A 60,948-nucleotide genomic window follows, 5' to 3' on the forward strand; every position below is an offset into this window, starting at 1 on the left:
GGCCAGCCACCCCGTCCGGAAGGGAGGTGGGGGTGTCAACCCCCCGCCTGGCCAGCCGCCCCGTCTGGGAGGTGAGGGGCACCTCTGCCCGGCCGCCCCTACTGGGAAGTGAGGAGCCCCTCAGCCCGGCCAGCCGCCCCGTCCAGGAGGGAGGCGGGGGGGTCAGCCCACCGCCCAGCCTGCCACCCTGTCCGGGAGGGAGGTGGGGGGTCAGCCCCCCGCCTGGCCAGCCGCCCCGTCCGGGAGTGAGGTGGGGGGGTCAGCCCACTGCCCAGCCTGCCGCCCTGTCCGGGAGGGAGGTGGGGGTTCGGCCCCCCGCCTGACCAGCCGCCCCATCCGGGAGGTGAGGGGCGCCTCTGCCCGGCCGCCCCTACTGGGAAGTGAGGAGCCCCTCTGCCCGGCCAGCCGCCCCGACCAGGAGGGAGGTGGGGGGGGGGTCAGCCCCCTGCCCGGCCAGCCACCCCGTCCGGGAGGTGAGGGGCACCTCTGCCCGGCCGCCCCTACTGGGAAGTGAGGAGCCCCTCTGCCCGGCCACCACCCCGGCTTGGAGGTGTACCCAACAGCTCATTGAGAACGGGTCATGATGACAATGGCGGTTTTGTGGAATGGAAAGGGGGGAAAGGTGGGGAAAAGATTGAGAAATCGGATGGTTGCCGTGTCTGTGTAGAAAGAGGTAGACATGGGAGACTTTTCATTTTGTTCTGTACTAAGAAAAAATTCTTCTGCCTTGGGATCCTGTTGATCTGTGACCCTACCCCCAACCCTGTGCTCTCTGAAACATGTGCTGTATCCACTCAGGGTTGAATGGATTAAGGGCGGTGCAAGATGTGCTTTGTTAAACAGATGCTTGAAGGCAGCATGCTCGTTAAGAGCCATCACCACTCCCTAATCTCAAGTACCCAGGGACACAAACACTGCGGAAGGCCGCAGGGTCCTCTGCCTAGGGAAACCAGAGAACTTTGTTCACTTGCTTATCTGCTGACCTTCCCTCCACTATTGTCCTGTAACCCTACCAAATCCCCCTCTGCGAGAAACACCCAAGAATGATCAATAAAAAAAAAAAAAAAATAAATAAAAAATAAAAAATAAAAACAAATATAAAAAAAAAAAAAAAAAAAAAAAAAAAAAAATAAAAATGCAAAGTTTCTTCCTAATTAACTTTTTTCTAACACTTAGGTTTGAGATAATTAGAAGAAAAGTTTACATATAGATTAGCGTCACTATTAGCCAAATAGTGCCTTTATAAAAATCACAGAGAGGCCTTTTTCTCTGGTGGTGGGGTGTGGCATAGAGTCCTAAGCAGGACTCACAGCTTGTCAAGGCAAGAGGAGCACAGACTGGATTTCGGTCCCTACTCACCCGTCAGGTGGTTGCTTTTTGGTAATAAACATCCTGCCCAATCATACGAAGTGGCCTGATATAGATGATATTTATTAACTACATGACGTTGGGCAAACATCTCAGTCCTTAGAACTTTAGATGCCTCATATAACAAGTGAGAGGGGCTGACCTCTGAGGTCCTTTGTATCTACAAATACTATGCTCCACGGCATCAGTAATATTTTTTTTTCTTTTTTTTAACTAAATGAGAGTCTTCACAGAAAGTAGAGGAAGTACCAAATGCTGGCCACCGGAAGGAACCAGTCTGAAAAGTAGAAGTGACAGAAACCCATGGGCAAAAGTGGTCAGGTTATTCTAGAGTTCATGATAGGGAGAGTTGGACATCATTAGATATATATCCGAGACTTTGGTAAGACACATCTAAAAATTTTTCCTAAATAATAAGATTCCCTGGACAGAGACTCCCAAAGGGAAGATGACAAGTGTTTGGGAGAAGTGCTGCAAAATGAAATCTCTATCTTCCAAACAGGATGATGTGGAACAGAAAAAAAGGGGGAGAGTTATTTAAAGAGAGACACACTTGGCCAGGCGTATTGGTTCAGGGCACTTTGGGAGGCCGAGACAGGCGGATCACTTGAGGCCAGGAGTTCAAGACCAGTCTGGCCAATATGGTGAAACCCCATCTCTACAAAAACTAAAAAAAAAAAAAAAAAAAAAAATAGCTGGATGCTAATGCTCTGAGATGACAGATTTTTGGAACTGTGGATGTAAAGCCCATAGACCTTAACATTAGTGTGTCCAGTCCCATGACATTTCATTAGCTTATGGCTTCTGCTCCAGAGACTCCCACCATTTCCTCATTGATAAGGGAGAGGAAGGGGGAAGTAAGAGATTATTTAAAAATAGTTGTGAAACTACCAAGGTCTGTGGTTGAGAGTTGGTTTTCTAACCAACCTTTGTCTAGTCTAGTCTAACCTTTGACTACAGACATCATATAAGGGACATGGTTGCCTCAGATCCAGAAGATATCAGGAAGGGCTGATTTGTTCCACACTATTTGACCAAACTGATTGCAACAGGATGTGGACATGTTTTGCTATGAGTGTGTCCCAAAACATTGGAAAGAAACCCCACATCCTGTCACCCTCCCTGAGGGCAAGGACAGTTAGAGTGGAGAAATCTGATGTTTAACCTGTGCTGGGGATGATGACTGATACAACAAAGGATATAGGACCTCACCTAATGAATTTCAAAGATTGCTAATGTAAGATACACCAAGAACAAATGTTGGTGTCCTGGTAGTAGAGCAGGGGACCCCTTGTGAGACCTGTCTTTGATCTTGGGAACACAAATCTTACAACATATTTATGACTGTGAAGGCAAAAGAAATCTTCAATAATGAGGTCTGGAAATTCTGAATATTCTATGCAAAGTATTAGAATTTCACAAGAGAGGACTTTGCTCAGAAGAGAAAAATGAACAGGCACCAAGTGGTAATTCACAGAAGTGTCATTCCCATGCTCTTAACTCTCAAGTGTGTTTTGAGATCAGGAAACATGGAGTCCTTATTCTCACTGTGTCCCCTGTTTGAAGACTGATTAATTAAGATGTCATACATGACATGGTGAGCCATCTTGAGATATTTGAATATCCTGCCACCATGGGAACCCAGACCTACCTCTGGACTAATTATTGGGAGGGGATTGTGGGAATGAATAATGACTGGGAAATAGAAATCTTTAAGATGCTCTTGAGCAGAACAAATTTCTCCTCCAATAAAGATGTCCATGTGTTTGTATTTGGCATGGATAATACCATATATTCTGTAACCCCAATTCTTTAGTATTAGCTCTTTGTGAAAACCTTCTTAGAAACAAGGTGATTTCACTAGATTGTGTTTGGGGGCTATAATTTTATGATCCTATGAAAGATTGTCCCCTACTTTGCCACTTCTGCCAATAAGACCTCTATGTCCTGTCTGCTCTCTTGTTCCCTCAAATAAAGCTTGGATTTCTGTACCATTAACTATCTGCCCAGCATACAAACCTTTAAGTAAGAAAGAAAGCTTCCTCTTAACCTTCATCCAAAAAACAACAACAACAACAACAACAACAAAAAAACACAAAAGAAAATCTGAACTAGGAATAGAGAGCTTTGGGGCTTCTTAAGTACAATGACTAATAAAATATAAACATACTTGCTGTCTCCAGGGGATTTATAATTAAAATCATAACGTATATAGACATTGTTTATTAGGGTAAAGACTATACTAATTGGCAGGAATAGAATACTCTTTTCTTTTTTTCAAAATTATAAGTACTGAAAAATTTGACCAATCTCTATGTTCTACTTACTACTTCTAATGAAGACCTGACAATTCTACATTAATTTAATAGTAACTTTAAGCATTGGATATGTTGATTTGTAATTATCAGGAGAGATTGAGATCAAGCATTTATGTTGGTATATACATTACTAGAAATGACACAAAAATAGGGCTTTAATAAAATGAAGAATCTAATTTTTAATTATTTGCACCTAACACAAACTGAGATCAGTATGTGCAACCTATGTCTCTGCCAAATTTATCCTCCTTCCAGCCCTATCTTGGAGAGGGGTAATCATCTAAAATTAAACTATTTGCAGACAATTTTTCTTGGAAATGTAATGTTAACAGAGGCAATTATTTTTCTTTAGGCTATAGAAAAACAAATTTTTATTTATTTATTTTTTATTTTAAAAAATAATGGAGTGGCAGGGTCTTGCTGTGTTGCCCAGGGTGGGCTTGAATTCCTGGGCTCAAGTGATCCTCCCACTTTGGTCTCCCAAAGTGCTGAGATTACAGGCATTACTGGCCTAGAAAAACAAATTCTGAATAAGTATGATAAGACAAATTCCTTGCCAGCAACTCAATTTTAGAAAATATAGTTTTTAATCTCAGGTAGCTTGGGATGGCAGAAACAAACTGTCTTACTGTTTATTCTTGAAATATACACTAAGAAACCTATATTCATAAGAAGAACTCTTTTAAAAGGGATAACATGTCATAAAAACTTTATTATTGACTTACATTTAACATATGAGCGGTAGTATTCTTCTAGAATTTTATATTCGTTTTTATTTTCTTGAGTTTTTTTGTTTTTGTTTTTGTTTTGTTTTAGTTTTTGGTTTTTGGTTTGTTTGTTTTTGGTTTTTTTTGAGACAGGGTCTCACTCACTCTGTCACCCAGGCTGGAGTGCAGTGGCATGATCTCGGCTCACTGTACCCTCGACCTCCTGGGCACAAGCAATACTCAGCCTCTTGAGTAGCTGGGACTACAGGCACATGCCCCCATTCCTGGCTAATTTTCGTATTTTTAGTAAAGATAGGATTTTGCCATGTTGCCCAGGCTGGTCTCAAATTTCTGAGCTCAAACAGTCCTCCTGCCTTGGCCTCCCAAAATGCTGGGATTCCAGGCATAAGCCACCACGCCCAGCCTATTTTTTATTTTCTTGAGTATTAAAGGCATTCCATGACTATTGAAGTCAACTAGTTTAAGTCTAATGAAGACCTGATTAAAGTTAAATATTCACCAAAATAAAAACAATTATTATTACCAAAATAACACCAATCTTTAAAAATCATTCCAAAAAATTAAAGTATCCACATAGCATCCCTGCAGGGACTATATTCAGCATGAGAGATGAAGTAGGGAATGTCAGGCCTCTGAGCCTAAGCTAAGCCATCATATCCCTAGTGACCTGCACGTATACATCCAGATGGCCGGTTCCTGCCTTAACTGGTGATATTCCACCACAAAAGAAGTGAAAATGGCCTGTTCCTGCCTTAACTGATGACATTACCTTGTGAAATTCCTTCTCCTGGCTCATCCTGGCTCAAAAGCTCCCCCTCTGAACACCTTGTGACCCCCCACCCCTGCCCACGAGAGAAAAACCCCCCTTTTTCCTTTACCTACCCAAATCTTATAAAACGGCCCCACCCCTGTCTCCCTTCCCTGACTCTCTTTTCGGACTCAGCCCGCCTGCACCCAGGTGAAATAAACAGCCTTGTTGCTCACACAAAGCCTGTTTGGTGGTCTCTTCACATGGACGTGCGTGAAAGGGAATTTGTCACAGAACATTCAGCAGACAAACTTAAAGAGGGAATTTTAAACTAGCTTTCAGAACCTAGGCTCAGAGGCAGTACTCAAGTGAGGTCCTGCTGCAGATGACAACTGCAAAAGAAAATGAACATTGATTTTCTCCAAGTTAGACTCATTTATTTAGCTGTTACTCATAAAGTAGAAGCCAGATAAGCAGTAGTGTTGACTCATACATAATTTGCAAAAGAGTTGATAAACTCGGACAACAGCAGTGGGACTGCTTTATAGTTTCAAAAGCCTCTTAACATCTTCTCTGTTTTGAGTGCATCATCTTCTCTAAGATGAATTATCTTCAGACCAAATTATATAAGTCAATCTGCAATGGAACAAGCTGGAGGAGATTTAGATTCACTATCTAGAGAAAAGTGTTCGTTTGTTTAAAAGAAATACTTTAAACTGAGGGAATTCATCACCACTAGACCAGTCCTACAAGAAATGTTTGAGAGTCCTTCATCTAGAAGTGAAAGTGTCAGGCCTCTGAGCCCAAGCTAAGCCATCATATGCCCTGTGACCTGCACATATACATCCAGATGGCCGGAAGCAACTGAAGATCCACAAAAGTGAAAATGGCCTGTTACTGCCTTAACTGATGACATTCCACCATTGCGATTTGTTCCTGCCCCACCTTAACTGAACTATTAACCTTGTGAAATTCCTCCTCCTGGCTCAGAACCTCCCCCACTGAGCACCTTGTGACCCCCGCCCCTGCCCATAAGAGAAAAACCCCCTTTGACTGTAATTTTCCACTACCCACCCAAATCCTATAAAACAGCCCCACCCCATCTCCCTTCGCTGACTCTCTTTTCGGACTCAGCCCGCCTGTACCCAGGTGAAATAAACAGCCTTGTTGTTCACACAAAGCCTGTTTGGTGGTCTCTTCACATGGACACACATGACAGAAAGGATGATGTCTACCATCAAGAAAACACATAAGACTGTAAAACTCACTGGCATAGCAGATACACAAATGAGAAAGAGAAAGGAATCAAATGTTACCACTACAGAAAACCACCAAACCGCAATGATAAATAATGAAAGAGACAAAAGATCAATGAAACAAAAAGTTGGTTCTTTGCAAAGAAAAACAAAATTGATAAACTGCTAGCTAGAATAACCAAGAAAAGAAGAGATAAGATCCAAATAAACATAATCAGAAATGAAAAAGGAGACATGACAACAGACACCAGAAATGCAAAAGGTCATCAGTGAGAATTATGAACAACTATATGCTCAAAAACTAGGAAACCTAGAGGGAATTGATTAAACACCAGGAAACATACTACCTTCTAAGATTAAAACAGGAAGAAACAGAAAACCTCAACAGACCAATAATGAGATTACATCAGTAATAAAAAGTCTCCCCACAAAGAAAGGCCCAGAACTGGATCACTTTACTGCTGAATTCTATCAAGCTTATAAAGAACTAACACTAATTCTTCTCAAATCATTCCAAAAAATTAAAGAGGAGGGAAATCTTTCTAACTCATTCTGTAAGGCCAGCATTACCTGATGCTAAAACCAGACAAGGACACAACAAAAAAAGAAAACTATGAGAGAAAAATATCTCTCAGGAACATAGATGTAAAAATCCTCATCAAAATACTAGCAAACTAAATCTAACAACACATCAAAAATGTAATACACCATGATCAAGTGGGATTTATCCCAGGAATGCAAAAAATTGTTCCACATATGTAAATCAATAAATGTGATACATTAACCAAAGGAAGGACAAAAACCATATGATCATCTCAATAAACACAGAAAAAGCATTTGATAAAATTTAACATCCTTCATGATAAAAACTCTCAACAAGTTAGGCATAAAAGAAACATACCTCAAAATAACAAAAGCCATATATGACAAACCCACAGCTAACATCATACCACCTGGGGAAAAGCTGAAAGCCTTTCCTCTAAGAACTGGAATAAGACAATGATGCTCACCTTTACTATTCTTATTCAACATAGTGCTGGAAGTCCTAGCCTGATCGATTAGGAAAGAGGAAGAAATAAAGGCATAATCCAAGTTGGAAAAGAAGTGAAAGTGTCTCTCTTTACAGATGACATGATCTTATACTTAGAAAAACCTAAAGACTACCAAAAAACTCTTACAAATGATAAGTAAACCCAGTAAAGTTGAAGGATACAAAAACCAATATACAAAAATCGGTAGTTTCTATATAACAAGGATGAACTAATTAAAAAGAAATCAAGAAAGCAATCCCGCATTTCCACCCACTTCCCCACCCAGTGCCACTCTGGCTACCCTGCACTCGCTCTGAGCTCCAGGCTTCTGCTAAGTTAGCAACACCATGGTCTCCCTTTAGCCGCTCTCATGATTATCTACCCTGGCATCATCAGCCACAATAGTTCAACATGTATAAGATTTGGGAGATTGCAGACAGGCTTGCCTGGAGTTGGAGGGAAAGATGGTAAGTAGGACGCAGGGTAACACTGGTGACTTGTTCATTGGTGGAAATGCCTCTGCTGAAGGCCCTTACGGCAAAGGTGCCTAAAGCATAGTCATCACTGGTGTTGATATTGTCAGGAACCTCACTTACAGAAAACCAGCTTCACAAAAGAAGCCTACAAGAAGTACATCAAAGATTACATGAAATCAATCAAAGGCAAATTTGGAGAATAGAGACCAGAAAGAGTAAAACATTCTGTGACAGAGGCTACAGAACCAATCAAGCACACACTTGCTAATTTCAAAAACTCCAGTTCTTTATTGGTGAAAACATGAATCCAGAAGGCATGGTTGCCCTGCTGAACTACCATGAGAATGGTATGACTCCATATATGATTTTCTTTAAGGATGATTTAGAAATGGAAAAAATGGTAACAAAGTTGGCAGTTACTTTGGATCTATCACCTGTCATCATAACTGGCTGCTGCTTGTCATCCATACAACACCAGTACTTAAGACGGATGGGACTGATATAATCTCGAGCTCTTCATTTATTTTGACTATGATTTATTTGGAGTGAAGGCAGTTTTTAAGAAAACTATGTCAGGTTGTCTAAAAATAAAATGTATTTAAACTAAAAAAAAAAAAGAAAGCAATTCCATTTATAATAGCTAAAGAAAGAAATAAATAACGTACCTAGGAATAAATTTAACTAAGGAGGTGAAAGACTTCTATAAGGAAAACTGTAAAATACTGAGGAAATTGAAGAGGACACAAAAACCGAACAACATACCATGCTCATGGATCAGAAGAATTAATATTGTTAAAATGACCATATTACCAAAGCAATCTACAGATTCAATGCAATTCCTATTGAAATACCACTGACATTCTTTTCAGAAATGGAAAAAAAAATCCCTAAAATTGGTATAGAACCACAAAAGACTCTGAATAGCCAAAGCAATACTGAACAAAAACCAAGCTGGAGGCATCACACTACCTGACTTCAAAACACACTACAAAGCTATGGCAGCCAAAACAACATGCTATTGGTATACACATAGACATATAGAGCAATGGATCAGAATAGAGAATGCAGAAATACATCCATGTATTTACAGCAAACTGATTTTGACAAAGGCACCAAGGACATACACTGGGAAAGGGATACCCTCTTCGATAAATGATACTGAGAAAACTGGATAGTCACATGCATAAGAATGAAACGACTCCTCTCTCTCACTACTTATAAAAATCAACTCAAAATGCAGTAAAGACTTAAGCATAAGATCTGAAACACAAAACTACTAGAATAAAACATAAGAAGAATGCTTTGGGACATTGGCTTAGGCAAAGATTTTATGGCTAAGACTTTAAAAACACAGGAAACAAAAACAAAAAATAGACAAATGAGACTATGTTAAACTAAAAAGCTTCTGCACTGCAAATGAAACAATCAACAGAGTGAAAAGACAGAGTGAAGAGACAACCTGTAGAATGGGAGAAAATATTTGTGAACTATTCATACGACAAGGGACTAATATCCAGAATATATAAGGAACTCAAACAACTCAACAGAAAAACAAAATAAAACAAAAATACCCTCAAATAATCCCGTTAAAAAGTGGGCATAGGATCTGAATGGACATTTCTCAAAAGGAGACATCCAAGCTGGGCACAGTGGCTCATACCTATAATCCCAGCACTTTGGGAGACCAAGGCAGGAGGATTGCTTGGGCCCAGGAGTTCAAGACCAGCCTGGGCAACATAGTAAGACCCTGTCTCTACCAAAAAAAAAAAAAAAAAAAAAAAAAAGGCATGGTGGCATGGCCTGTGGTCCTAGCTATTTGGGAGGATGAGGTGGGAAGATCACTTGAGGTGGTGCATGCCTATGGTCCCAGCTACTTAGGAGGCCAGCCCTGGGAGATCAAGTTTGCAGTGAGCAGTGATCATGCCGCTGCACTCCAGCCTGGGTGACAGAGTGAGACCGTGTCTCAAAAAAAAGAAGACACACAAATGGCCAATAGGTATTTGAAAAAAATGTTGAACATCACTAATCATCAGGGAAATGCAAATCAAAGCCATGAGATAACATCTCACCCCAATTAGAATGGCTATTATAAAAAAGCAAAAAAAAAAAAAAAGTGCTGGTGAGGATGTGGAGAAAAGGAAACTCATACACTGTTGGTGAGAAGAAAATCTGTTACAACCATTATGTAAAACAGTATGGCGGTTTCTCAAAAAACTAAAACTAGAACTACTATTCAATACAGCAATCTGACTACTGGGTATGTATCCAAAGGAAAGGAAATCAGTATATACAAGGGATATCTGTACTCTTGTTTTTTTGCATCATTATTCACAATAGCCAAGATATGGAATCAACCTCACTATCCATCAATGGATAAATGGATAAGGAAAATGTGGTGTATATATATGTATACAATGAAATACTATTTGGCCATTAAAAAAAAAAAAGAAATCCCATCATCCACAGCAAAATGAATAGAACTGAAGGTCATTATGTTAAATAAAATAAGCCAAACACAGAAAGATAAATATCACGTTCTCATTCACATGTGGGAATAAAAAAGGGGATCTCACGAAGGTAGACAATAGAATGACAGTTACTGAAGGCTGGGGAGGGTAGTGGGTAGGGAGATGAAGAGGAGTTGGTTAATGGGTACAAACATACAGCTAGACAGAAGGAATAAGTTCTAGTATTTGACAGCAGAGTAAAGTTACTACAGTTAACAATAATTTATCATATATTTCAAAATATCTAGAAGAGAATATTTGAAATATTCCCAACACAAAGAAATGATAAATGTTTGAAGTGATGGATATCCTGATACCTGATTTGATCATTATACGTTGTATGCATGTATCAAAATATCACACATTTTTATAATTATTATGTATCATGACAAAATTCTTGAAATCCTAAAAAAAAGTCCTTTAAAAAGCCAGTGAGGGTAAAGGATAAGACCAAGGTCCAACTCAAGCAACAGAAGATAGTTAGAGAATTATTGTGCATCATTCTGGAGAAGAAGCCAAGTTGTTCCTAAGAAGGAAAAGAGGTGGAAAAGGAGGGAAGAGAAAAATTTGGATAAGAAGAAGGGAAGCAAGCAAGAGGATAGAATGCAGGGCCAGTCCAGTGGCTATGGTCTGAATGTATGCCCCAAAATCATATGTTGAAACTTAGTCACCAATATATAATATCAAGGGGTGTGTTCTTCAGGAAGTGATTAAGTCATGAGGGCTCTTTTCTTGTGAATGGGATTTATACCTTATAAAAAAGTCTTCACACAGTATTTGCCCCTTTTGCCCTTCTGCCTTCCACCATGTGAAGACACAGTATTCAAGGCTCCATCTTGGAAGCTGAGACTGAACCCTCATTAGACACAGAACCTGCTGGTGCTTTGATCTTGGACTTCCCAGTTTCCAGAGCCGTCAGTATTGAATGCATGTTGTTATAAATTACTCAGTCTCAGGTGTTTTGTTAGCAGCAGGAACAGACTATGACACCAGCCCCTGATATTTATGAGTTTTGGCCTGTTCATACTGGCTCAGGAGAGCCAATTGGGTCAATTCCACATTCAATGACATCATGTGGATAGTGAAAAATCACCAATGGGTATTCATATCGTGTAAATTGGCAAATGCTATAAATCAGGGCTCACCAATGCCATCTTTCCTCTGGGAGCCTGTTTCCCTCAACACCTCTAGGTCTGGGGCAAGAAGCCAACATAACATTGGTTGAATATTTATTTATTTATTTAGAGACAGAGTCTTGCTTTGTCACCCAGGCTGGAGTGCAGCGGCGCGATCTTGGCTCACTACAACCTCTGCCTCCTGGGTTCAAGTGATTCTCCTGCCTCAGCCTCCCGAGTAGCTGAGATTACAGGTGCCCACCACCATGCCCAGCTAATTTTTTTTTTTTGTATCTTTAGTAGAGACAGGGTTTCACTATGTTGGCCAGGCTGGTCTCCTGACCTTAAGTGACTTGTCTGCCTCAGCCTCCCAAAGTGCTGGGATTACAGGTGTGAGCTACCGTGCCCGGCCAGGTCTAAATATTTGTAACAAACTGTTAAATAAAATATGTTCTACCCTCACATCTTGACAAATACACTTTTATAATAACCTGGAAGGGCAGGTTCCTATTTAGAATTCTCAGACTTCTTGGGGTCTCCAGATTATGGAGACAGCTGGTTCCCTGGCTGCCCATCCCTGGTCTGAGGGCAGTTCCTCTTTTATTTCTACCTATGCCCCATCCTACACTACAAAGGGCTTTGTGGACACATGTGTGGACACCTGATGCTGCATAGCTAAGCTCTAACCACACCCACTTCATAAAATGTGTGTCCCCTGGGCATCCTTAGCCATTAGGGTTGTGTACTCCAGCTGTGCAGTCTGCCCTTAGGAGGACTTAATCAGGAAAGAGGATGTACTAGCCCTGTAAATAGGCTCCAAGTGGTTTGGGCAGATAATTCTGCAGTCTAAGGCACCCAGACGTAGATGAATAGTATTCCACTGTATAGATCACTTTGGGTAATATGGACGTTTTAACAACTTTAATCCTTCCAGTCCATGAGCATGAGCTATCTTTCCATTTATTTGTGTCTTCTTCTATTTTCCTAATGATTTTTTAAATAGTTTTCAGTGTACTGATTTTTGTGTGTTGATTTTGGATCCTACAACTTTACTATATTTGTTTATCTTAACAGTTTTTTGGTGGAGTCTCTGGGGTTTTCTATATATAAGGACACGTTATCTGCAAACAGGTGTAATTTAACTTCTCCCTTTCCTATTTGGAGGATGTCTTTTATTTCTTTCTCTTGCCTAATTGCTGTAGCTAGGATTTCCAATACTATGTTGAATAGAGGTGGCAAGAATGGACATCTTTGCATTGTTCTGATCTTAGAAGAAAGGCTTTCTATTTTCACTGTAGTGTATAATATTAGCTGTGAACAAAATCTGCATTTTTAAACACCTGTTAGATTCTTACTGGGAGATGTTGAAGGCCTCTAAAAGTAAGAGGTAGGGTAGGGCTTTGTGTTGCTGTTCCCCCCAAACTCACTAAATGTTTGCATGTTACCTTGGTATCCAGCCCTAGATGGAATTCTGCTACCGCTGTCATCATTAGCAAGCAGGCGTGCTCTTCTTACAAGCTCAGCTCAGTCCCTTAGGCACTGTATCGGATGAGATAAGGAAAAGCTGCTGTAATAATAATACAGTGGTTTAAAGCAACAGTCCAAAGTGAATGTTCCAAGGTGGCAGGTGGTCTGCTTCACGAGCCACTCAGGGGCTCAGGTTCCTTCCAACATGATTCTGCACTACTCTCTGGGCCTTTTGTTGTCTGCATAGCAAAGTTCTAGCCAACCAAATGGCAAGAAGGGAACAAGAACTCAGAATAGGCATATTCACGTTCTTAAGGTGTAGGCCCAGAAATCTAGGTATACATTCTTCTACTCACATGCCATCAGGTGAAACTTAGCCACATGAATACAGCTATCTGTTAGGTGAGCTGGATGGGTGGTGTAGCCAAGCACCTAGGAAGAAGAGGAGAATGGACTATTTGGTAGAAAACTGGTTGTCTCCACCACTGGCACACTGCCAAGTATCTTGCAGGAAAGAATTAATCAAGGCAGATGCAATAATATTCTAGAAGCAAGTTAAGCTCACTTACTATTCAGAATAGGTAGCAGAATCTTCAGGTCCAAATCAGAGCCTGAGCCACAAAGACCACTCTGAAAGATATAGATAGGCTGCTGGGCTCATAAATTTTACGCACTTCTATACATATAAGGACACAGATTCTTCTACAGTATTGCTAATTAATCCACATATTTTATTTTTATTTATTTATTTATTTAGGCTGGAGTGCAGTGGCATGGTCTCAGCTCGTTGCAACCTGTGCCTCCTGGGTTCATGCCATTCTCCTGTCTCAGCCTCCCGAGTAGCTGGGACTACAGGCGCCTGCCACCACGCCCGGCTAATTTTTTGTATTTTTAGTAGAGATGGGGTTTCATCGTGTTAGCCAGGATGGTCTCGATCTCCTGACCTCGTGATCCGCCTGCCTCAGCCTCCCAAAGTGCTGGGATTACAAGCGTGAGCCACCGCACCCAGCCTCACACATTTTATTTTTTAAATTTAAGTTTATTTTATTTTTTTAGAGATGGGGTCTTGCTATGTTGCCCAGGCAGGATTCAAACTTCTGGGCTTGGCTGGCCATGGTGGTTCATTCCTATAATCCCAGTGTTTTGGGAGGCCAAGGCACGAGGATCTCTTGAGGCCAGGAGTTTGAGACCAGCCTGTACAACATAGCAAGACACCTTCTCTACAAAACAAAAACAAAAACAGACAAAAACCTCCTGTGCTCAAGGAATCCTCCCACCTCAGACACCTGAGTAGGATCACACACACATGCCACTGTGCCTGGCTAATCCACATATTTTAAACACCGCACATTTTGCCAACTGAAAACTATTTCTATCATTTTAAAAGTATATTAACAACTAGTACGTTGAGATAGCAATAGTCAAACCACTTGTAACAGGTCCTCTGGAATGTGGAGACCTGAGAAAAACATTTCAGACCTATCCTGGAGAGCATATTCCTGATTAGGGCACTTCAAATGCTAAATTCCTATTTCTAGATTAAAAGTAACAAACACGCATATATCACATTGTCCAGGCCCTTGATGCATATTGAAAACATTCACACCACACACACACACTCACATACACATGCACACACACAAACACATGTGTGTGCACATACACACACATGCACACAGGAAATACAGAAAACTATGCACCAAAATAGAGATGATTATTATCAGGTAGGGTCTATTTTGTGCAGGTATCAACATATAAATATTCCCAGAGGAATTTCATAATTCAGGATTTCGTGAAGATGACAAAAGAATGACTGCATCTATTCTGAACTTTACCCAATTTTGGAGTCCTGATGTCAGTCACTACTTCTTACTTTCTAAGGCACTGATGGTAACAATTAACTTCTGTGGCCAAAGGACTATTTCCAGGATGGCCTGGATCCTCTTTTTGCCATCCCACACTGCTCTCACACCACACTGTTTGAGATGTCTACTTCCTGCATCTGGGCCCTTACTATAAGTGAAAGTAGTTCTTTTTGCTTTGGTCCTGGCTCAAAATATAGCCCTCAACTACTGAGTCTTTAGCAATTCCTTTGCATCTGATTGCAGATGCAATTGAAAATTGCAATATAACTGCAATTGCCTTGCCTGTGAAAAGGCAATATAACTGACGGTTGAAAGCGAAGATTCTTTCAGTTCCCTCATCTGAATAATGAGTTGGCAGATGTAAAGTGCTTAGGACAGCACCTGGCATGTAGTAAGTAGCACTCTGTGGGTGCCGGCTGTTATCATTTCTCTATTATCTGTTTCTCCTGACAGACCTATAGATAGTGGAACTTTGAATCTTCTTCAATTTATTTTATTGTTTTAATTAATTAATTAATTTTTTTTAAAGACAGAGTCTTACTCTGTTGTCCTGGTTGGAGTATAGTTAAGCAATCATAGCTCACTGTAACCTCAAACACCTGAGCTCAAGCAATCTTCCTGCTTCAGCCTCCCGAGTAGCTAGGACTACAGGCATGCATCACCTTACCCAGCGAATTTTTAAATTTTTGTAGAAATTAGGTCTTGCTATGTTGTCCAGGTTGGTCTTGAAACCCTGACTGCAACGGATCATCCTGCCTTGGCCTCCCAAAGCTCTGGCATTACAGGTGTGAGCCACTGTGCCTGGCCTCCACTTTATTTTAAGAAGGAAACCACAGGTAAATATTCTTACACTTTTATCACTCTTGACACTACCCTTCCACTAGGTAACTGCAGGAACAGGGTCAGATGGCTGCTGGGGTTGTTTTGAAACTTGACATGATTAAGCCTGTGATGCCCGGATAAAAAAAAATTACTTTTCTCTTGCCTTTTATCTGTTGTCTGTCTTTTAGACATTTAACTCTCAGTCTTCCTACATAAAGGAATAAATGGGGTAAAAAAAAAAAAAGAGTTTTTCCCATTCCAAGATGGCCAAATAGGAACAGCTCTGGCCTGCAGCTCACAGTGTGATTGATGCAGAAGACGGGTGATTTCTGCAATTCCAACTGAGCCTCTGCTGGTGATACCCAGGGGAACAGGGTCTGGAGTGGACCTCCAGCAAACTCCAACAGACCTGCAGCTGAGGGACCTGACTGTTAGAAGGAAAACTAACAAACAGAAAGGAATGGCATCAACATCAACAAAAAGGACATCCACACCAAAACCCCATCTGTAGGTCACCAACACCAAAGACCAAAGATAGATAAAACCACAAAGATGCGGGGAAACCAGAGCAGAAAAGCTGAAAATTCTAAAAACCAGAGCACCTCTTCTCCTCCAAAGGATTGCAGCTCCTCGCCAACAACGGAACAAAGCAGGACAGTGAATGACTTTGACGAGTTGACAGAAGTAGGCTTCAGAAGGTCAGTAATAACAAACTTCTCCGAGCTAAGGGAGGATGTTTGAACTCATTGCAAGGAAGCTAAAAACCTTGAAAAAAGATTAGACAAATGGCTAACTAGAATAAACAGTGTAGAGAAGAACTTAAATGACCTGATGGAGCTGAAAACCATGGCATGAGAACTATGTGACGCATGAACAAGCTTCAGTAGTCTATTCAATCAAGTGGAAGAAAGAGTATCAGTGATTGAAGTTCAAATTAATGAAATAAAGTGAGAGGAGAAGTTTAGAGAAAAAAGAGTAAAAAGAAATGAACAAAGCCTCCAAGAAATATGGGAGTATGTGAAAAGACCAAATCTACGTTGATTGGTGTACCTGAAAGTGACAGGGAGAATGGAACCAAGTTGGAAAACACTCTTCAGGATATTATCCAGGAGAACTTCCCCAACCTAGCAAGGCAGGCCAACATTCAAATTCAGGAAATACAGAGAACACCACAAACATACTCCTTGAGAAGAGCAACCCCAAGACACAAAATTGTCAGATTCACCAAAGTTGAAATGAAGGAAAAACTGTTAAGGGCAGTCAGAGAGAAAGGTCGGGTTACCCACAAAGGGAAGCCCATCAGACTAACAGCGGATCTCTCGGCAGAAACTCTACAAGCCAGAAGAGAGTGGGGGCCAATATTCAACATTCTTAAAGAAAAGAATTTTCAACCCAGGATTTCATATCCAGCCAAACTACGCTTCACAAGTGAAGGAGAAATAAAATCCTTTACAGAGAAGCAAATGCTGAGAGATTTTGTAACCACCAGGCCTGCCTTACAAGAGCTCCTGAAGGAAGCACTAAACATGGAAAAGAACAACCGGTACCAGCCACTGCAAAAACATGCCAAATTGTAAAGACCATTGATGCTAGGAAGAAATTCCATCAACTAATGCACAAAATAACCAGCTAACATCATAATGACAGGATCAAATTCACACATAACATTATTAACCTTAAATGTAAATGGGCTAAATGCCCCAGTTAAAAGACACAGACTGGCAAATTGGATAGTCAAGACCCATCAGTGTGCTATATTCAGGAGACCCATCTGACGTGCAGAGACACACATAGGCTCAAAATAAAGGGATGGAGGAAGATCTACCAAGCAAATGGAAAGCAAAAAAAAGCAGGGTTTGCAATCCTAGTCTCTGATAAAACAGATTTTAAACCAACAAAGATCAAATGAGACAAAGAAGGCCATTACATAATGGTAAAGGGATCAATTCAACAAGAAAAGCTAACTATCCAAAATATATATGCACCCAATACAGGAGCACCCAGATTCATAAAGTGAGTCCTTAGAGACCTACAAAGAGACTTAGACTCCCACACAATAATAATGGGAGACTTTAACACCCCACTGTCAATATTAGACAGATCAGAGAGACAGAAGGTTAACAACGATATCCGGGACTTGAACTCAGCTCTGCACCAAGCGGACCTAATAGACATCCACAGAACTCTCCACCCCAAATCAACAGAATATACATTCTTCTCAGCACCACATTGCACTTATTCAAAAATTGACCACATAGTTGGAAGTAAAGCACTCCTCAGCAAATATAAAAGAACAGAAATCACAACAAACTGTCAGACCACAGTGCAATCAAATTAGAACTCTGGATTAGGAAACTCACTCGAAACCACACAACTACATGGAAACAGAAAAACTTGCTCCTGAATGACTACTGGGTAAATAACGAAATGAAGGCAGAAATAAAGATGTTCTTTGAAACCAACGAGAACAAAGGCACAATGTACCAGAATCTCTGGGATACATTTAAAGCAGTGTGTAGAGGGAAATTTATAGCACTAAATGCCCACAAGAGAGAGCAGGAAAGATCTAAAATCAACACCCTAACATCACAATTAAAAGAACTAGAGAAGCAAGAGCAAACAAATTCAAAAGCTAGCAGAAGGCAAGAAATAACTAAGATCAGAGCAGAACTGAAGGAAATAGAGACACAAAAACCCTTCAAAAAATCAATGAATCCAGAAGGTGGTTTTTAGAAAAGATCAACAAAATTGATAGACCCCTAGCAAGACTAATAAAGAAGAAAAGAGAGAAGAATCAAATAGATGCAATAAAAATGATAAAGGGGATATCACCACCAATCCCACAGAAATACAAACTACCATTGGAGAATACTATAAACACCTCTACGCAAATAAACTAGAAAATCTGGAAGAAATGGATAAATTCCTGGACACATACACCCTCCCAAGACTAAACTAGGAAGAAGTTCAGTCTCTGAATAGACAAATAACACGCTCTGAAAGTGAGGCAATAATTAATAGCCTATCAACCAAAAAAAGTCCAGGACCAGATGGATTCACAGCCAAATTCTACCAGAGGTACAAAGAGGAGGTGGTACCATTCCTTCTGAAACTATTCCAATCAATAGAAAAAGAGGGAATCCTCCCTAACTCATTTTATGAGGCCAGCATCATCCTGATACCAAAGTCTGGCAGAGACACAACAAAAAAAGAGAATTTTAGACCCATATGCCTGATGAACATCGATGTGAAAATCCTCAATAAAATACTAGCAAACCGAATCCAGCAGCACATCATAAAGCATATCCACCACGATCAAGTTGGCTTCATCCCTGGGATGCAGGGCTGGTTCAACATATGCAAATCAATAAATGTAATCCATCACATAAACAAAACAAACAACAAAAACCACACGATTTTCTCAACAGATGCAGAAAAGCCTTCCACAAAATTCAACATCCCTTCATGCTAAAAACTCTCAATAAACTAGGTATTGATGGGACATATCTCAAAATAATAAGAGCTACTTATGACAAACCCACAGCCAATATCATACTGAATGGGCAAAAACTGGAAGCATTCCCTTTGAAAACTGGCACAAGACAAGGATGCCCTCTCTCACCACTCCTATTCAACATAGTGTTGGAAGTTCTGTCCAGGGCAATCAGGCAAGAGAAAGAAATAAAGGGTATTCAACTAGGAAAAGAGGAAGTCAAATTGTCTCTGTTTGCAGACGACATGACTGTATAATTAGAAAACCTCATCCTCTCAGCCCAAAATCTCCTTAAGCTGATAAGCAACTTCAGCAAAGTCTCAGGATACAAAATCAGTGTGCAAAAATCACAAGCATTCCTATACACCAATAACAGACAAATGGCAAAATCATGAGTGAACTCCCATTCACAATTGCTACAAAGAGAATAAAATTCCCAGGAATCCAACTTACAAGGGATGTGAAGGACCTCTTCAAGGAGAACTACAAGCCACAGCTCAGCGAAATAAAGGAGGACACAAACAAACGGAAAAACATTCCATGCTCATGGATAGGAAGAATCAATATCGTGAAAATGGCCATACTGCTCAAGGTAATTTATGGATTCAAGGCTATCTTCATCAAGCTACCAATGACTTTCTTCACAGAATTGGAAAAAACTACTTTAAAGTTGATATGGAACCAAAAAAGAGCCTGCATTGCCAAGACAATCCTAAGCAAAAAGAACAAAGCTGGAGGCATCACACTACCTGACTTCAAACTATACTACAAGGCTATGGTAGCCAAAACAGCATGGTACTAGTAGCAAAACAGAGATATAGACCAATGGAACAGAACAGAGACCTCAGAAATAACACCACACATCTACAACCATCTGAACTTTGACAAACCTGACAAAAACAAGAAATGGGGAAAGGGTTCCCTATTTAATAAATGGTGCTGGGAAAACTGACTAGCCATACGTAGAAAGCTGAAACTGGATCCCTTCATTACACTTTATACAAAAATTTATTCAAGATGGATTAAAAACTTAAATGTTAGACCTAAAACCATAAAAACCCTAGAAGAAAACCTAGGCAATACCATTCAGGACATAGTCATGGGCAAGGACTTCATGACTAAAACACCAAAAGCAATGGCAACAAAAGCCAAAATAGACAAATGGGATCTAATTAAACTAAAGACCTTCTGCACAGCAAAAGAAACTACCATAAGAGTGAACAGGCAACCTACAGAATGGGAGAAAATTTTTGCAATTTACCCATCTGACAGAGGGCTAATATCCAGAATCTACAAAGAACTTACACAAACTTACAAAAAAAAAAATCCCATCAAAAAGTGGGCAAAGGATATGAACAGACACTTCTCAAAAGAAGACATTTATGCAGCCAAGAGACACATGAAAAAATGCTCACCATCACTGGTCATCAGAGAAATGCAAATCAAAACCACAATGAGATACCATCTCACACCAGTTAGAATGGCAATCATTAAAAAGTCAGGAAGCAACAGATGCTGTAGAGGATGTGGAGAAATATGAACACTTTTACACTGTTGGTGGGAGTGTAAACTAGTTCAACCATTGTGGAAGACAGTGTGGCAACTCCTCAAGGATCTAGAACTAGAAATACCATTTGACCCAGTGATCCCATTACTGAGTATATACCCAAAGGATTATAAATCATGCTACTATAAAGACACATGCACATGTATGTTTATTGCGGCACTATTCACAATAGCAAAGACTTGGAACCAACCCAAATGTCCAACAATGATAGACTGGATTAAGAAAATGTGGCACATATACACCATGGAATACTAAGCAGCCATAAAAAAGGATGAGTTCATGTCCTTTGCAGGGACATGGATAAAGCTGGAAACCATCATTCTGAGCAAACTATCACAAGGACAGAAAACCAAACACCACACGTTCTCACTCATAGGTGGGAATTGAACAATGAGAACACATGGACACAGGAAGGGGAACATCACACACCGGGGCCTGTTGTGGGGCGGGGGGCTGGGGGAGGGATAGCATTAGGAGAAATACCTAATGTAAATGATGAGTTAATGGGTGCAGCAAACCAACATGGCACATGTGTACCTATGTAACAAACCTGCACATTGTACACATGTACCCTAGAACTTAAAGTATAATTTAAAAAAAAAAAGAGCAATAATTTTTTGAAAGAAAAAAGTGCTCAGTGGGCAGCTTTTGAAAGAAAGTCTAAAAGAGAGTTCCCCACCCCCTGTGCATTAAGTTTATCTACATACTTACCTGTTCTCTTTAAAAACTGTAGTTTTTGCTGGTGTTTAAATATTCTAAGAACTACATCTCCCAGCGTGTGTGGCAGAGTGGTGGCCTCTGTGCACCATCTACACCTGTCAGAGGCGACAATGCAGTGGGCTGTGAGCACGGTGGCCAATCGGGGTTTTCTCCTGCAGGCATTCCCTCCTGCCTTGTGTCATCCGCTTAGTTGTGCACAGACCGAGATACGTGGTGGTGACCCGGTGAAGCTGATGCAGAGTCTAGTAGCTGGAGACACTGCAGAGCTGAGGCCAAACCAGAGGACACTGTTGCTGTTTACCAGTGAGGCTGGAGGCACCTTAGATGACTTGATTGTGACCAGCACTTCTGAGGGGCACCTATATGTGATGTCCAACACTGGCTGCTGGGAAAAAGACTTGGCCTTCATGCAGGACAAGGTCAGAGAACTTCAGAGGCAGGGCAGAGATGTGGGCCTGGAGGTAGTGGATACTGCCCTGCTAGCTCTGAAAGGGCCCCCTGTGGCCCAGGTGCTACAGGCCAGCACGGCAGCTGACCTGAGGAAACTGCCTTCATGACTAGTGCTGTGATGGAGGGGTTTGACGTGTCTGGCCGCCACCTTACCCACTGTGGCTGCACAGGAGAGAATGGCGTGGACATCTTGGTGCCAGCAGCGGGGGCAGTTCACCCGGCATCAGCTCTTCTGGAAAACCCAGAGGCAAAGCTGGCAGTGCTGGCAGGTTGCGCCTGGAGGCAGGCCTCCAGCTGTACAGGAGTGACACTGATGAACACACTACCCCTGTGGAGGGCAGCCTCAGTTGGACATTGGGGAAGTGCCACTGAGCTGCTCTCGACTTCCCTGGAGCCAAGGTCATTGTTCCCCAGCTGAAGGGAAAGTGCAGTGGAGGCGTGTGGGGTTGATGTGTGAGGGGGCCCTGATGCAGGCACACAGTCCCACCTGAGCATGGAGGGTCCATGATTGGTACTGTGACCAGTGGCTGTCCCTTGCCCTACCTGAAGAAGACTGCGGCAATGGGTTACATGCCCTGCCAGTAGTCAGCCAGGGACAATGCTGCTGGTAGAGGTGCGGCAGAAGCAGCAGATGGGTGCAGTCAGCAAGATGCCCTTTGCGCCCATGAACTGCTCTACTCTTGTGTGAGGATGGCTCAGGGCAGGACCATCCCCTCCAGAAGTCTTGCCCTAGAGGGCATTCTACAAGGGCTTAGGCAGGAAGCTGAGGCAGAACTCACTGGGGGTGGGCAGCTAAGGGGGAGGTTGGTTTTAGTTGTCTGGTTAAGGGGGCCATACCACCTACTCTCTCCACCCAACCCATGGCCACTCCAGCTCCAGGACCCTGTTTCTGAGCGACAGACCAGGCATTCAATGTCTTCTTTCGGTCCATGATCCCACTGACCCACTCTAGCCTGATGGAGGGAAATGAGCGGCTCTGGTTCTGCTATCTCTCCCACTCTGCCAGGTGCTGGCTGTGGCACAAAGGCTCGCCTTTGTGGGGAGGATAAAACCTGCCCAACCTGCCTCACCTTGGTTATTTGCATTGCAAGGAGTCATCACCATGGGCAGTATGGGCTCAGGCCACTCCTTCCAGTTTGCTTTCCATAAATGCAAATTGTCCCTACCGTGAGTCAGGAATGACTCCTGACTCGCAGTGGGGCTGCTGTAAACTTGGGGATGGTTGAGGGAACACAGACACAGTCTTCCACGCTCCCCAGGTGGTCCAGCCTGCTGCCCAGAAGCAAACCATGGCAGGCTCACCACCGGTTCTATGCCGCAGGGCTGTTGTAGGACAGGCTGGGCTTTCTCCTGGACTCACCTTACCCTGGGCTGACCTTTGCCCCTGGTATCCAATAATGGCCTCCACTAAATCCTGAAAAAAAAAAATTAAACACACTTCCTTCTTAAAAATAAATATTCTAAAAATTCTGAGGAAATTATTATTATTATTATTTTGAGACAGGGTCTCACTGTCACCCAGGCTGGAGTGCAGCAGCACGATCATGGCTCACTGCAGCCTCCACTTCCCAGGCTCAAATGATCCTCCCACCTCAGCCCTGAAAGTAGCTGGGACTACAGGCATGCACCACCACACCTGGCTAATTTTTGTATTTTTTATAGAGATGGGGGCTCATCATGTTGTCCAGGTTGGTCTTGAATTCCTGGGCTCAAGTGATCCTCCTGCCTCTGCTTCCCAAAGTGCTGGGACCATAGGCATGAGCCACCACACCCAGCCATAAAGTTATTTTTAACTCAGGTTTATTTACAAAGAAAACGTATGACAGACCTTATGTAGTTCTGGGCCGCGAGGCTGCCTCAATGAACTCTCCATCTATTGAGCTTATGGTAAATGTTCCACCATCTTATTGGAATCCACACTAACAGCCAAAGAATATGTAGACTCGAAAGTATGTATGCTTTTTTTTTTTTTTTTTTTTGAGACAGAGTTTCACTCTTGTTGCCCAGGCTGGAGTGCAATGGCACGATCTCGGCTCACCGCAACCTCCGCCTCCCGGGTTCAAGCGATTCTCGTGCCTCCACCTCTCAAGTAGCTGAGATTATAGGCATGCACCACCACGCCCGGCTAATTTTGTATTTTTAGTAGAGACAGGGTTTCTCCATGTTGGTCAGGCTGGTCTCGAACTCCCGACCTCAGGTGATCCGCCTGCCTCGGCCTCCCAAAGTGCTGGGATTACAGGCATGAGCCACCGCACCCAGCAAAAGTATGTATGCTTTACAAAATATTACACTTACATTAACACACCTGATTCTATCCTGAAGTAGAGCCAAAAGTCTCTGTAATCTGTTTAATAGATTCAAAATAGTAGAGAGAAAATCTGAGCAAATCATCGTACTGTTTTGTTGTCCTCCCTCCCAAACAATGCAGCAGCTGAGTGGTGGCTGGATTGCCAGATTCTGGGGGTGCTGGTTTGCCCAGTATTTTCATAGTTGAGTGCAGATACTCCCATGCCCTGGCAAACCAGGAGGTTTGCTCACCCTAGCTGGGGGATAAGCAGGCCTTACGTGCCCACCTAGGAAGGTCTGAGTTTATCAGTACAGTAGCATCATGAACAAACAGCCACCAGCTACAGCTTCCTAGAAGCCTCTTTTCTCAGAGAAGAAAAGACAAGATAATCATCCCCCTTAAAATGGCAGATTTGCCACTGGATCCAGTTGCCTTGTGTTTTCCTTATCACTCACACTGTGGTGGGTGTCAGCTGGAGTTCCAGTACCTCCAGACCAGGGTTGAGGGTTTTTTCACCTTGTACCCCAAGGAGGTAAAATAGAGTAACAGTCAAGAGTGGAGGCTGCGATTCCTGACCACCTACGGTCAAATCGCTGCTCTGCGCCTTCCTTAGGAGTGGTGGCTTTATAATTGTCAACTTGGCTAGACTGAACTACATGTCCCACAGTTCTTCTGCCTGCATGGCTCTGGTTAGGGTGGGCCACCAGAGACATTCTTCAATCAAGACCCTCTGCATCTGTAAATTTATTAAGTCTGAAAACTGGGTAAAAGGCTGTGACTTTGTACTATGATGATGCAAGCTACATTTTTGACTACCCATCCATTTTGTTCCTAGGAACACTATGATCAATTACCACCACAGATCTTTGTGAGCTAAGGCAACTGGTTAGCAATATGTTCCTGCTGCCCTGTATTGTAAATATGTCCACGCTTCTTGTCTTTGGTGGTTAAATGCAGTCACTTTGACTCTGCCTCTCTGGGATTCCATCATCCCCATTGAAATCAGGACGCCTCTCTCAATGGTCACATTCCTTACAGCCACACGTAGCCTGCAAAGGAGACACCCACAGAGCTTTTCCAGTCTGCTGGTGCCTTAGTGCAGGGAGTTGTCTCCTGACTCTTTTCCTGGAACATGCTGGGGGCTGGGCATGCAGTTTGCACATGGTAAATCCAGTCCCATTTGCCTATCTCCCTAAGCTTTTGGAGTCTCTCTTCCATATTGTGACAGGAAAGCTGTCTAGTTAAAGTGCGCTCATAGGAATGAATTTAGCCTGCTCTAGTGTTCTATCCCACTATTCTCATTCGAACATCTTTAGGATGCACTTCCACACATGTTCCCCAGGTCTCTGAAGATACACATTAGAAAAGTGTGGCAATTCTTTTGGCGTATAAACTATTTCTTGCTGGGTCATGGTGGATCCCTGTCCTACTGGAACTTGCTGAGATTTGGCAATAATCATGAGTCTAGTGGCAACAAGGGGTGGTTGTGGTAGATTTAGAGAATGAGTAACTCCTTTTAAGGCATCTGTCCCCAGATGAGCTTAACACAGATATTTAAGCAGAGGAAGGCTAGTCTTCTACCAAGAGCAAGCTACTTCCACAGGAGAGGGAAGCTCAAAACTATACATTCAACTATTGTTGTAAGTCAGCAACCCACACTCTTAAATTTTATGTTTAATTTTTTAGCAATATCAGCCCTCTGGCTGTGAGCAATAAAAGATTCTTTGAGGGCTATCCTCAAAGCTCTGTCGTCCTCTAACAATGACTTGAGCTCAGAGTTAAAGGATTTGGGTTTGTCATTTTTCTGTTACTACTCAAGTATGCTCAGAAAAATCTGTCCCACAGCACATTCCTTACAGTCATCATGTACTGCCATAACAGTTAGTTGCAACGGCCATTTGGGCTCCTAAGACACTTGCTTCAGTTACAACTTCATTACAATTAGCCACAAGTGCTAGCTTGATGTGTGATGTCCCTGCATGCCACAGGTCACTAGCTTCCCATTTCCCATTGCTAAGGAGTTCAGCACTGTGCTGAACTCCAAGGACAGGGTCAGCCCTCAAATCCCACCTCCGCAGGTCTATCTCCTAGGACTACTCCCAGCACCATTTTGTGGCAGTTGGATTCTGTACTAGTCCAGAATCGGAGTATAATTTGAACAGGGAAAGTTTAATAAATAGAATTATTAACTAGAGGAGGGGAATAACTAAAAGGGGTAAGCAGAATGCTAAAGAATACTCTAGAGCTGAGAAAAATACTTGAGGAAGAAGCAAACTTGGAAGGGATTCCTCTCGTCAAGCTGGAATTCAAGCTTTGCTGGAGAAGGTGTGGCTGCAGTCCACTGGAGGGTGGACAAGTTTGCTGGGTTGATCCAGGCCAGAGCCAGTCTAAGTCACTGGACAGGCAGGTAATATTCTTCTAGGGAGCAGGGGGACGGAGGCTGGCCAGAAAACCACAGTTAGGACTACCAAGTGGGAAACATGTCTCTGGGATGCATGTGAGAAGGCTGGCAAACCACTCCGAGGTGTAGGAGAGGGCTGAGGCTAGCGGATGGACCTGAGCAGGGATTGAGGGCATCAAGAACCCCTTTACTGACTGCTTGTCATGAAGCCTGGTGTTAGGAGGGCTGCATGCAGCCAGGTGGTCACAGAGCTGGAGCTGGTGGCTTGCCAAGGGACTGTGCCCTCTCTGTGCACACTGGTATGTTAGTTTGCTAGGTCTCCCACAACAAAGTACCACAGACTGGGGGGCTTCAACAACAGAAATGTATTTCCTCACAATCTGCAGCTAGAAGTCCAAGATCAAGGTGTTGGCAGGGCTGGTTTCTTCTAGGGGCATCTTTCCTTGGCTTGTCTTCCCCCAGTGCCTTCACATGTTTCCTTTTGTGGGAGTCTGTGTCCTCATCTCCTCTTCTTGTAAGGACACCAGGCATATCAAATTAGGGCCCACACTAGTAATCTCATTTAAACTTAATAACCTCTTTAAAGACCCTATCTCCAGATACAGTCACATTCTGAGGTATTGCAGGTTAGGATGTCAACATGAATTTGGGGGGACACAATTTAGCCTGTAATAGTTGGGGAGGAGCATTATTGGATGTCCTTGCCATATGTTGCTTACAGCCAGGAGCAGAAGCAAGAAGCAAATGGAAACACGCCCGACCAGGAAGAAGCCCTTTCCTCCTGCAGGGTCCCTCCAGCGCCCTCTACTGAAAAAGTCTGACATCCCACTCACTGCAAAGGAGAAAAGTCTACAGGATTCAACTCCACTATTGCAGAGTAGATAATGAAGGACGGATTTAGAGCTGAGAGGCAATAAATTAATAACAAGCACACTGGTTCTTCAGCTTTCCAAGCATTTCTGTGAGTTTTCTAATGTCCTCCAGAGAAAATGTGTGCCTAAACTGACCGGTTTACAACTGAGAACACTGGCAAATTTGCAGTTTCCCACTTTTTTTTTTTTTTTTTTTGACAGTAGTTATGCATTATGGTACCTTCAAGTTCTCATTTTGGGAGGGATAAACAAATTTTCCCTGGAATTTTACTATTATGATGAGTATAAATTAAAATTATCTCCATTTAATGTGGCATGGTAATGGGCTATGGAAGCAAGAGCAGAAATCTAGCTTTCCTGTTGTTCCTTGTATCTGCCTGGTTCATCCCTGTTTCAAGGCTGATACACTTGCTTTTCCTTCTTCCTGGAACTCTCTTCCGTCAGGTATTCACATAGCTCCATCACATCAATTAAACCTCTGTTCAACTGTCACTCAGAAATCCTTCCTTAGTACTCTATCAAAAATAGCCTCCTTTCCCCATAACTCTCTTTCACCAGGCTTTAGTTTTCTTTATAACAACTTACCACTACATTATATTATTTAAAGTAGCCTATGCACTTATTTACCTACAGAGTTACTCACTTATTAAAATGCAAGTTCTAGGAGGGTAGGGATATGTCTTGTTCACTGAGGTATCCTCAGAACCTAGAATAGTGTATGGCATATAATAGGTACTTGATAAATATTGATTAAGTGAAGGGCTGTAGGTTTCAGAAAAGAGTTGGTTTTTCCAGAACACAACTCCATATGCAGGCATATCTACAGCAATGAAAATTTAGCCCCTCACTTAATTAGGATGGCAACAATATAATTCTGATTATTCTCACCCTAACTTGGTAAAAATGACTTTTGTTCACTTTTTAAAAATTGTGGTATAGTTAGCATACAGTAAAATTCACCTTTTGTGTGTGGGTACAATCCTAAGAGTTTTGGCAAATGCCTATAACTATGTAAAACCATTGCAATCAAGATATAGAACAGTTCCATCATCCTCCAAAATCTCCTCCTTCCCTTTTGTAGTCAGATACTCCTCTGACCTCCAGTCCCTGGCAGCCACTGGTCTGTTTTCTGTACTTATAGTTTTGCTTTTTTCAGATTATCACACAAATGGAATCATGTAGTATATAGTTTTTTGGGTTTGCCTTCCTTCACCTAGCATAATGCATTTGAGATTCATGCATTTTGCTACATATATCAGTTGTCTGTTCCTCTTTATTGCTGTATAGTATTTCATTATATATGTACCATAGTTTGTTTATTCTTTCACCAGCTGAAGGACATTAAAGCTTTTTTTTTTTTTCCAATTTGGGATTATAATGAATCAAGCTATTATTAACATTCATGGACAGGTTTTTATGTGAACGTAAGTTTTCTTTCCTCATGGGTAAATACCTAGGAGTGATTTTGCTGGGTCTTACACTCGGTGCATAGTCAATGATAAGAAATTGCCAAACCAGGCCAGGTGCGGTGGCTCATGGCTGTAATCTCAGCACTTTGGGAGGCCGAGGTGGGCAAATCACTTGAGGAGTTTGGGGTGGGTGGTCCCAGCTACTTGGGAGGCTGAGGCAGAAGAATCGCTTGAACCTGGGAGGTGGAGGTTGCAGTGAGCTGAGATCACGCCACTGCATTCAAGTCTGGGTGACAGAGCAAGACTCTGGCTTAAAAAAAAAAAAAAGAAATTGCCAAACTGTTTTCCAAAGTGACAAAACCATTTTGCATTTCTACCAGCAATGTATAAGAGTTCCAGTTACTCTACATCTTCACTATCACTTGCTATAGTATGGGATGGCTATGGACTATGGAAACAAGACTAGAAATCTGGCCTTCTTGTTACCCGAATCTGCTTCATTCATCCCCATGTCAAGGCTTATGCACTTGCTGTTCCATCTTCTTGGAAAACGTTCATGTGTGTTAGTGTAACTTCCATTCACATTTTATTTTAAAGCAGAGCCTATCTATGCACACATAAAGACCAGCTAAAAACAGAATGAAGAAAATCAGAAACATGAATACATGAATGAGAAAAAATTATAAAATTGTATCCCTTTCCTTACATTCTTCCATGTTTCAGAGATCTTAACAATTTTCAATTAGTAATTAATTAATCTGTGCTAAAAACTTTTTGATTTGTAACATGTTTTTAAGTGGATTTGTTTAAAATACTCAGTGTGTATTTTGGCCAGGCACGGTGGTTCATGCCTGTAATCCCAGCACTTTGGGAGGCCGAGGAAGGCAGGTTTCCTGAGGTCAGAAGTTCGAGACCAGCCTGGCCAACATGGTGAAACCCTGCCGCTACTAAAAATAAAGAATCAGCCAGGCATGATTGCATGCGCCTGTAATCCCAGATACTTGGGAGGCTGAGACACGAGAATCGCTTGAACCCTGGAGGCAGAGGTTGCAGTGAGCTGAGATCATGCCACTGCACTCCAGCCTGGGTGACAGTGAGACTCTGTCTCAAAAATAAAATAAAATAAAATAAAATATTTAGTGTGTATTTTTAGCAGTATTTAAAAAATATTGATCAGAGCCATAAACTTCCTGCAGATTCTAAAGTGTTAAAGTGTCTTTAACACTTTCCTCTCTTCAAGGAAATGATGTAAACTGAAAGCAATTTATGTTTATGAGGCATTCCTGCAATGGGACATGACCTCTGATCCCAATCATTCTTTCCCAGATGCTGTGTTGACATTTCTACTGCTTAAGTATAAAGCAAGTAAAAGCCATGATTATTTCAGTTTGTTACTATGCCAATGCTGCCTAAGAAAAAAATTACTAACTTGAATTTTCAAGAATGTTGAAGAGTTTTAAACGAGATAAACAAATATAAATCTAGTTAACATTTGCATGCATTAATTTCCATTTCTTTACATGAATTTATACTTTGTTAATGGGTAGGATATCCCTAGATACATATATATATATATTTTAAATATTTTTTTTTTTGAGACAGAGTCTTGCTCTGTCCCCTAGGCTGAAGTGCAGTGGCGTGATCTTGGCTCACTGCAACCCCTGTCTCCTGGGTTCAAGCGATTCTCCTGCCTCAGCCTCCCAAGTAGCTGGGATTATAGGCACCTGCCATAACGCCAGGCTGTTTTGTATTTTTAGTAGAGACGGGGTTTCACCATGTTGGCCAGGCTGGTCTTGACCTCCTGACCTCAGGTGATCCACCAGCCTCGGCCTCCCAAAGTGCTGGGATTACAGGCCCGAGCCACTGTGCCTGGCCTTATTTTTTATTTTTTTGACACAGGTCTGAGCCACTGTAGCCAGTGGGATATCCCTTTTAAAATTCATCTATAATTTTTACAAATTCTCCACTTATTGTCCCCACCTTTCCCCCACCCTTCTAAACTGACACCATTTAAAAAACTCAGGCTTAGAAACTGAATGTTAAAATTGTTCTCCTGAAATAGAATCTGAAAAATCAGCTTCCTCTTTTTTTTTTGAGATGGAGTCTCGCTCTGTCGCCCAGGCTGGAGTGCAGTGGCGCCATCTCCGCTCACTGCAAACTCTGCCTCCCAGGTTCATGCCATTCTCCTGCCTCAGCCTCCCGAGTAGCTGGGACTACAGGAGACTGCCACCACGCCCGGCTAATTTTTGTATTTTTACTAGAGACGGGGTTTCATCATGTTAGCCAGGATGGTCTCGATCTCCTGACCTCGTGATCCGCCCACCTCGGCCTCCCAAAGTGCTGAGATTACAGGCGTGAGCCACCAGGCCCGGCCTCAGCTTCCTCTTAAGTGAACAGTTCCTCATAGATGGTTTCTGGAAAGATAAATCCTTTGGAGAAGAAAAAGAGTGCTAAAAATGCCTGAAGGCAATGAATCACATACTGTGCTGTTAAAAGCTTTATATACGTGATTCATTCTACAAATATTTTTTAAGAATTTACTATGTGCTAAGCAGTATTCCAGACACTGGAAATAAAGTATGATGATTCAAACAGAAAATATCTGTGCCCTCATGAAGTTAGGTTCTTGTTAGTGAGGACACACAACAAAGAAAATAAGTAAAACAAATTACAGTCATGTGCTACACAGCAATGTTATAGTCAATGATGGACCACATATAGGACAATGGTTCCATAAGATTATATTGTATTTTCACTGTACCTTTTCTGTGTTTCTTTCTTTCTTTTTTTTTAGACAAGTTCTCACTCTGTTGCCCAAACTGGAGTGCAGTGGCGCGATCACTGCAGCCTCTACGTCTTGTGTTCAAGTAATCCTCCCACTTCAGCCTCCCAAGTAGCTGGGACTACAGCTATGTGCCACCACACCTGGCTAATTTTTGTATTTTTTGTAGAGATGGGGTTTAGTCATGTTGCCTGGGCTGGTCTTGAACTTCTGGGTTCAAGTGATCCTCCTGCCTTGGCCTCCCAAAGTGGTGGGATTACAGGTGTGAGCCACCACACCTAGCCCTTTTCTGTGTTTAAATATGTTTAGATTCACAAATACTTACCATTGTGTTACAATTACCTACAGCATGAAGTACAGTATGCTACGCAGGTTTGTAGCCTAGGGGCAATGGACTATATACCATAGGACTATAGCCTAGGTGTGTAGTAGGCTAGACAATCTAGGTTTGTGTACATGAACTCTATAATGTCTGCACAGGGATGAAATTGGCTAATGATGCATTTCTCAGAAAGTATCTCCATCTGTAAGTGACACATGACTGTATATCATATGTTTTAATATGGAGAAAAATAAAGCAGTGAGAGAGAAAAAGAAGTTTGTGTAATTGTGTGTGTTAAGTCTTAGAAAATGAAGACAATGGTTTCACTGAATCGGTGACTTTTGGGCAAATACTGAAGGAGGTGAGGAAGTATCCATGGCAACATCTAGGAAAGCATTCCAGGAACCCCAACGAGGCCAGAAGGCTGCAGCGGCAGAAGGCCTGCAGCGGCACTGGCGAGGGAGGGAATGGAAGAAGAGCCAGAAGGCAGCAGGAGCCCGCTCACTGAGGGTCCTTCAGCCATGCTAAGGACTTTGGCTTTACACTGGGAGAAATGGGGAGGTATGGGGAGGTTCTGAGTTAGAGGAATGACATACGCTGGCTTTGGTTGTAGCAGGATCGGCCTGGCTGCTATGGTGAGGACACATGAAAGGGGGCAAGGGAGAAGGAGGGAGACCAGTTAGGAGGCTAATGCGTTAATCCAGTGGGGAGAAGATAGGGACTTGGGCCAGGGTGGCAGCTGTGGAGGTGGTAGGAAAAGATTAGATTCTGCATGTATTTTGAAGGTAGAACCAAGAGGCTTTTCTAATGTCTTGAATATGGAATGTGGGAAAAAGGAGTCATGGTTGATTCCAAGGTTTTGGTCAGAGCAAAAGGAAAAGTAGATGCCATTAATGAGATGGCAAGAAGGGTGGGAGGAGGAGGTTTGAGGCTGAGATCAGGAGTTCAGTTTTGAACATATTGAATTGGAGGTGCCTATTTGGCATTCATGTTGAAATATCAAGTAGGCAGTTCAATATTCAATTCTGCCAAGTGCAAGTTCAAAAGCGAAGTTTAGGCTGGAGGTACACATTTGGGAATAATCAGTATACAGATGACATTTACAGTCAGGAGTTTAGATGAGATCATTTTCTCATGCAATTCTTAAAACACCAGCATGAGGTAGATATTATTTTAATCCCCATTTTAGATATAAAGAGATAGGCTGGAGAGGTTTAAATAGTTCACTCTAAGTCATTCAGTTAGTAACTGTAGGGACTCCAATGTTCATTCTTATCTCTAAGAGATAGTTTTCAAATTGGGCTCTGTGACAATCCTAAAAGAAAGGAAGGTTCAGTTTAAGGGGACTGTCTCTGATTTCCATCTGTACATATTTGTTGGGGTTTTATGTATGATTTTATTTGAAAAAAAAAAAAAGTATTTATGCTGAGTGAGGTGACTCACGTCTCTAATCCCAGCAACTTGGGAGGCTGAGACAGGAGGACTGCTTGAGCCTAGGAGTTCAAGACCAGCCTGGGCAACAAAGCAAGACCCTGTCTCTACAAAAAGAAAGAAAGAAAGAGAGAGAGGCCAGGTGCAGTGGCTCATGCCTGTAATCCCAGCACTTTGGGAGGCCAAGGTGGGCAGATCACTTGAGGTCAGGAGTTGGAGACCAGACTGGCCAACATGGTGAAACCCCGTCTCTACTAAAACTACAAAAATTAGCCAGGCATGGTGGCACGTGCCTGTAATCCCAGCTACTGATTCTGAGCTTTTTGAAGATAGAAACTCTAATTAATCTCTGTGTTTGCAGCAACTAGCCTGTGCCTGCACATAGATGTTCAACAAATGTTTGATGACTGTCTGAATAATACATATTAATTGGAACAACTATAAAAATGTTAAATGTTACCTTCTCCATGGAAGAGATAGTTCAGTATAAAGCATGAAATCCAAAATCCCATCACAATTAATAACACGATAATCTTGTAAAATGAGAGCACAAGTCTAAGTATGTCAGATATCAGATCTTGGGGATATAATCAATGAACGAGGCAGCGTACATCAACAACAACAATAACCAAATGGGCAAAGACATGAAGGCAACTCACACAGAAGAAATAAAAATGCTCTATAAACACTTTGAAAAAGATCAACTACTTTAGTAATCACAGAGTTGTGAGTGAAACCACATATTGTTCTTGCCTATGTGTCAAAGTTTTAAAAATAGTATCTCTTCATATTGGCCAAGGTCTGAGAAAGAGGCTCTCATGCACTGCTATTAGCAATGTGTAGCTTTCTGTAGGGTAATTTGAGAAAATGAATCCAAAACCTTTAAAATGTGCATACCACCATACTCCACCCTCCATACCTACCCTCCAATCCCTGGAAATGTACATGCACATACAAAGACATTCTGCTTCTAGGATTTTTCCTACAGAAATATTCACAGATATGCCCAATGATACAAATCTATTCATGGCCGTGCTGCTTGTGAGAAGGAAAAAATGCAAATATTGAAATCCATGATAGGATTAATTAAATTGCAGTACATACATATGATAAAAACCTATGCAGCCAAAAAACATCAATATATTGAAAGAAGCATTAATGACATGGGAAAATATTAAGTGAAAAAAGTAGATTTTACAAAAGAAGTATAGTATAACCTCTGCCTCCCAGGTTCAAGCAATTCTCATGCCTCCCTCACCCTCCTGAGTAGCTGGGATTGATTATAGGTGTGTGCTACCAAGCCCAGCTAATTTTTTTTGTATTTTTAGTAGAGATGGGGTTTCACCATGTTGGCCAGGCTGGTCTCGAACTCCTGACCTCAAGTGATCCACCTGCCTTGGCCTCCCAAAGTGCTGGGATTACAGGCATGAGCCACCATTCCTGGCCTGATTAATTTCTAAAGTTAAAAATTAGTTACTGTATGCCAGCACCTATATTAAATGTGTTGCATAGTCTCTAAATTATACATTAACCCTAAGAAATAGGTGTTACCATTGATACAGGGCAAATGAGCCCCAAAGTGGAGCTTAGTCCACGAGGGTTCTTGGCTTTGCCCTGGAAAGAAGGGCAAAGGGCAAGCCAGAGATAGAATAAAACAGCTTTATCGAAAAGGCAGTGTTACGCTCCAGTGTTGTTAGAGTTGTGACTGCTCCTGCAGAGCAAGGCCACCTGGTGGGCAGGGAGCAGCATTACTTATATTCTTATATAGTTTTGATGATAAGTACATGAAAATGTTTTTGTAACGTTACCTCACATAGTCAACTTTTTATGTTGTTGAACAGCATTAATAATTTCTTTTTCTTTTTTTTTTTTTTTTGAGACAGAGTCTTGGTCTGTCACCCAGGCTGGAGTTCAGTGGCGCGATCTCAGCTCACTGCAAGCTCTACCTCCCAGGTTCACGCCATTCTCCTGCCTCAGACTCCCAAGTAGCTGGGACTACAGGCACCCGCCACCACGCCTGGCTAATTTTTTGTATTTTTAGTAGAGACAGGGTTTCGCAGTGTTAGCCAGGATGGTCTCGATCTCCTGACCTCGTGATCTACCCGCCTCGGCCTCCCAAAGTGCTAGGATTACAGGTGTGAGCCACCGTGACTGGCCAGCATTAATAATTTCTAATGGTTGCACCTAACACCAGGTCTGACAAGTAACTCTAATGTTAGTTCACCCGATGTACAAAAATTACAAATGTTTACTGAGTGCTTACAGTGTGGTATATTGGGGACATTTCAATGAATAAGACAAACAAGGTCCCACTTATCATGAAGTCTCCATTCTCGCAAGGGAAGACAGAGAATTTTTAAATCCATGAGAAAGGTATTAGGATTATACCTATTTGAGTATTTGAGCCACCGAGAGGTCAGGGAACTTTCCCAAGATCACCCAACTGGTAGGCAGGTGTTACAGCAGATTCCAACCCTGGCAAGCTGTCGTCATGATAGCGTTCTTAGTTCCTGCTCCAGGGGCACCCAGAGGGTGGAGGGTGTACTTTGAGTTGGAGGAAACATTAGGGTGAGGCCAGATGATAAAAATCAGGTAGAGGCATTAAACAATTTAGCAAAGAAATCCGGGAAGAGGGAGAGGCAGCCCTTGTGATATGGTATATCGGGGATATTTCAATGAATAAGACAAACAAGGTCCCACTTACCATGAAATCTCCATTCGCAGGGGAAGACAGAAAATTTTGAAATGCATGAGAAAGGTATTATGATTATCCCTGAGTGAGCCACAGAGAGGTCAGGGAACTTGCCCAAGATCACCCAACTGATAGGTGTTAAAGCAGATTCCAACCCTGGCAAGCTGTGGCTGTGACTGGCATTCACAGCTCCTGCTCCACTGGCACCCACCAAGTGCTCTGTGAATTCAGAGGACAGGTCAGTTAGAGCTGGAATAGTTGTATTCATTTACTTTTTAAACCCTGTAGCTCCCATCCTATCTCCACCCCCATCATGAAATTGTGGTAGATAATTGTCCACAGTTTAAAAAGTTCTTTCACAAGATTTCTATTGAAAAACTCACAGTGACTTTGAAGCAGAAGCGTAGGGCAAGGGCCCTCCTCACTGAATAAATTCCCAAGGCAATGCTGGTCATTTCAACTATCACAAACTCCTGGCAATGTAATAATCTACTTCATCATTTTTTCTTTTCTAAAAATCTGTTCCTTACCCATTTATATTATTTTTTCAGCGTTTTCTACTGGGAGAAGGGAGGAAAAATGAAAAAGAACTAAAATAATTCAATTATGTTTAAGCAGCTTTTTGAGAATAAGCTTTTTGAGCATGTATGAATTAATGTTATGTTCTCTTGTCCCATGTATCACAAAAAAGCTGCAGGATTTTTAGTGATTTTAAAATATGTTCCATTTTTAATTTTCATAAACTAAGGAGAATGTTGTAAAGTTGAAGTACATTGTACTCACCCTTCTTTAATTGGAACCAGTGCAATGGGTTAAGATGTTTTAAGCATTTTAAAATATAGGGTCGTATCTATAAGAAATCAGAAATCAACATAGATTTAAACTGTCTATTCTGTTAAAATCAAAGCCAATCATATTTCCTCAAAAGTAGGGTACTATGTTCCTAATTCTTCTCCCCTTCAACTCACTGCTGCTATAGCAAAGTTACAGCTGCAACAACTGACCCAAGTCATTTTCAGTGGCTCAGTATTTGCTGAGTAAACAGTTAAATAATTTTTCCTATGCTTATCTGTGCCTGGCATACGTAACTGCTGTTAGCTGCATCATCATCTTCATCATCATCATGCAATTTTATATTTACTGCTGCCCACACCCACATATACAAATGACTGTCTGCCCTATAGCCTACTGTCTATGAGAGCAATTTAAATCAAGTAAGATATAGTTCAGGTTGCTAATATTAAGAGCTGAAGAGAAAAAAAAGCAAGGGGACAGAAGTATGGGTGGTATTTGTAGGTGATATTTTTGAAAATGGCTAAGAAAAGCCTCTTAGAGAAGGTGACATTTAAGAAAGGTTCTGCAGTGAAGGAGTAAGACATGATCTGGGGAGAACTTTCCAGACAAAGTGAACAGTAAATGCAAAGGCCCTGGGGTAGGAGTCTGCCCAGCCTGTTTAAGGAAGAGTGAGGCCAGTGGGGCTGCAGGTGTGAGTGTGAGAAGTCAGACATGAAGCCAAGTCATGGAGGGCCTGGCAGGTGGTAGGACTTTCGTTTTGTACTGAGTGACCTAGGGAGATCCTGGAGGGTTCTGGGGAGAGGAATGACATGACCTTACTCAGGTTTTATGAGAATTACTCTGGTTACTGTGTTGAGAACATTGTGAAGGTGAGGGCAGGTAAAGGAAAAAACAGTAAACATTTAAATATCACTATCCTATAAACTATAATGGAATAAGATAAAAAAGATATAGACAGAAAATCAAGGTAGTCTCTGGTGACTGCCCACTTGTTTGTTCTGGTCACTGTGACTGCACACAGAGACCAAATCTCCCAAATAAAAGTCAGGGTTGGTTAACAGTGGTACGTGTGGCTATAATAACTAAATACTTCTATTTGCTTATTTAAATTCTCCTAAAACATAAAAAAACAGAATTGGTTTCCTAAATTACAGTTTTTGGCAGTGACTAAAGGTCACAATAAAGAACAGTAAGGCCCAACTTCCCATAGTTGCTTTTATTTTTCCCTAAAAAAAGGAGTCCATTTTCTTATACAGACATTCATTTATGTAAGACCCACATCAGGCTTTTTCTAAAGTGCCAAAACCCGTACAATCCCCATAACTTCAGGTGAGAATTATAATGGGCAGAAGAATGTATCAACTAAAATACTCAAGGCCATCTCAAATCCTGAAGTGTCCCTGGTTTCTGTGACAAGGGGGAATTTTGCTAGCAAATAATTGAATTAAAATCCAGGTAAATATGCTCTAAATCTTCATCTTCAGGTTCTTAATTCTTTAACATATTGTATCAGATTTTGTATTCAAATCTTATTTTGTAAAAAATGTTTTAATAATTCCTAGATAAATTTCATTCATTAATTTTCTATTTTATTCTCTATACTCTTCTTTGTTTTGTCTGTCTTCTTTTCTTTCCACAAATTCCCAAGGACAATCCCTAAAAAAACTATTAGTCCCAGTGTTCGGTTGGAGATAAATTTATTCCAACAATCCTCAGGTCTGTGGATGTCTAGAGTGTAAATCTGCAAGAGAGGAATACAAAGTTGTATTAATACCTAGTCTGGACTTTGGGTCATAACAAATAAACATGTTAACACGGAGGAGAAAACAGCAAATACAAAAAATACAAATATAAAAAATGAAAAATTAGCTGGGCACAAAGGCACATGCCTGTAGTCCCAGCTACTCAAGAGGCTGAGGTGGGAGGATTGCTTGAGGCCAAGAGGTCAAGGCTGCAATAAGCCGTGATCACCCTACCGCACCCTCCTAGCCTGGGTGAGAGAGTGAGACTCTATCTCAAAAAAAAGAAAAAGAAAAAGAAAAATTTACCATATTTTTCACTTGGAATCATCCAAGCTGTTTCTTAAGAACTTTCGGTTGAGGGTTGCATGAATGCTTGTGAGGCAACCCATACTGTTTTTAGTTCTAACTATTTGGAACGTTCTTCCTTATACTGACAGATCTAAAGTCTGTCTCCCTGCAACTCCTACCCTCCAGTTCTGGTTTTAGCATCTGCAGCAAAGTTTCTCAATGGAGAACAAGTCCCATCTGGGCAGGACAACTCTCTATAATGCAGGGCAATCTGGTGCAGCACAAGATATTGACTGTATCTGGCCATCATCCATATAGTCACCCCTCCTAGTTTATTATAACCAAAAATGCCCTCCCACATTTCTAAATCTCTCCTGTTCAGGGACCTACATTTAGGGAAGGGGAGCTAGAGACCTAAATCTGTTGCTAGTAATCTAGAACAAGCGTACTCCTTTTTCCCCATGGTAGCCCTGCAAATACACTAAGGAAGTCTCACGTATGTTCCTATCTTCCTTAGGCATGGGGGACTATTCTTTATTATGTGGTCTGCAGACTTACAATTATCATGATTTCCTTTCTCTTTAAATACTAAAAGGCTACGTCCATCTTTAAACACTGTATCGAAAACTGGACAGAGAGGCCAGGCGTGGTGGCTCATGCCTGTAATCCCAGCACTTTGGGAGGCTGAGGCGGGCGGATCACTTAAGGCCAAGAGTTTGCGATCAGTCTGGCCAACATGGCGAAACCCTGTCTCTACTAAAAAAATACAAAAATGAGCTGGGCATGATGGCGTATGCCTGTGGTCCCAGCTACTACGGAGGCTGAGGCATGAGAATCGCTTGAAACCAGGAGGTGGTGGAGGTTGTACTGAGCCAAGATAGTGCCACTTCACTCCAGCCTGGGTGACAGAGGGAAGACTCTGTTTCAAAACAAACAACAACAACAACAACAACAAAACTGGACAGAGGACCATAAATGCGATTTAAAATATAAAGTGGGCTCCAAGTATTTCTTTTTTCTTCCTTTGTTTTTGAGACACAGTTTCCTTCTGTCACCCAGGCTGGAGTGCAGCGGCACCATCTTGGCTCACTGTAACCTCTGCCTCCCGGGTTTCAAGTGATTCTCCTGCCTCAGCCTCTCGAGTGGCTGGAATTACAGGTGCACACCACCATGCCCAGCTAATTTTTGTATTATTAGTAGAGACAGGGTTTATCCATGTTGGCCAGGCTGATCTTGAACTCCTGACCTCAAGTGATCTGCCCACCTCGGCCTCCCAAAGTGTTGGGATTACAGGCGTGAGCCACTGCGCCTGGCCGAATATTCCTTATAGTATTTGTGATTGTCTTAATAATTTTTGCCTTCCTGTACTATTTAATATTCAGGTGTTTAAATATTAACATATACCCATTATCCAGACCAGACAATCAAATGACAATGTCAGCCCTCATGGAGCTGAGCTATGACCAAAAAGGGATGCTGAGAAATTCTGAAGGGAAAAATGGTGACATCCTGGAAAGTCACCAATTCACATTTTAGTTTTCACAGTGAGGAAAACAGTGGAGGGGACACAGCATATGGTTTACTTTACAGACATCAGATTCTGATTTCCTTCATACCATGTTATGTGAGTCTTGCCTATACTGATAGTAATTGGCAATAATCTGTATAAAATCAGTCATCTAAATACAGCTTCATGAATATCTTCTTTTTTTTTGTTTTTTTTGAGATGGAGTCTTGCTCTGTTGCCCAGGCTGGAGTGCAGTGGCGTGATCTTGGCTCACTGGAACCTCTGCCTCCTGGGTTCAAGTGATTCTCCCGCCTCAGCCTCCCGAGTAGCTGGGATTACAGGTGCCCACCACCATGCCCAGCTAACTTTTATATTTTTGGTACAGACGGGGTTTTGCCATGTTGGCCAGGCTGGTCAAACTCCTAACCTCAGGTGATCCACCATGAATACCTTTTTGATTCTGTTTAATGAAAATAACAATAACACTGATATAAAAATATAGTCAATTTATTAGCAAGTGATTTAATCAAAATTAGATTTAGTTCATTCATTTACAAGTCAACAATGTAGCTTCTCAACATAAGTTTCTGACAGGTAGGGGATGTGGTGTGGGTGAATATCCTGAAATGACAGCTTCCTGCTCTCTACTGGCAGAACTTTGACATGTTCCGCATTTCATGTCTTATCTGGCCTTGGTCTTTATGCCAGCAGAAACCAAATTTATGAATAATTAGTCTACTAACCATCACTAGAAACCCAGATTTTTTTTTAAAAGCTTTATCTGTCAGTTTGCTTTTAGAGTAATTCAACTCAAACCACAAGCTTCAGATATCACTGAAATTTTTCCAGACATGAATCAGAAGTAATTCCAGGAAAATCAGTGGGGAAAATTTGGATTTAGGCCTATATTATTTTTTAAAAATAATATACCTTGGCTGGGGTTGGTAGCTCACACTGGTAATCCCAGCACTTTTGGGAGACCAGGGCAGGAAGATTGCTTGAAGCCAGGAATTTCAGACCAGCCTGGGCAAAATCTCAAGACCCCATTTCTACAAAAAATAAAAAAATTAGCCAGGCATGGTGGTGCATGACTGTAGTCCCAGCTACCCAGGATGCTGAGGTGGGAGGATCGCTTCAGTCCAGGATTAGAGGTTGCAGTGAGCTGTGATTGCACCACTGCACTCCAGCCTGGATAACACGCTGGACAACCCTGTTTCAAAAAAAATTTAAAAATAAAATAAAATACTATAGCTAGCTTTCTTATAAGTTGAGGCCAGAGGGCAGGGGCGGTCTGTTAAAGGTAGTAGAAGCCAAGTAGTTGTTTAAGAAGTTCCTTGCCAGGTAAACACAGAGGGCATACTGTTTAAATAATTTTTATAATTTATACCAAGGAAATATGAGGGACAAATAAGAAAAAGGTCAAACCTGGTGAGTCAGATGGGCTCCTACAGCACCCAGGGCAGCGTAGTAGGGAGCAGTCTGTCCACTGTTCACACCCACTAGGCTCAGTGCCCCCAGCATTGCAACACTGAAGCCGCTCAGCCACGGCTTGGTATTTTCTCCGAACCGCAGAGCCGTTGACTTAAGACCAATCAAAACATCATCTCTTTTGTCCTAATATCAGAAAGAAAAATAAACTGTTTTTTGAGATTTAGTTCACACACCATAAAATTCACATTTTGAAGTATCAGATTTAGTGTTTTTTTGTATATTCACAAGGTTGTGCAACCAATTACCACTAACTACTTTCAGAAGAAATTGTCTTTTAAAGAACATGCAGATGTACCATAAGCGGTGAAAGATGACAGTAACTCAGAAACAGGCTGATCAGTAATGAATGTGCAGGCCAATCAAAGCTAAACACCACTGCTAAAATCACCACCCAGCTTCATTTCTATACACCATTATACTTGTTATAATCCTATAATGACTCTTAACCGTATTTTTAGTGTTAGGATTAAAATTCAGCTCTAATTCTTCCCATAGCTCCTCTCTACCTCAGAGTTCTCAAATCTCAGTAATCTCCTATACATTTTAGTTTCAATCTTGCAAAAGTCACAGATGTAGAAAAATGCTGACTTACCACCTAACCACATCCACTCATTTCCCACTTCTAGCCCAACCTATCCCTTGCCTTTCCTATCAAATCCTGTTTAGGTAGAGCTAGGTCTTGATGATATAACCACATGTAGCTGCCTGGTTTCTCCCAGCAAGTTTACTTGTAAGCATCTCCATATACTGTTGTAAATAATGATGGTCACGTAGTATCAGTGGCTGTATGCTGAACTCTCTGCACTGACCTACTGGCAGACAGCAACCTGACAGGCTCTCTTTTGGGGCCCAAATCCAAATAACAATGACGGTGGGTGTTTCTGTTTTTCCTTTCATACTAGAATCACCTTCAGGGTGCAAACTGTGTCTATAGTTATTATGTGAACCACAAAAGTGCCAATGAGTATGTGGTGTTTTCCTGAAGTTGTTAATCTAATTGGAGTACTGGTATCCTAAGCACTCATTCCAGACCTTACTGCAAAAAGTACAGGCATCTCTTCTAACCTGTAAGTCAAGTTTCACTTTGGAAGTAAGACTGATTACAGATCTGCCTTTTCATGATACTACAAATGTAGCAGGGCATAGGGGGTTTAGTGGAAGAAAACAGAATGAAATCCAGACATATTCATCAAGTAAATGACTGAGAATACATAATCATATTTCAGAAAAATACTGAGAAAAACTTTTTTGAAAAGTTTATAAATGTATTCTCAGAACATGTACTATCAAATCATCACACTGTATACCTTGAATATGCATAATTTTATTTGTCAATTACTTCTCATTAAAGCTGGGGGAGAGTTTATAAATGTAGAAGAAAAAAATGAGTTTTTAAAATGGAATTTATCAAAAAGGCAATATCAAAAGCTATAAAAATGCATATTATCCTTTAAGTCAATAATACCACTTCCAAAAATTTAACTGAAAACTCCTATTCAAGAAGTATTAATGATTAGAACAATATTACTTATACTTGTGAAAACTCATAAACAACTTAAGTAGCCAAAATAGAGAAACTTAATTTTTTTTCAATTATGGTACATCAAATTTATGGCATGTTAAATTGGGGCATGGACTATCTCATAGTCCATAGTCTTAAAGCGACAATGACAAAGAACTGGTAAAAATATGGGAAAATGTTCACTAACTACACCAAGTAAAAAAGTTGCATAATTCAATGATTAGAGGGACAGAAGAATGTAGTGGTTAAAAGCAGTCTCTGAACACTGGGTTTGAATTGCAGTTCTGCCACCCACTAACTGTGTGACATGGACAAATACTTCTTCACATATTTCCTCTTCTGTTAAATGAGGATAATGTAAGTACTTTCCTCAAACACTGTTGGGGGATTAAGTCTGTAAAGTACTTAAAACAGTGCCTGGCACGTACTAAATACTACTTTATTGCTTGTAAATAAAATAAATGAGTTGAATTTTGGTAAACACACTAAACATAAAAAAAATTTTGTTGGAGCCATGGAACTGTGAATGACTTTCTTTTTAGAAAAAAAAATTCTTCCTCCTTAATTTGGTTCTTAAAGTTCTTAAAAAACAACAACAAATTTTAGAAAAAAATGCTTTCTCCTTAATTTGGTTCTTTAAAAACAGCAACAACTAAACCAAAGTTAAGAAAAGATAATTTCTTTACCTGATGGGCATAAATAGTATCATATATTAGTGTCCACATAACTCCAGAAAAATAAAGAGGCAGGCAAACAGACGGATCACAGGAACCCTTGATAGCAGACCATCCAAGTAACGCTCCCCAATTAAATGTCAAGCCTACAATTAGCAAAACACAAAAAGGGGGAAAGTCTATATGTACTTTAGAATCCTAAAGGGAAGGAGTGGCATCGGAATGTGTTCAGTGCTCCTGGGTATCAGACTCTGTGTGTGCTGCTTTCTGTGGGTTCCTTCCTTAAACCCTTTCAACTCTCGGTGGTACTTATTAGCTCCATTTTACAAAAAAGAAAACAGGCTCAGAGAGGTTAATTAACAACTAAAGTAACAGAGCTAATAAAAAGAATAATATCCCCTAATTAAGTAAATAGGAGGTTTAAAGAGAAGATTTATCCCACCTAATATGGTGCACGGCACTACCAATAACAGTAGATGCTGGGATCTGAACTTACATCTATCTGACTCAAAAACCCATGTTCTTTCTGTTAGCACTCTGCCTCCCCTGTCAGCTACAGAAACATGAATATACATAGGAACACTGATTTATTCCACAAGGGCATCATCTCTGAGGACTGTAAACAAACACCTACATGTTGACAGCTCTCAAATCTCCACTTGCAAGCCTGATAACCCTCCTAAGCTCCAGACTGCATACTGAACAGTCTGCTGGACTTCTCTGCCTGCAAGTTGCTCATGTACCTTAAACTCAATGTGTCCCAGATATCTTTTCTCAGAAACCCCTTTTCTCCTCCTGTATTACCTATTTCCACTCATGTCCCCTCCTTAACTGATGAAGTGCCTCTCCTTTGTGGTCCCATAGCACTCCTGCCTGCCACGTTGTACTGCAATGACCTGTTTATCTGTCATCTCCATCTCCAACTCCTTAAAGATGGTCAGGGTGTTTTAGTCATTTTTATTTTCCCAGTACCTGCTGCAATTCCTAGCACGAAGTAAATGTAGGGGTTCAGTAAATGTTTGGAGTAAATATACCAGCTTCTTAATATTATCTTATAGATAGGAAATGTTTATATTGAGAATATAATTTCAAATTTAATAAAGAGAACATTCAATGAGAGGATCTTAGAAAAAGATAAATATTCTACCACAACTTTCCTGCAAATCAGGCTCACATCAATTTCTTGAGTTGCTTTTAGTTCTTTCATTTACCGAAAAAAATGATTCAAAGAACTAGAATCATCCTAGGAATAGAATAGAAAAGTCTGGGAATAGATATTTTTGCAGCAGATTCTGATACCTGCTTACCTAACTATCTTCCTTTCTTTTCACCAACAAGTATGTATTCAACATCTACACCGTGCCAAGTGCTATGCTAAATGCTGGGCCACAATTTATTAACCGGAGACCATAGGAGGCTCTCAACGTATTCTTGGTTGAATTAATGCTGCTGAAATAAGTAAGTGCCGGATTAGAATCCTATGGTAGCCCAGAAGAGACTGTCTAACTTCTTCCTGAGAGGCTTCACAGAATACGAGCTGTCTAAGCTATCACATACACTTTAACCCTTGTTTTCCTGCCACAGAGTGCTTCCTACCCCATTCCCCAAATTCTTCAGGGCATCTAGATCAAACATTTTTTCATGACATACCTAGATTTTTAAAAAAGCATTTCAGAAAGCAATGGCCAGGCGTGATGGCACACATCTATAATCCCAGCACTTTGGGAAGCCAAGGCAGGCAGATCGCTTGAGCTCAGGGGTTTAAGACCAGCCTGGCAACATGGCGAAACCCTGTCTCTACAAGAAATACAAAAATTAGCCAGACAGGGTTGTCAATGCCTGTAATCCTAGCTACTCAAGAGGCTGAGGTGGGAGGATCACTTGAGCCTGGGAGGTCAAGGCTGCAGTAAGCTGAGACGGTGCCACTGCACTCCAGCCTGGCAACAGAGCAAGACGCTGTCTCAGAGAAGAGGGGAGAGGAGAGTGTAGGGGAGGGGAGCAGTGGGGGAGAGAGGAGAGGAAAAAATAATGATGATGATGATAACCCTAATAAATATGCAATATTTCTGAACTAATAAAAATAGCTAACTGCTCTCCTTTAAAATATGAAAATCTACTATTGGTTAGGAAAATTACATGACTGATTTGTCATTTCATCTTTACCTATTTACCTATCTCTCCATAAAAGTGTAGTTTGCAAGTATCAAAGGAAATACTTTTAGTTATTGTAAGCTCACCCAAGGCTAGTTGAGGCCAGTATGAAATTCTTTTCATTAGTGGGTAGGTGATGACAAGAAGTAAGGATCCTGCTCCCAGAGCTATACTGAAAAGAGGAAAAACCATTAAAGTGATTATTACCACTACCTCTTAGAAACCACGAAATACTTTAAGACAATGACATAAGTAATACTAATTGGAAAATATATTTTATCTTAAATTATATTTTATGTAAGTTATCTTCCTAGCCTTTGACTTTCCCTGTTATAAAGGATGAGTAGAAAACTACTTTAAATGTTATAAAACAATCAAACAAAATAATAGCTAACACATACAGTACTATCATGTATTAGGCACTATTCTAAGTGAATCACACTTGTTAATTCATTATAATCTTCACAATGACTCCAAAAGGCAGGTATTATAATATAAAGTTTTATTCTCTTCCTTTTTTGCAGATGGGAAAACTGAAGCACAAAGAAATTAAGTAGTTTGCTAATTGTCATATAGCCAGTCATAGAAGAGCCTAGATTCAAACCTAAGGCAGTCTGGCTCCAGAGTCCAACCTATCAACCACCAAATGTTAACTACTCTCTGAACTGTTTGCAAACATTAAGGCATCTAATAAACTGAGATGTCCTAACTAATAATTAGAGTCAAGATATCCCTCCTTATATATATGATGCAGTGTTACTTTTCTAGAAAAAAGGAAACATCTATGAAAATGTGATAAAATAAGATGTTCTTAGGACCTCAAAGTTTATCTTCCCTCCTTACATATATGATGCAGTGTTACTTTTCTAGAAAAAAGGAAACACCTATGAAAATATGATAACATAAGATGTTCTTAGGACCTCAAAGTTTATCTAACACTACCCCTTCCAGAAATAACCTTCCAAAGGTATTTTCATGTAATTGATGCTATCAGGGCAAGGCATGCAATTAAGTCTAGTCTCTATAAAGTAACTTTTTGTCTTTCTTCTATCGCATTGAAGGACTTTGTAAACCGCAATCTGATACACAAAAGTTTCGTTTTGTCTTGTTTAGGAGATATAGGAATGAGTCCTCCCACTTCTTTCTTCAGTCATTGATTAGTAACACCACCCTGGGAAAGACATAGTTCCTCTTTTTGCAAAATGAGTATAATCACTTCTGCTTTAAGTCTACTTTAGAGATACTGTCAACATAAATAAAATTATACATATATGTGTGGGTGTATACACACACATCCATGCACGCACTTAGAAAACCTATGAAATTGCCTTGTGTCCTTAGGGAATGTAGTACAAATACTGAAGGTGGTTCAAAACAAATTAAATGTTCATTTCTTAACTCCTTTGGCTGAAAGCATTCTTGAAGCAGATTTAAAAATGTGTGGTGAGTTACTTACACTTGCTAACTTACAGATGCTTAATAAGTAGCAAATGAACAACTTTGTGATAAAGATATTTCATTTTATTCCTATTTTCTCCATTTCAAAGGAGAGATTTTATACATGATGTGGAAAACGTTTAATATACCTGTAGTAATTTAGACACAGAAGAACACCCAGTGCCAGGGTTAGCTGTCCCCCAAGAAAAACAAAGGACTGAAAAGTTGAAATGTCTCCAGCGGCTATTGGACGATTGGCTGTTCTTGTAACCTTAAAACATAAAAACAGACACCTTAGCTTCATGTAATGACTCAATCATTTATTTAAACATTTAATGAAGAGACTGGCCCATGGTAGGCACAAATATGAATGAAGAGAGAAATCAACATTTTAAGTACTGTCAGGAATCAAAACTTCATATTTAAAATAGCTTTGAAAAGAACTAAAAATTCCCATCACTCATTCTCTTTTCTCCCATCCCCATCTCTAAACAAACAAAACAAAGGAACTTCCTGGCTGGGTGCAGTGGCTCAAGCCTGTAATCCCAGCCCTTTGGGAGGCTGAGGCGGGAGGACTGTTTGAGGCCATGAGTCCAAGACCAGCCTAGGCAACATAGGGAGGTGCTGTCTCTACAAAAAAAAAAAAAAAAAAAAATTAGCCAGGTATGGTGATGTGTCCCTGTACCCAGCTATTGGGGAGGCTGAGGTAGGAGGATTGCTTGAGCCTAGGAGGTTGAAGCTGCAGTGAGTCATGATTGCACCAAGCTCTCCAGCATGGGTGACACAGCAACCCTGTGTCAAATAAATAAATAAATAAATAAATAAATAAATAAACAAAGCAACTTCCTTATCAGCTATTTAGCTATAACATGTTCAATTTCCACAGAGAAAGCCTAAAATATTTACGAAGTGGCACAATCTCACCTCACTGCAACCTCTGCCTCCCGGGTTCAAGCGATTCTCCTGTCTCAACCTCCCAAGTAGCTGGGATTACAGGCATCCACCACGACCCCTGGCTAATTTTTTGTATTTTTAGTAAAGACAAGGTTTTACCATACCGGCCAAGCTGGTTTTGAACTCCTGACCTCAAGTGATCCACCTGCCTTGGCCTCCCAAAGTGGCAGGATTATAAGCGTGAGCCACGGTGCCCAGCCCTTTTAATCTTCTTAACGGGGTCCTTAACAGATAAAAATTTGCTGATGAAGTGCAAATTCAATTTTTCCTATTATGGGTTGTGCTTTTCGTATTTCTCACAGCTTTCAAGATTTTAAAATTTTCTTTAGTTTTCAGAAGTTTGACTATAATGTATTCAGGTGAGGATTCTGTGTGTTTATCGTGTCTGGAGGTTGCTCACCTTCTTAAATATGTAGGTTTATGTCTTTTGCTAAATTTGGGGCTTTTACAGCCAACATTTCTTCAATCATTTTTCAGCCCCAACCCCTTTCTCCTGTTTTTCCAAGACTCATGAAACAAATATTAGATCATTTGTTATAGTCCAAAGGTCTTCAATTTTTCAGTCTATTTTCTGTTTTCCAGATGGTGTCATTTCTATTATTCTATCTCCAGTTCACTGATTCCTTCCTCTGTCCCCTCCATTCTGCTGTTGGGCCCATCCACTGAATTATTATTACAATTATTATATCTTTCACTTCTAAAATTTCCATTTGGTTCTCCTTTATATTTTCTATTTCTTGGCTGAGAGGTGGTATTTTTCATTTGTTTCAAGAATGTTTGTAATTGCTCACTGAAGCATATTTATGATTGCTGCTTTAAAAATCTTTCTAAGAAATCCTAACATCTCTGCTATCTCAGTGTTGTTCATCTGCTGATTGTCTTTTTTTCACTCAAGTTGAGATTTTCCTAGTTTTTGGTATGACAAATGATTCTTAACTGAAATCTGGACATTTAAGTATTATGTCATGAGACTATGAATCTTATTTAAACCTTTTATTTCAGTTGACTTTTTTTGACACTGCTCTGGCAAAAGAAAGGGGTGGGAGATGCTGCCTAATTGCTACCAGCTGGGGTTACAAGCTCACGTTCCCAACCTGGTTTCCACTGGCCCCTGCCAAGTAGGCTTTTTTTTTTTTTAATTATTTTTTATTTTTTTCCTGTCTGTGCCCAATGACATTTCCAGATTTCTGGCTTCTTCAGTTCCAAGTCTGGGATATATGAAGAAAAACAAAATCTAGGAAATTCTTTGGGTCCTGAGGTCCCTAGCCAGTCTGCCACCTTTTCTCCACAGTCCTCTTATGTTTGTTTTATATATAATGTCCAGGCGTTTTAGTCATACTTAGTGGTAAGAATAGGGAAAATACATCTATTCCATCTTCCTGGAAGCAGAAGTCAAAATCTATGTAATTAGTTTTAACTCTAGTCAAGAGTGTCGGATGTAAACGTTTAGAGGAGAGTCTGTCTACCAAATAAGACAAAGCAATTCAGAATTTTGCAGTTTGCCTTCAAATATTTAATCTCAAATGTTCAGTTATCTAAACAAACCCATGCTTCATAAACTGTTACTAATTTATGGGACTATTTTTCATTTTCTGGAAGGCTTATACTAAGCTAGAAATTTTTTGAAGTGATGAACTACTATTAACATGTTCAAGAATTACCTTGAAATGATACATGCCAGAAGCCTCATTGATATATATTTTTATATATATTTATATATATATTTTTATATATAATATATATTTTTTATATTATATATATAAAATATATATTATATGTAATATATATTTTATATATAAAATATAAAATATATATTTTATATATAAAATATAAAATATATATTTTATATATAAAATATAAAATATATATTTTATATATAAAATATAAAATATATATTTTATATATAAAATATAAAATATATATTTTATATATAAAATATAAAATATATATTTTATATATAAAATATAAAATATAAAATATAAAATATATAATATATATAATATATATTATATATTATAATATATATTATATATTATATATAATATATATTATATATTATATATAATATATAATATATATTATATATAATATATAATATATATTATATATATATAATATATAATATATATTTTATATATATAATATATATTATATATTTTATATATATAATATATAATATATATTTTATATATATAATATATAATATATATTTTATATATATAATATATAATATATATTTTATATATATAATATATAATATATATTTTATATATATAATATATAATATATATTTTATATATATAATATATAATATATATTTTATATATATAATATATAATATATAATATAAAATATAATATATATATACATATTCATATATATACATATAGAGTGTACAGAATAAAACTGACCAGGATGTGTGAACCTCCAAATCAAGAAAGTGTGTATCTCATATGTTTGTTGGTTGCTTGTATGTCTTCTTTTGAAAAATGTCTGTTCATGTGCGTTGCCTACTTTTTAATGGGGTTATTTTTTTCTTGTTGTTTGAGCTCCTTGTAGATTCTAGACATTAGCCCTTTGTTGGACACATTGTTTGTAAATATTTTCTCCCATTCTGCAGGTGGTCTGTTTGCTCTGTTGATTATTTCTTTTGCTATGCAGAAGCTTTTTAGTTCAATTAAGTCTCATTTGTCTATTTTTGTTTCTGTTGTGTTTCCTTTTGGGGACTTAGTCAGATATCACTAATCATCAGAGAAATGCAAATTAAAACCACAGTGAGATACCATCTTCTACGCCAGTCAGAACGGCTATTAGAAAGTCAAAAAACAGATGTTGGTGAGGATGTGGAGAAAGGGGAACACTTATACACAGTTGGTGGGGCTGTAAATTAGTACAATCTCTATGGAAAACAGCATGGAGATTTCTCAAGAACTAAAAACAGAACTACTAATTCAACAATCCCACTAGTGGGTATCTACCCACAGGAAAAGAAATCATTTTGCCAAAAAGACACCTGCACTCATACAATATCACAGCATTATTCACAATAGCAAAGTCGTGGAATCAACCAAAGTGTCCATCAATGGATGACTAGAATAAAAAATGTGGTATACATACACCATGGAATACAAGGCCATAAAAAAGAATAAAATCACGTCATTTGCAGCAACATGGATGGAACTCGAGGCTATTATTCTTAGTGAAATTACTCAGAAACAGAAAGTCAAAACCACATGTTCTCACTTATAAGTGGGAGTTAAACAATGGGTACACAGAGACATACAGAGTGGAATAATAGACACTGGAGACTCCAAAAGGTGGGAGGGTGGGAGGGGAGTGCAGGATGAAATACTACCCATTAGGTCATACTACATATGGGTACACTAAAAGCCCAGACTTCACCACTACACACTGTATCCACATAACCTGACTGTAACTGTACCCCTAAATCCATAAAAACAAAAACATTTTTAAAGAAAAAAAAAGGACAGTGTGCATGTCTTGGCAAATTAAGGCATCCCAGTTGTGTCAGAGAAATGCTTTACCATACAGCTCCTGCCACTCTTCTACTACACCCCATATCCTCCAGCCACACGCAGACCATGTAGTTGCTGCTATCAAACACATACTCATCTCACAGCCGTGCCTCTGGACCTGCTGTTCCCTCTGTCTAGAAACACCTTCACCCTCTAGCCCACTCTTTTTTTGCCATCCTATTCTTTCAGAGTTCAAAGGTCACCCCGGCCTGGAAAGTTATCTCTAACCCTCTCCCTTAGGTTGAGGTAAGTGGTCTTCAGCAAGTTCTCTGGTGAACACTATTCTCAAAAGACTTCTACTGTTTTATAATAACTAAACCCTGAATGTCAGGAATGTTGTATTTCATTGATGCAATCCTAGAACCTGCCACTGGGTCTTCCACATAGCAAGTACCGAATAAATGTTTTTGAATTAAAAAATAGATTAATGGCCAGGCGCGGTGGCTCATGCCTGTAATCCCAGCACTGTGGGAGGCCGAGGCAGGTGGATCACCTGAAGTCGGGAGTTCGAGACCAGCCTGACCAACGTGGAGAACCCCTGTCTCTACTAAAAATACAAAATTAGCCGGGCATGGTGCTGCATGCCTGAAACCCCAGCTACTGAGGAGGCTGAGGCAGGAGAATCGCTTGAACCTGGGAGGCGGAGGTTGCGGTGAGCTGAGCTCGCACCACTGCACTCCAGGCCTGGGCAACAAGAGTGAAACTCCATCTCAAAACACACACACACACACACACACACACACACACACACACACACACACACACACGTAACACTATTCTATTAACTAAAAATTATTATAGGTATGCCTTGCTTAAGGAAAATTCAGACTACATAAAAGGTAAACTAGGATCGATTATTAACTTTATATAAGATTATTCACTTTTTATAATTCAATGTGGGTTTCTTTTAAAATCAAATTTCAATTGATTATTTACTCAAGCATTTAATGATCTTGTACTAATTATGGCATAGTTGCTAAGATAAAAAGGCAAATAAGATGGCCCCTTTCCTTGAGAAAATAACTGTCTGTTGAAGAACAAGGAAATAATTATACACATGCATTATAACAGGTACAAAAAAAAAATCCAGTGAAAAATAATGCATCAAGTTCTTAACCGAAGTTTTCTCTAGGAGATAAGAGGAGGAGATAAGGACAACTTGCATTTTCATTGGTTGCAATTCTATATTATCTACATTTTTCAGAACAAGCATGTATTATTTTTCTAAGGAGAAAAAATGGGTAAAGTTATGTTTTTAAAAGAAACAATTACAGGAAACACTAACAAGGGCTGCCTTGATTCGCTTGATTTACATAAGAATAGTTAGGGCTCTAAAACACATCTCAAAGGAAGGGATGACAGATCTTCGGACACTTGAAGGTTCAGGATGGATTTTTCACTTTCACTCCTAACCTTTAACTCCCTCACCCTCAGTCTTCCAAATTCTCAATTCACTTTATAATAATAAAGTACACACCTTGCCCCTGGGGCCACTCTTGTGTTGAGAAAGGCAGTATTGTACTCTGCACTTTGCAATACCAGCTATTCAACTGATCCTGGCATTTTCCATGCTGGATTTCTGTGGTCACTGAATGATCTTTTTGCTTTATATGGCATTCAAAAGTGATACCACTATGTTATTCTGCAGAATTGAGAAGAGCCTCTCTATTCCTTTTCAGGATGAAATTACCTTTTTATCATAGTCCTGGTCCCACATGTCATTAATAGTACAGCCTGCTCCACGCATCAGAATAGCTCCAGTGCCAAAGAGGGAGAGCATGTACCAATCTGGAAAACAACCTGGTTCAGCTGCCAAACCAATGCTCCAGGTACATGGTAAATACAGAAGCCAGGTTCCTAAGCAAAAATAAAAAGACAAAAAAGGTACAAATTTAAGTCAGTTAATTGTTTTCATTTGTTTAAACACCACATACCAAAGAAATAAAGAACACTATAAGTCAAAAAAACAAATGACAAAACTGAGAAAATAAATTTGCGACTCAAATCACAAAGGACCCCTTACTACGCAGAGTGCCTAGAAGAGATCAACAGTCCAATTAAAAAATAGACAAAAACATAATAAAAATTCACATAAAAAGAAATACAAATGGCTCTTATACATATGAAAAGATACTCAACTTTGAGAAACACATATGAAAACTACATTGAGATAAAAATTTTCACCTATCACTGGCAAAACCCAACGTCTGACAACACACTCTAGGGAGTTGAATACTCTTATGTATTTCTAATGAGGTTACAAAATGGCCCTACCTTTGTGAAGGACAACTTAAAAATTGTTTATTGTGCATTTATATGTGTATATAAATATATATATATGTACCTACATATAAAACATTCAAGCGTGAATGTTAATATGCTCAAAGACTGTGTCAGGAAGAACACACTAGAAACATATAATAATGGTTGCTTCTGGGTAGGGGAACTGCGTGGACAGGAGACAGGGGTAAGAGACTTGCCTTTCACTCTATACCCTGGCACCTTCTGAATATTGTATCATATATACACATTACCTACTCAAAAAAGTTAGCAAAATTTCCTTTACTGTTGTTAGTACAATACACTAAGACGGTCTAGTTTTTTTTTTTTTTTTTTGAGACAGCATCTCACTCTGTCACCCAAGCTGGCGTACAATGGCATAATCGTAGCTCACTGTGGCTTCAAACTCCTGAGCTCAAGTGATCCTCCCGCCTCCGCCTCCCTAGTAGCTAGAACTACAGGCGCAAGCCACCATGCCCAGGGAATTATGTTGCCCAGGTTAGTTCCAAACTCTTGGCCTCAAGTAATCGTCCCACCTTGGCCTCCCAAAGTGCTGGGATTATAAGTGTTAGTTTTTTTGTTATTTTGAACTGAGTACTTTGCAGCTACATGTACAAATGGGGTTAGTTCTTAGTACTTAACCAATAAACTAGATGAAATTAAGATAAAAGCAAATAGATTATATAAAACACTTCAAATATGAACTTTAATATTCTACTTCTAAAAGAAAGTCTTTCAACTGATATTTGGATATGCTGCCTATTAGATAAATTCTGAGCTTTCCTTCCCTATAGAGGGATACAAGAGAAAAGGGATTTGGGGCTAAAGAAAGTTCAGATCCTGAAGAAAAATGGTCAAATGACTAAAGTTCCTGTAATCATGTTTAAGCTTCACTAAGTTTAAGCTTTATTCATTTAGACATATTTATGAAGCATATACTCTGTGCCAGAACTACGCTAAGAACTGGGAATACAATGGTGGCTAAGAGAAAGGGGGCTTCTGCCTTCATGCAGCTCATAAATCAAAAGAAAGAAATACAGTTAAATAAGCAATAACAATAAAAGATCCAACAACAGGACAAGAACAGGGTCCTACAAAGGCATAAAACAAAACTATCTAAGTTAGTTAGCTAGTTTTGGGAGGAGGGAGAGAGGAATCAGAGGGTCTTTTCCAAAGGGGATCTAAATTTACACAACAGAAAAGTCAAGGAGAAGCCTCAAGCTAAAACCTTGAGAAATGGTCAGTCCAGACCTGATTTCAGGTTGTCCTGGACAGACTCATACTTGGTGCACTCCACAGTAACAATGGCTAACATTTACGGAGTGCTCACAAAGCGTCAGGCAGTGTTCTAAATGCTTTATATGTCTAAACTTATTTAATCTTCAATGACATCTTTATATTAAACTTATTTATTTATATATTTATATTAGAGACAGGGTCTGGCTCTCTTGCCGAGGCTGGAGTGCAGTAACAAGGTCATAGTTCACTACAGCTTCTGACTTCCAGGCTCAAGTAATACTTCCACCTCAGCCTCCCAAGTAACATCTTTACATAGGAGGTACTGTTAATAACCCTATCTTACAGATGAGGAAACAGATAAACAGAGTGGTTTAAGCAAAACACAGTAGGTTTAACTACTTTCTTTACCCTGGAGCTATGAGTATAGTTCACAAGGGACAGAGGAATAGCTGATCCTATCCTCCTAGGCTAGAGAAGAGAGAATACCACTTTCACAGCTATTATTTCCTGGTACAATTAGAACAGAAGGTTCCACTAAAAAGAAAAAAATTCTAGACAGAAAGACGTGTAACCAGTTATAGTGTTTTCTGTCAGGAACAAAACTTCCTTGGCCAAAAATCTGTATTAAAAGTACCGTATTCACTTACTGATAGGAATCTGTAGAGCTCCCCTACAGATGACAAGGGTTCCTACAGTGAAGGGGAAAGTAAGAAGACTTCTCAGTTCTATGTCTGCCACTTGTAAGCTGAGTGACACTAGACAGTAAAGTATCTTAAGGCTTAAGTCTTTGTTTCATCTGTAAATGAGGGAAGAGAACAGCTACCTCACAGAGTCATTAAGAGACAACAATATTAATGATGTTATGACAACTGTAATAACAGATACATGGCACTTACTGTTCCAGGTGGTTTCACAGAACACTTTTGACTCTCACAACAAGCCTATGAGATAGGCACTATTTTTATTACAACCATTTTACAAATACAGAAACTGACGCAGAGAGGGAGTAATTGTGCCCAAGACCACACAGGTAAAAAAAGGCTAAGGTGGTATTCCAACCCAGACAGTCTGGCTGCAGTCTGTGTCCTAAGTCCAATGCTGTCACTCTGTACTCCCTAAATCTCTCCATACACTTCAGTTTCACCTGTTCTTTTGTCCCTACTGATTCCTAGCAATGTTTTTTTTTTTTGTCTTCCATACGACACTTTCATTCCCCATACTTTTCTGTGAAGACGCAGAGGTAGCAAAGACAAGAGACAAGTAGATTGCAAAAAGAAATGTTTTTGTAGAAAAGGGAAAAACTCTATGGGAGATGAAATAAAATGAGCAAGTTCTGAGGGGTGATGGACAGATCAAAGACAGATGATCTTCAAGACAACATAATCACCCATAAATGTGATAAAACAAAAAATTACACTTCCAATTTGGTGGAAAGAGTGCCACCTGCTGAAACTTTCTGGAATAAGGTAGTTTAGCCCATTTGAAAGAAGCTGTAATGCCTTCTCAAAAACAATGAAACCTACTATTGATCAATGAAGGTAACAAGATATAACTTCAACAAAGTAAAACAACGAACACACAATTATCCCACAAAATAAGAATTTAAATAAAGAATTATCAAACCTGGAATTCTACTCCTGTCAATTATTGTTTCTGGCATATGGTAGGGGTTCAAAATACATTTGTTGAGTGAATTCTAACATAGTACTATTTAGTTTTCTGAAAAATCCTGTAATGATCACCTTATTTAGAACCAAACCATGCAGGCTGGTATCTTCCAAACATACACAATCTGTAAGTACAATTTTCTCCATTCCCCCACTTCTAAGATAATAATGGCTATTTCTTCAGCACATATTATGACAGGCACTGTTCTAAGCACTTAACATGTATTAATAAATTTTCGTGACCTCATAACGTCCATATTATCATTAATAGTATCTTCATTTTACAGATGAAAAACGGATGCCCAGAGAGGTGAAGTAATTTATCCAAGGTCCCTCAGATGAGCAGAGTGGAGGTTCACATCCAAGAGGTCTGGCTCCAAAGTTTTGCTCATAACCCTTTTGTTGCCTTCTGTTACATGGTGGAAGGTCCAGCCACTAAGATAGAAGCCAGAGGTTTAACTGGGGAAATGGGAATAATGGCAGATGTTCATCTATGAGGCTACATTGCCACTCCATGCCACAGACTCCAAGAACAGAATTACAGCCAGGCTTCAGATTGGAACTGGGCTTGGAAATGCATGCCTCTTAACGTGAATGTGGCCCCAAAACTCATGGGGGTCATACACAGCCTCCCAATGATGGCAGGGCTGTGCCTATCATTCAGTAGGCTTTTATGCTTTGATAGCTGATTGTTATAACTTAGTGCTCTAATCCCAAATAGGTCGTGCATAAATCTAGAATACCAAAAGCAAGGCCTAATTCGGGTCTTGTATGGGCAAAAGTGGAGTAAATGTACCTAGGCCTTTGAATACATCTCCATACACGCAATGGCAAATGTCATCATCTAGATTGGCTGGAGTTCATCCTTCACTTCTTCCTCCACGCTATCCAGCTTCTTCAGATACGTTCTTGTCTAGTCTCGTTTCCCATTTTCCACACCCACTTGGTGTTCCAGGTCAGGCTCGTATTCTTAGTGTTCTAACACTCCACCCTTGGGTCTTTGCAAAAGTACTTCCCGCACTAAGATCTCTTCCCTCCTCTGCAAAATCAACTTGTCCTTTGGAGTATAATTTCTTCTCGAAACTTTCCAGCAAGGGATCCACAGTAATTTCTCTTTTTCCTGTAGCACTTGCTTTTGTATCACTCATATTTGATCCATATTTTCCTAGCTCACCAAATAGTCTTTTTCAACTAGACCAGGGTTCCTTGAAAGCAAAGGGTTTCCATAGCTTTTTCTATCTCTATGGCCGGACAACGTAGTAGGAACTTATTAATTCACTTAACACTACTGGAGAAGCCAATCAACAAGCGCATAAGGTTAGGTAGTGGTGAGTGCTATTAAGAAAAATTGCGGATAAAGCGATAGAAAGTGAGGTTGGTAGGTGTTAATTAAAATAGGAAGGTCAGGAAAATCTTTCTGTCGGGGACGATTGTAAGCTGACAGGCAGTCCGTAAGTGCTGTCCCTGCTGCGTTCAAATGAATTAAATCTTTGCCTTATGGGTGATGCAGGTAAAAGAGCTCCGACTCAGCATCAAAACACAGAGTTCTTCTGGTCTGGCTCTGACGAGGAGCCTTAGTTTCCTCAGCGTCTTAACTGTCTTAATTATTGTCTTTGTGGGCCTTACAAGATTGCGGGGAGGATCAAACATTCTAATAAATGAAGGAGGGCCACGAGAACGGAACCTTCCGCTTGAGTCATCATTTAAGTGGAATGAGAATTATCTTGCCCGCTTCAGGTGCTCAGGATGCAGACAGACGTGAAACTGGCGGATCCTTTAGGAGACTGTCCTGACTGCGTGTCCTGAGGTGACTCGCCCCAGGGCGCACGGCAGCCGGCAGCCAAGCTCAAGCTTTCAGGCTCTCATTTCAAAGTGTCCCGAGGTGACTCGCCCCAGGGCGCACGGCACCCGGCAGCCAAGCCCAAGCTTTCAGGCTCTCATTTCCATCACGCCCCGGCCAGCCGCCGCGGACAGCTCCGCCGAGCCGACTCGGAGGCTGCTACTTGCAAATTCCCGGGCTGCCCGCCCGCCCGCACTCACCAATGGGCTTGTCCAACCGCATGAGGCGCAAGTACGGCTGCAGGGGGCGGGGCGCAGAGTCCACCACCGCCGCCGCGGACAAACTGAGCTGGCGCCCGCGCGGCTCGGGACAGGCGGGGGGCTGCAAGTCACCACCGTGGGGCGCGCCTGCCGTACGCGCCAGGGCGAAGGAGCGGCCCCGCCAGCCCGGCAGCCACGCCAGTGCCACAGCTCGCAGGCCCCGCGCGAACCCCGCGGCTCGCGAGCCCAGCATGGCGCTGGTGCGGCCGGGACGAGCTCGGATTGACGTCATTCCCCGGCAGGCATGCGCAGTGGCACCCGCAGGATGCAATCCAAGTCGGCCAGGCTGGGCGGCGGTGTGGGCAGAACCTTTCCTCATCCTTACTTGTGAAATTGGGGTCATCGTGGTCGCTTACTCTAGGGAGGAATACTTAATGAAAAAGGAATTTCTACTGGCAAAAGGCAAAAAAATTACAATAAATTTAGTTGTAATTTTTTACAACTCGATCTCGATTGACTTTGTGGTTCCATTATCGGGCAACACTTAGAACGGGGTCTCTGAGGAAACAAACAAAAAATAGAATCGGGTAACACCTTATTCTATAAAATAGAATAAGTGTTCCAAAGAGTCGAGCGGAGGAAGTTGGCTTTATAGACAGAAGAAGGGCTGAAGAAAGCAGAAGCAGAGAACCAAAAGCGGATTGGTCACTTCAAATTACTTTCATTGCGAGGCGGGGACAGGGAGACAACAATAGAGAAATAACGGATTGGTTAACATTAGGTTACACCAGGTTAAGGACTAAAACAGGAAACTTAATTGTCATGACGATTGCATTTTGAAACGGCCTGGTTGGAAAATTGGCTGTTGTCTCTCTTTCCTGACTTCTCAGAATGTCAGATACAACTTAGTTTTAGTTTGGTGACTTGGAACTTTAGCATGGGTGCCTCTTGATTCTTAGTCTGATCTGTTGGGACCTAGTGCAGGAACTTAGTTCAAAACAATGGCCCCCTATAATTTAACCCTATTATCAGCTTTCTCCATAAAATGAAAAGGATAGTGTTTATTCATATGGAACAGTTGTACCAGGAAAAAAAAAAAAAAGCTTTGAAAAACCTACTGAATCCAAAAGAAGAATTTGCGTACACGTTTAGCCATTAAAAAAAAAAGGGCACCAAGTGGCCACATACAAGACTGTAAATTAAAATCGCATTCAGGGTTAAGGGATGTTCATTACACAAGTGAAAATTTTAAGTTTGACAGCCCTTCAAAGGAGTTTTTGTAATCAGCAGACAACCAGCATGTGTGATGCTAAGAACCTGAAGCTGAAAAGTCTGGTCAGCACAGAGTCTTGCTCTGTCATCCAGGCTGGAGACCAGTGGAGGGATCATGGCTCACTGCAGCCTCCACCTCTTGGGCTCAATCGATCCTCCCATCTCAGCATTCTAAATATCTGGGACCACAGACACGAGCCACCATGGCTGGCTAATTTTTTAATTT

General features: G+C 40.6%; 1 protein-coding gene and 2 pseudogenes across 1 annotated transcript; 2 read left to right on the forward strand and 1 right to left on the reverse strand.

Annotated features, from left to right (window-relative positions):
* The first annotated feature begins 7,819 nt into the window (after positions 1-7,819).
* On the forward strand, positions 7,820-8,430 carry LOC101154422 (translationally-controlled tumor protein-like; annotated as a pseudogene).
* Positions 8,431-21,591: 13,161 nt separating this feature from the next.
* LOC109026475 (aminomethyltransferase, mitochondrial-like) lies at positions 21,592-22,619 on the forward strand (annotated as a pseudogene).
* A 15,504-nt stretch (positions 22,620-38,123) lies between these two features.
* COQ2 (coenzyme Q2, polyprenyltransferase) lies at positions 38,124-60,138 on the reverse strand. Its single transcript, XM_019026115.4, has 7 exons — positions 59,451-60,138; positions 53,915-54,081; positions 47,884-48,005; positions 46,384-46,469; positions 44,159-44,292; positions 41,885-42,073; positions 38,124-38,663 (listed from the first exon to the last, which is right to left on the reverse strand). The coding sequence occupies exons 1-7, from the start codon at positions 59,851-59,853 to the stop codon at positions 38,499-38,501; spliced, it is 1,266 nt and encodes a 421-aa protein (XP_018881660.1). The 5' UTR covers positions 59,854-60,138; the 3' UTR covers positions 38,124-38,498.
* Between the last annotated feature and the right edge of the window lie 810 nt (positions 60,139-60,948).

This window comes from Gorilla gorilla, chromosome 3 (genome assembly GCF_029281585.2).
Source record: "Gorilla gorilla gorilla isolate KB3781 chromosome 3, NHGRI_mGorGor1-v2.1_pri, whole genome shotgun sequence".
Lineage (NCBI taxonomy): Eukaryota > Metazoa > Chordata > Mammalia > Primates > Hominidae > Gorilla > Gorilla gorilla.

Bases quoted from the DNA above. Each gene is read 5' to 3' on its own strand.
- COQ2 (XM_019026115.4), bottom strand. From the start codon at position 59,853: ATGACCCCAATTTCACAAGTAAGGATGAGGAAAGGTTCTGCCCACACC. The intron at 54,082-59,450 runs GTGAGTGCGGGC...ATTTTTGCTTAG, and splicing joins GCGGTTGGACAAGCCCATTG to GAACCTGGCTTCTGTATTTA. The intron at 48,006-53,914 runs GTAATTTCATCC...TTATGTTTTAAG, and splicing joins ACCAGGACTATGATAAAAAG to GTTACAAGAACAGCCAATCG.